This window comes from Ruditapes philippinarum, unplaced genomic scaffold (genome assembly GCF_026571515.1).
Source record: "Ruditapes philippinarum isolate M1 unplaced genomic scaffold, ASM2657151v2 ctg181_1_1_1_1, whole genome shotgun sequence".
In the NCBI taxonomy this organism is placed as follows: Eukaryota; Metazoa; Mollusca; class Bivalvia; order Venerida; family Veneridae; genus Ruditapes; species Ruditapes philippinarum.
The window spans coordinates 56,154-128,242 of record NW_026857252.1 but is presented as its reverse complement, the minus strand read 5'-3'; the positions used below and the strand labels follow the sequence as shown (position 1 = coordinate 128,242).

The 72,089-nt window shown below is 31.3% G+C and overlaps 2 protein-coding genes across 4 annotated transcripts; one reads left to right on the top strand and one right to left on the bottom strand.

Annotated features, from left to right (window-relative positions):
* Positions 1 to 9,525: 9,525 nt before the first annotated feature.
* Positions 9,526 to 17,843, bottom strand: LOC132749196 (venom nerve growth factor 3-like). Its single transcript, XM_060738914.1, has 4 exons — positions 17,822 to 17,843; positions 11,475 to 11,686; positions 10,578 to 10,810; positions 9,526 to 9,782 (listed from the first exon to the last, which is right to left on the bottom strand). The coding sequence occupies exons 1-4, from the start codon at positions 17,841 to 17,843 to the stop codon at positions 9,641 to 9,643; spliced, it is 609 nt and encodes a 202-aa protein (XP_060594897.1). The 3' UTR covers positions 9,526 to 9,640.
* A 10,746-nt stretch (positions 17,844 to 28,589) lies between these two features.
* LOC132749190 (putative ferric-chelate reductase 1) lies at positions 28,590 to 55,137 on the top strand. 3 transcript variants are annotated; one of them, XM_060738903.1, is made up of 21 exons: positions 28,590 to 28,808; positions 34,546 to 34,744; positions 35,269 to 35,402; positions 36,155 to 36,255; positions 37,431 to 37,641; positions 39,331 to 39,585; positions 39,991 to 40,086; positions 40,571 to 40,721; positions 41,185 to 41,291; positions 42,572 to 42,805; positions 43,230 to 43,325; positions 44,501 to 44,651; positions 46,332 to 46,445; positions 47,152 to 47,267; positions 47,872 to 47,958; positions 48,413 to 48,493; positions 48,883 to 48,982; positions 51,288 to 51,428; positions 52,004 to 52,065; positions 53,306 to 53,362; positions 54,058 to 55,137. In XM_060738903.1, the coding sequence occupies exons 1-21, from the start codon at positions 28,782 to 28,784 to the stop codon at positions 54,175 to 54,177; spliced, it is 2,640 nt and encodes an 879-aa protein (XP_060594886.1). In that variant the 5' UTR covers positions 28,590 to 28,781; the 3' UTR covers positions 54,178 to 55,137. The 3 variants fall into 3 exon arrangements, with proteins under 3 accessions (XP_060594886.1, XP_060594888.1, XP_060594887.1); XM_060738904.1 differs by lacking the exon at positions 28,590 to 28,808 and adding an exon at positions 32,475 to 32,633; XM_060738905.1 differs by lacking the exon at positions 53,306 to 53,362 and having other exon boundaries at positions 28,592 to 28,808.
* The last annotated feature ends 16,952 nt before the right edge of the window (positions 55,138 to 72,089 follow it).

Below are 72,089 nucleotides of genomic sequence, written 5' to 3'. Positions count from 1 at the left end.
GGCGATATTTTATACTGTAGAAGAGGGGGAATAATTGTAAAGCAGTTTAATTGATTCAGAAGTCTATCTTGTGAAATATTGACAAATATTTTACCTCTATATCTACTATATAGTCAAATGTGATGCCAGAAAAATAATTGTAAGATAACAGACTACATTTGTCTATAATAATCTGAGATCAATATTTATCAACATTTCTATGTCTAATTCTCTTAGAGATAAATCTATCAAAAGTCGCCTGTCGAATGTTTTATTTCATAGTCGGATTTTATATCAACGGATTCTATAATTGTGAGGGATGTTGCACATATTCATAATCCTTCATGTACAGACTCAATCAAACCGAGTCTGCAATTCTCTTGTAATTTTGTTGTGATTAATGCTTCCTAGGGATCACTTCGTCTCCAGATCTTTGTTCATTTGGGTTGAATTGCTTGTTATTACCATCATGTTGCTAGCCTCGTGACTCATAACTACGTTCCCCACATGAATCCTGAATCAGCGATGAGAAACAAAACACCATAAGCTTCATCGTCCAGGATCACTTCTCAAGGAAACATACTCATCGCCCGTGTATAGAATTGCAACACCTGAATGACAGTTCCTATGTTCTCCCTATTGAGCAAAGCTGGCAAACTTTTGTTAATGGACATCGTATGTAAATGTCTATTATTCTTTTAAGCCATACAAGATTTAAAATTGGAAGTTAAGATGTCTTTGTTGTTTTGTCTTCTAACGACACGACATCGATTTGTATGTGAGCCGTCGTTATATGGTATTTTTTGAAACAATGACCCCAAAGCGTACGCGAAAATAATACTATATAAATAGTTAAAAGAGATGTACTAAAAATAGGTATTACGAAAACTGTCGAAAGAGTGCAAGATAGGCTTTCATGGGTTTGTTAACCCTGTTAACAGGCGTAAGTCGATGTTTACCAATTTTAAGCTTTCATTGTCCTTGATATTAACTTCTGATCTACTTATCCATATATTAAAACAAAACAGTTCATTTATGATTGTTTAACATATATAATAGAATACCAGGAAAATGAGAAAAATGATTTACTTTGGAAAAGCATCAGGGTGGTTATAAATATCATTTTCATCCTTTATCATTATATGTAGTTTTCATTCTCTTTTTGTCAATTCAATCTGAGCTCATGTGTTTACCACTTTATTCTACTTAGGCCTACGATTAATCACTTTAATTTGGCAGGTTCTATTTCATGGCAATTTGTCAAAAAGTGTCTTTTCATTTATAAATGAATCCAAGGTACTTGTATGAAGAATCATTCACCTGTCTTTGACAGTATCGCACTAAAACAGCTTTCTGGCAGATGCTAATGTGTAAAAGTTTGCTTGAGATCAGCCTTTATGAATGTAGACCAAGTATTTTTATAAATATCCTCGAGAGAATTAAACTAAGCAAATTTAAATGAAAATTGCAGACTCGGTTTGATTTGGTCTGTACAAGAGGAAAAATATGCAACATAATATATATATATATATATATATATAAAAGTACATTTAACTTACTAACAAATTAGTTAGCTAGCTAGCTCTCGCTCGCTCGCTTTCTTCTCACTGACTGACTGACTCGCTGGCTGGCTGGCTGATACGTGCAACATTCCTCACGCCCCCCTAGCACCGGCTTGAGCGGTACTCAATTCTCAACACTTAATAGTGCTGGCATCAATGATCCCGAAGGACCAGAAAAAAATCTAACAACACTCAAGTGAAGTACGGGGCAACTTTCTACACACGGCACTTCGCACCTTAACAACTGTTAAGTGGATATGTTTCTGATGGTAAGAACTATCCTTAATATTTCATTTTATTATGGCCAATGAGATTGCCAGAATCATCAGTTTGTAATTTAAAATGACCAATGATAATTCTTCTTATATATATATACTGAGCTTTAACATATTGTTGCCCCGTACTTCACTTCAGTGTTGTTATATTTTTCTGGTTCTTCGGGATCACTGATGCCAGCACTATTAAGTGTTGAGAATTGAGTACCGCTCAAGCCGGTGCTAGGGGGCGTGAGGGATATTGCACTTTTTCATTATCCCTCATGTACAGACTCAATCAAACCGAGTCTGCAATTCTCTTGTAATTTTGTTGTGATTAATGATTCCGAGGGATCACTTTGTTTCCAGATTTTTATAAAAATTGTTCAATCACAAATGTCTGCACTATGTTAGCTTCTTTATTTGGCCGCCGACAGTTTGTATTTCACATGGCTTCCAGTAAATTTGTGGCGTATTTTCCATCAATTTAATGGTATTTGTTGCAACGTTTATTCATTTCTTTTCTCGTTTTATTACTTATAGTTATCTGTAATTTTCCGAATATCTTACGCAATAGTAATGTGTTCCGAATCTGGTCAAACAAAAGCCAACCTGACAGTTCATAAATTAAATGGGCCGTGCCATGACAAAACCAACATAAGGGTTTGCGACCAGCATGGATGATCCAGACCAGCCTGCGCATTGGCGCAGTCTGATCAGGATCCATGCTGTTCGCTTACCAACCCTATTAGAAGTAGAGAAACTGATGGCGAACAGCATGTATCCTGATCAGACTGCGCGGATGCGCAGGCTGGTCTGGATTCATGCTGGTCGCAAACGCACTATGTTGGTTTTGTCGTGACGCGGCTCAAATATGAATAGCCAGCAGCAGATGATCAATAACTGGGCAATAACTTGACTGGCTGGACTTATCCGTTTGATATGTTATTTCAAAGCATTGGTGATTTTTCAGTATTTATATTTGCAACGACCAAAGTATTGCTACAGCGACCGAGAATCTTTTTGTGTGTAAAGAAATTATAGTGAATGGCAAAGGAAACAGACATAAAAGTAGACATATGAAGTCACTACAGCAATCTTCCATAAAAAATAAGCTACAAGGTAAATAGATATCCATTTGATCATTGCAGCCCTCATCTTTACACTTCACCATAATCACAGTATTTCACTGAACATGCATTTGTCGCATTTACTATCCTCTCAGAAAACAACAAACATTGGCTTGTTCGAATGAGACACAGTTGTCTCTTTCCAAGCATTGTACTGCACAAACAGCCCTTCCTCGTATTTTATATGCCGCTGTAATGAATAAATGTAGATTTGTCAGAACGTCTGAACGACACATGTTTTGCATATGTGGCTGGTTTGCCTTCGACGACCCTAGTTAAAACCATTATTTGCATAATGATAAAGAAATGAACAAAGTATTTTCTTTCAGCCATCACCCTTTGGGTTTACCTTTATACATGAATATTTGGTTACTCTTCGAATTTAAAATTTATTTTCTTAAATAAAGAGTGGTTGTATGCCAGTTGAAGCCGAGCTACTTTTAAATCCCAGGACTATGGATAAACTTATATCACAAATATATCTAAAAGGAAAATGTGAAGTATTATACGTGGACACACATCAAAATAACATGTACTATAAATAGTAGAACAGTGTTGTTGTGTCTTGCTTTAGTAAGATAGAAAGGGCTTACATATGAACTTGTTACATATTTTACTTTACAATATGATATCTAATCAGTCTGACCAAGTATCTAAATCCTTAAGGTTCGCATACCATTTTGAGGTTGTAAATATATTCTTCAATCATTGGGCTTCATAAGAAATGAAGTCATTCCGGATTAGTTATATTTTAGAGCTTGAAGTACATGTATAAATTTAAAGATGGTTTGTTTAAAAACACAAAATATGACATAAAATACATATAATTATCAGAACAAAATTTAGAAATTACACTTTTAAGACACAACAGATATATCTGGAGACACAATCTGCTGAAGGTAATTATTATCATGGAGAAATTAGTTTATAAATGTTATAACAGCCTCCAGCTCAAGTATTTGCTGCAGTTTTCACAAGCTCAGCAACCTTCAAAAATCGATGGCTTAGAGCGAAATTGGTCCACCTTTATATATAGAAATAGAAGCAGGTAGACCAGTTTCGCTCTAAACCCTCGAAGTGCAGTACCATTTTACTTAGTTAAACCATGTTATGAATGGAGTAAGATGATTACTCGCCATTTGATTTAGAAGTAAAAATTCCAACAAAACCTTCGGAAGACATCAAAGTCGAGACATAGACAGACTAAAGGAAGGATTTTATCTCCACGGAGCTCCATAAGACTAAACACATAAAAGAAATCTGTGATTCTTAAACAGGTTTGTGTTAAAAATGTTTAAACGCTTCTCATTCTTATGTCATTTTGCACAATAAAATATTCTGAAAAAAAGTAGAGAGCGAATAATCACAAGTTTGGTTCAGAACTCCATCATATGGTAAACTATTTCAAGTCATGTCATGTCAAAATACCACAGTTGAGTTCTTAATGAACATAATATTATTAGAATGATATAGAAACAATGGAACAACATATCAAATGTTTATTTCGGGAGAGAAAAAAATATAATATTTTCATGTTATCTGTAGACATGATAAATTAACTTCGGACAGAATTGTATAAAACAAATAAACACACGAAGAGACCATGTATGTTTGAACAATGATTTCTTTTTAACAATTGCAAATTATTACTGGTTTCTTTCAAAGTTGTTTGCCACGTGAAAAGTCCTCGAAATTCACTTTTGTGCACATCATGTACGTCTTCTATTTCAAGAATATCTTTAAGTTGTTCGGCAACTGTTATTGATTTGTACAAAAAGGCTGGCCGAAGTTTGCATACAAAACTGTTAATTAATATCAACCTATCGGATGACGAACATACTTTATTGAAATACGAACACTTGCTATTGCATTATTGATCAAAAGTGCGTTATAAGTGAATTAAAAATGTTTTATAACCTATAAAAGAATTGTTACTTTCTTTTTTGTTACAATGTTGAATAGCTTACGGCACCCGTATAATACCTAGGTCAGTCAATAACTTAACTTTTGAATTGTATCATGAATAAAACAGGAATATAAACTTTGTATTGTTCAGGAAATGTTTGAATTCTAATGCTATTTTACGACATTATTTTAACTGTACCTTTTGCTAAAGGAATCTTAGATAGACATTTATTTAGATTAAAACACACATATACATAATACAAACACTTATGCATTTTATATATTTAATTTATTTAAACAAAATTCCTGTTATTATGCAAATTGACCAATTTAATCATTTTTAAAGGAAATAAATAAATAAATAAATATAAATAGATAAATGAATGAATAAATAAATTGATAAATAAATAAAACTGTTATTAAAACCAGCACATGCATTAGATTTGTTGTTCCTCCGTGTGCTTTTCATATACCGACGTAACAAAGAACTCTGACACAGTAAAATAATGACTCCTGGTCATTTATATATATATATATATATATATATATATATATATATATATATATATATATATTATATATATATATATATATATATATATATATATATATATACACGCAGACCCCTTTTTCTATATGTTTTCTTAAAAATAATATAAAAAATAATTTATAACCTTTTAAAAATTCTAATGTAACTGAAGCCTAAACTCTGCATACAACACTGCCCCTCTGATTGACATGTTCTTTATAAACATATCAGTCCGTGAACCGCGTCATGACAAAACCAACTTAATGGGTTTGCGACAAGCATGGATCCAGAAAAGCCTGCGCATCCGCGCAGTCTGATCAGGACCCATGCTGTTCGCTTACAAACCCTATAGCAAGTAGTGAAACTGATATCAAACAGCATGGATCCTGATCAGACTGCGCGGATGCGCAGGCTGGTCTGGATCCATGCTGGTCGCAAACCAATTATGTTGGTTTTGTCATGACGCGGCTCATTTAATTGTAAAGCAATAGCAGGTATTTGCAGAGTTTCTACAACAAGATAAAGACCAATATCATCAGTGTATTGAGTGATATACGACTGCAGATCTTCAAAAATTTCATTAATAAATACGATAAAGTAAAGTGACAAAGAATGGACCCTTGAGGAGAACAAGAAAAACAAAATAATCATAAGAATTAAAATTTGCAAAAAAGATCAACACGTTTTGACGTCTGATAAATAAATGAGAAAACAGGTATGAAAACGAATATTTCAGGATGATTCAGTTGAGAAATTAAGCATTATCAAACCTTTTTGAAACTTTTGCTAATGTTATAGAGTAACTCGTATTTCTAGATCATTTTCAAAGTTGCAGTAGCGTATATGGACACTTCTTGATTGACCGTTGAATCGCCTGGTTTGAACTCTGTTTGGAATCCTAACTGCACAAAATCTGTTGACTACTTAATTTGTTATAGAAATTATTGTTATGAAAAGCGAACTAATAACCTTATCTTTACATGTCAATGTTGACCAAAGTTTGAATATTATAATCATGATTGATATGTGCATGTTGAGGATGGCAACCGTTTATTTAACTGGTCATCACTGATCTGCGCGAGTCAATACTGACAACTTTTTGATTTCTCATTCAGAATGATCTGCGCACGTCTTTGCTGACAACCGTTGATTTTCATCATGACTGTATAGACAAAGTTTCAAATGGGCAGCTTAAATAAAAGGTTCTAGCATGTAACTGAAAGTATTATGTAATTTCTTACAAAATTTCCTTCGTTGTTTTAAAACTGTTACTTCAATCACGCCAATTTATGACAGCATTTGCTATTTCATTGTTGACACACTTGCAGCCTAATGGAAGGTTCGTATATTTGGACTGATTTAAAAAAAAAACGTAATGAAAATAGTGTGCATGTGACCTTCGGCCCAACATCAGAACTCGTAGTAAGAATTAATGAATCACATAACTTGAAATGGAACTTGCTGATTTGTCACTCCAAATTTACGTGGTTTTGATAACAAAGAATGACACTAAAACGATATAGACATGTCAAATAGATTGTTGTAAATAACTGCGATACTTATTTTACTTCAGGTGATTTTCTAATGCGAAACCTTGTTTAATCTATCAAATAACTGTGTATTATTACTGAGGAATAAGCATATATTAGGGAGTAGATGATTTGTGTGAGTAAATGGTGTATAGTATCTATTTGATTCGAGTTAGGAGCGCAGTACACACAAATCTTATTGGCCTGAATAGTTTCTCAACAAAAGTGTTTATCGATTTAACAATATTAAAATGTGAATCATGCTGTCGTCTATTAATTCTTCTAACAAAAATGAAAGATGATAATACTTGTGTGAAAATTAAAATTAAAAGCGCCAGATATACATTCATGGGAAAATTTAAGACCTTTTTATTTTTAGACATATATATTTATATGTTTATTAGCCAGAAATGTCATTAATTTTCTTTATGAGTGTATTTAGCGGGAAATAACGTGACATGCATCTTCAGAAAAAGACCCAATTTAATTTATGATAGAGGATGCATAAAATACGGTACATAAAGGTCTTGAGATACTCAGATGAATGTTAAAAATCGGAAAGCCCTAACGGGTCCAAAGGATCCGCGAGGAAAGAAAGTGAGCGACAGTTAAACATTCGACCGATGCGCAGTAGAGTACCGCGAGGGCTACAAGTGTTTTAAGAAACAATGTATTACGATGTATAAGGTTAATTTAGCATAGTCTTTATCCTAAATTGCACCATAGATAGAAATGTTATGTTGGAATTAAAATATATTTAGTATCTTTATCAATAAGTTGTGATAAAATATGAATATAGGTATGATGGCGAAAAGTCAGAAGACCGATGATGAAAAGTCGAAATAACGAAACCACCTTGGTGAAAACTCGATATAATTACGTGTTTCCACCATCGTACTTTCGACGTTGTGTTGTTTTGTTATTTCGGCTTTTCACCATCGTACTTTTGATTCTTCATCATCGTAATTTCGACTTTTAACCATCGTCAACCTGCCTTTTTATCATCGGTTTCGGTTTTTAGAAGTAACAAACTTTTGTATTTTCACCATATGCTCACAACATAATACAAAGCCATTAAAATTATTGTTTCTTTGTAACTCAATCCTTCAGTTGGTACAAATATTTTCTTATATCGTCATCCATTGTTATTATCTCTGTGCGCATGCCAGACATGAAGGCGAAACTACGATGGTGAAAACAATGATGATGAAAATTCGAAAAAACGATGGTGATAGTCGTAACCACCACAATAAAAAGTTCAATGATGAAATTTAAAAATAACGAAACCACAATGGTAAAAAGTTAGCTATACGATGATTGAAATTAAAATGAAAAATCGAAATAACGCAACTTAGATGGTGAAAGGTCAAAAACACGATGGTAAGAACACGCAATTATATGGATTTTCCATAATCTTGGTTGCGTTATTTCGATTTTCACCTTGCTACTTTCGACCTTTCATCATCGAATTATCGATTTTTCACCGTAGTGATTTCACTATAATTTAGACTTTTCACCATCGTTGTTTCGTGTTTTCGTTGTTGCGAGCTATGTGTATATCGCAATGGCACTTACGAGATACCGTATTTGGTACTGCCACATTACCAAAATGCCATAGCGCATTGTCGACTGTTGCTTTACATTTTTGCGATGTCACCACATTGTCACAATAAACATATTATCGTGTGTCAGCCCTTAAAGGGAATGTAGTGCTATTATATGCATGTTATATGCAACATCAACAACAACAACAACAACAACAACAAAAAGAAAATTCTCAAATAGCTTTAACATTTTATTTTGAAATAAATGGAATGTTTAAGAATATGTATAGGAAGGTATCTGCATCCACTTCGTTAAGATTACAGATTTGTCTTTTAAAGATGTCAGAATTCACTCAAATACTCACTATAAAGAAATTGCAAGTGATAATTGCAGTCCGTCTGAGGACAGTACTATTACGTTTCATTTGCTTTTTTTCTAAAGGCACATTGCGCATCAGAAATCATTAGAGCCGCGTCACGACAAAACCAACACAGTGCGTTTGCGACCAGCATGGATCCAGACCAGCCTGCGCATCCGCGCAGTCTGATCAGGATCCATGCTGTTCGCTTACAGACCCTATAACAAGTAGAGAAACTGATAGCGAACAGCATGGATCCTGAAATTGCAGTAATAATCGTAAATATAGCAAAAATGTGAAATCAAAAAGTATTTAGACTTTCATACAAACTAAATACTAAAGTACTTAATCACTTTAATCACACGAGTTAGCAAAAGAAAAATAAAAAAAGAAACAAGACATCATGAATTATACCTAAAAGGAAGAGCACTACTTAATTTTTTTAACAGGGTGCTTTAAAGTTTCTATGAGCATAAGAGTTACGCCAAAAACTAAATCAGTAACAAGGACACCCTTTCTTTCCGATTTGTTTAATTCACAACATTTTTTTATAACCTTTCAGCTTACAAAGAAGAAAGCACTTTTTAAAACTGAGCAAATATTCAAATTTTTATTGTACATGTATAATCCGCAAACTAACAAACTAATTTAAAAGCTAATTTTTTTATATAAAATGTTCATTTTCTTAGACACGATTTGCTTTATTGATATTGAAAGAAAGAAGGATTCGTTAAAGTAAGACGTTACAGTGGATAAGGGCATTATTATTCGATCTTAATTTCTGGATCACAAATATATTTTCGATGCTTAATGCGATGGGCCATGTTATTGGTTTGGAATCTATTGTTATTAAAACGGTCTTCGTGTAACAGCACAGTTACAGCTTGAATCCACCTGTATGTATCCCCAGTCAAACTCGCCATTAGAGTCCAATTGCTTACTTATATATGCCATGACGGAGGTCTTTCGTGGTATACATTGGGAAGAATATCTGAAACGAAAGAAATAATCTAATAAATACCATGAATACGTCTGGCATTTTTATCATGTTAACCAAATGTATTTGCAATACACCATGCAAAACCTTAGAATAGAAATGGTGACGTTGCATACAGAATAAAGTTATAAAAGGAACATAAAGCAAAGACTAGCAAAGACTATAAAAATCTCTGCAGACAGCCAATAACCACAAATACGTAGATATATACTTCTATGACACAAAGAGTCAGAGTCTGAACTATATGAAAAGAATACACTTTCATATGGGAGTCTGGATACTGGCTATCCTTGACGAGGACAAAACAATTACCACGATCATCTTTGCATTGTCTGAACAACGAAGTGCATTAGTCATATACATATATACACTGTAGTGTCTAGTTTAAAAATATTACTTTTACATATATCAGCATCCTAAGATTTATTTAAAACACTTTGTCTATGTTTATTTTTGGTTTGTTTTTAAATCACACAGGCACTTTCAAAGGTAATATGGCGACTTTACAGCTTTAATGGTAAATCAACACCTCAGGTTCCCCTCCGTGGATTAAATCAGGTATGATCCGGCATGTGAGTAAAACCACCGATACTTTGCAAACTAGATCGATAGCTTCCTCTCGAGAAGGAACGCACATGTTCCGTATGACCGTGGTTTGCACTATTCGCTAGTCAATCAGTACTTAACATAAAAATCTCCCAAAAATGACAACTGGTCTTGTACAGGAAAAAGAGATGGACAAGTCAAGCGGGGTAAAGGTTAATGACTAATTAGACAAGAATAACAAACCGTCTATGATTTACAGCTCTGCAACAGAGAGGACAGTCGTCGTTTTCAGATAAAAGACTCTCATAATCACAGGTAACGGTGTAAAACCATTGAAAACTATTTGGGTTGTCATCACTAGGTTGAAACACGACCACTTCAGTATTGTTTAGGTCTCTTGCATTTCGTATTTGTACCCATTCTGTTGTGAATGGACAAATCGGTTGGGCAACGCCGATGTCAAATATCGATCTTTTCTGTAATAAAATGATTATATAATAAAAAAAATTTGAGGAAGAGAGACAAAGGCCTATATAGCATATGTATAAAATGTTTTAGTTAAGTTGATTGAATTTATTTTAATTCGATTCAATTAGAAGCTATTGAAACACTCTCGAAACCGTTCCCGGAACCAACCAGTACTACGCAATGAATGTAAAGTTTCTTGCTAAAAGAAACAACAGCTTGACCCACCAACACGGTCAGCAATCCCTAGATTACTAGTAAAATGTTTTATGTATCAGGTAAAATTTTAAGTCGAAGACGACTTTACAAAAGCAGGTTTTGAAATTGCTATATTCATAATACGGAAAATTGCTCTGACTATCTAAAAGTGTTTAGTTTAACATTTTCATGCCTTTTCAACTTTATGTTTAAAATAAGCTAATGGGGTTGAGTTTCAGGAAAGTTTGTTTCTGCATATAATGTATCTAAAATATATAATCATATACCAGCAATGTATTTTAATTCCAGAACTTTACGAGATCACGCTGTCATCAATTAGCAATGTGTTGGTGTATATATGCATGTGACAAATGTTTTAAGAAGCGACCGCTAGGTTATGAAAGCACGTTACATATTTTATCAGATATAGCTTTTTACACTATTTAATTGAAAGTATTTTGGAAATCTTATACTTACACTTCTCGATTGTACACCTCTGGCTAAATCACTCTCGGGGATCGGCGGTGGTACTCTCCCTCCTATTTTGAGACGCCTGTCCATCAATGCCGGATGCTCCTTTAGGGTAGAATATAACCCTCTTAAATCAATGCTAGGATCTATTGCATTTGCTGTGTTCTTTTGTCTATCTGTGTAAGTATTGAGTGATTGTTCAGTATTTCTTAATATAGCTGAAATAATAATAATAATAATAATAATAATAATAATTATAATAATTATAATAATAATAATTATAATAATTATAATAATAATAACAGTAAACAGTCATAATGATGATGATGATGATGATGATGATGATGATGATGATGATGATGATGATAATAATAATAATAATAATAACAACAACAACAGTAAACAGTTATAATGATAACAACAACAATGAGTTTTATGTCCTTTTATTTGTACAATGTTTCTTGAAAGCAAGATGCGTTTGCTCGAGCGGTCATAATTATATATAAAGTTGTAAATACAGTACTTTTATTATTATTTGAGATATATCATATCAAGGTGTTTCTGTAATATTATTTCAGGAATCACCTTATTACACATTAACTGTCATTTTATTAGATATAAAAACCTCTATTTTTTGCCCACTAGGGAATAACGATATGTCTTATATAGTGTACAGCAAGTGCTCTAGAAAATAATGACCATAGCATCAATCAGGGACAGTTTGTTTGTATAAGAGTAGAAAGTACAGAATTGTCAGTGTCAAGTAACAAAATGTATATTAAAGGTAAAATGTCGTGAATTAAACAAAAGAAAGTAATTTACACATGAACAGAAATGAGTCAAAATATGAAGAAAAAAACCTTAACTGCGTTAGTCACGCAGAGGAAAATATGGAAATAAATACTGCAAAATCAGTCATTCATTGCACATAAGATGCATTTTATTACTTGCATATTTTTACTTTCTTTAAAATCATAGTACATGTTTCCTTGAAATATCTTGGCTCATCTGGAGGCATGCATCTTTAAAAATGCGTAAAAATTGTAGCTGTTTTTAATAGAAATGTATCATAAATTTATAGAGCTATCAGGGGATAAATATGTTAAAGGTTTAAAATGATACCTTCAGACATATAGCAAGTAAGATAAATTCAGCTTTATCTTTTTAGAATTCAAATATTTCGTATCATTCAGTTCTAGACAAAATAGGTAAGGAAATTTCATCTAAATTAACAGCTCAAACGGATAAAAGATAAAGCATAAAAGTACTATTAGTATCTCCACACATATGCACTGTTTAACCCTATCCTTTAAGTAAACAACATGATTATAGTAATTGCATGGACTTTATATAGATGTACATATATATAAATAGGTGTGTGCCGTAAGATTGCAACAAATTATTATCATTCATGCCTATATCGTGACCGTTTCGCTTCAAGACAAAGCAGATTAGCGGAATAGTTTAAAGAAATGACCAAAGAACGAGGGAAGGTTTATATCTAATGTAATTATTAAATCAACTGAACATTTGACATTTTATCATAGCACTTTGCCAGTAAAATTATCCACTCTAAACTTTCTTCACCTCTAGTTAATGAGTATGTTGAATGCCTAAAGGCGTATTATATGTATTATATGACATGAACTTGTCTTTGCCTTGGATTTATTGAGTAGTTAATAAAGTGAGATGATTTGAAGCTTTGCAACCTTACATTAACGTCTGAAATTTCATTGCTTCAAATTGAATATCTTTTTTCCTACCATTCAATATTTTAATCTCCACACACACTGTCAAGGTAATATGGCGACTTTCCGGCTTTACTGAAAGAAAAAGTCATCAGGGGTGTCCGTCCGTGCTCTTTTATAAGACGAGCGGGCACCTAAGTAGAATTAACGACTTTCCATAAGCTAGCTGGATAGCTTCATCTTAAGTCCATGGTATTTTGAACCAGTAGCGTTGAGAAGCAAGTGACCTACCTTTTTAATATAATTTTAAAGTTTCTAATTAAATGATTTAAATTTTACGTTCTCTGAAGTAGTTGAGGAAAATAGTCTTATATCAAAATTCAAATTTCTTTATATAACTATGAAAACGGTTAGAAATCTATTTAATAAACCCGCAATACATTTCACATGATTGTATATTATTTAGAAGCGAAAGAAAAGCGAAGAAACTAAAGTTAACAATGAACTGAACTCAATCAATTCAAATACCGACTTATTTCACAAAACACTAACGCATCTTTAAAGTGTTTTTTTTGCCCATCTAAGGGAATATAGTGAGTGAAAGTGAAAATAAGTTAACATTTTGCCATAATTCCTTTCAAATTTATAGTTTACTTTGCATGACCAATAGATAAATCATGTGACCAAAGGAAATCTCTGTTAGTATCCATCGAAAAGAGTAGGCAGAACTTTTTGTATTTCAAGCAAAATTATTTATTTTTTTTTTTCAAAAAGCAGCTATTGGTCATTCAACATTAAAACAGTCAATATTTTGAAATATATAGTCAGCTCAAGTCAATTTCACAACAAAAAATGAACATTATGTAACTTTAAATTAAAAATAAGTCGGACTTCGAATATCAAAAATGATTGGTTAAAATTAAAATGAATAATGTTTATACGAAAAACAATAAATTAAAAAGATGTTACTGGTAGAATTCATTTGTTCGTTTTTTTAGAGTTTTATATCGTCATAATTGAGCCGCGTCACGACAAAACCAACATAGTGCGTTTGCGACCAGCATGGATCCAGAACAGCCAACGCATCCGCGCAGTCTGATCAGGATCCATGCTGTTCGCTATCAGTTTCTCACCTTGTAGAAGGGTTGGTAAGCGAACAGCATGGATCCTGATCAGACTGCGCGGATGCGCAGGCTGGTCTGGATCCCTGCTGGTCGCAAACCCATAATGTTGGTTTTGTCATGGCGCGGCTCATATCTTTGCATGACGAAGAAGGGGGGAATGAGAGAAAAGTGCATGAGACAATATTTGCCTTGCTGTCTATTTAAGCCTCATTATATCTGAGAAACGATTAATTTGTTTCTACTTTAAAAAGGGCAAACATGAGTTTTAAAACATTTATATATGGCTTGAGAGCATTTTAGAGTAAAGTAGCTCTTATTGTAAAACTGTAAACAGGTAGTAATTATTTTGATTTCCATACACATACTAAATCACTATTATTCTACTAAATGCCAAAAGCTACAGTAGAAACAGATTGTTCACGTAATTGGCAAATGAGCAACAAATTCTAAAATTACACTGAAAATAAAAAGCTTATGAGAAATAAAAATTGATAATAGATATAATAATAATAACACATCTTCTTCTGAAAAACATCACTAAATAAATCAAATTACACCTGGAATTAATTCGTATGTGAGACACTGGTATAATGTAAATTGATACGTTCTGCGTAAAGGCAATGTAATTATCTTCAAAACGTGCAGCTTTTTCACATCTATAGATGAACATTTCGCAGGTATTTGATGTCCTTATTTTAATTATAAGTAAATAAAAGAATTAATACTGTAAGTTATAAGTGTTATGTAGACTAGAAAAAGTTAGAAATGTTGCGTTCATATGATATTTATAGAACATAACAGAATTTATCCATCAATTTGGAAACGTGTAAATATAAAGCGAAAAATATTACCGTTTGGATTTGATATTTTTTACAGTTCAGCATAATTGCATAACAGCTAATATTGAATGTACAAACAATTAATTCCTTTTTTGTATGATTTATGATATTTTTATTTTCAATGCCTAAATAGTTCAGATGCATATCGTACCCAAAGACTCGTTTTCATTTCCAGACTCACAAATAGCACACACCAAATGTATACCGTACCCAAAAGCTCCTTTTTCATTTCCAGACTCACAAATAGCACACAACAAATGCATATCGTACCCAAAAGCTCGTTTTCATTTCCAGACTCACAAATAGCACACAACAAATGCATATCATACCCAAAAGCTCGTTTTTCATTTTCAGAGTCACAAATAGCAAACAACAAATGCATTTCGTACTCCATATAGCCTTGTTTTCATTTTAGGGTCAAGCGAAATACATATCCTACTTAATCGAACCGCATTTTTAATTTTTAAAGTCAAAAATCTTTATTAACTCTGTACTTGAAACAATAAAGTTCTGTTAAAATATTGGTTCTTGTAGATTCCTACATCAGACTTGTGTCTTGTCTAATATAGCTCTGACCGCAGTGTACTCGTCCACTAGAATTCAGTATATTAATAACCTCACATAATATCATTATATGAATGTAAATGCAAAGAATATACTAACATATCCAGTTGTTTTCTTGTTAAATTGATACATTTCAATCGTGCATGAAAAAAGTTCAGACGGCTTATATTTATAATATTTTATATTTATAGATGTCTTTTATGACTTTTTCAGCAGTATTATATTTTTTATACAATATAGAATCATAGACAAGGGAATACTGTACAAAAAATATTCATGGTAAAGAAACCCTCTTTAAAGATCATATATATTCAAATTTCCAGAGAAACATTTTAATAGCCACTTAACGTAATGAACAATACATCAAAGTATCCCTTTATACAATTCAAAATAATAAAATATACTCCGCACATTTTGCCTGCATTTATCATTTTGAATCGACATCAAATGGCAATGCAATATTAATTGAAACATGTTTTTGAACTGACATTTTTGTTACTATTTTATATTACCATTTCACGAAGTAAAGTTAAAAAGCCTGAAGAGTTAATCAGTCTTTACTTTCAATTACGTGGTCGTATTCTATATAAACATTTTTACATGGTATATATGAATACCATTACGTTTGCCGCTATATAATGTTTCTAATATTATGATGTTTTCCTTTTTTTGATAAGCCCTAATAAACGACAGCTGGACAACTAACTGTTCTAGGCTACGATTCGAACATATTTTCACAATTTGAGTAATAACAATAATAACTAAAAATGTGCATTTTAAAGAGAAAAAACAAAATATTTGAATATATATATATTTCTTTTACAAATTGTATGTCACTTGATATATACAGTGAATTACAATAAATAGAGGATATTCAAGTTTATCTATGATTCACTGCAGAAAAAAATAATCTTTTACGGTGAAAATATGGAAAATGATAATACGCATTTCATCAATATTTTTAAAATGTATAATAATATGATTTAGTAAACATTTAAATATTCAACAGAACATAATTTGATAAAAAATATTAACATAAGAAGAATTAAATAGCGTAATACAATTTCTGTTCAATAACTTTTAACCTTTTTTTAAAAAAAAATTTCTTTGTTTTAAATTGAAAAGTGTGTTTCCTTTTCAAATTTGAAATACATATACTTAGTGCACAATATCACGAATATAGTTTTTATTCCTTCGTTAGAAATGCTAATTCGAGCTATTTAAAGCCATCTATTTCAGTTGATATTGTTAAAACTTAATAAAAGTATTAAATATATTGTTTTGTAGGAAACTATTATTTTATTTCCAAACATGTCTGTATTTTAAATTGTATCAGAATCAACAAAAGCTAGATTTGTTTCATTTTTTCTGATGGAATTAATTATTGTAACATTAAATTTGATTATTTTAAATTATGGTAATAATTGAGAACTGTTTTAACAATTTATGTGCACGTGAATGCTTTGTCATTAACAACATAAGATAAATGTTAATGAGTAAAACATATACCTTTAAGATAGAATTATACAAGAATTTATGGTCTGGATTTGGCCTTCAAGTCTTCAAGAAAAATATTCAATCATCTTTTATCATTTAAATCATCTTAAACAAATAATATCACATAGCTCTGAAACTATTTTTTTTCCTTTCATTGTGGGGTATTATGAATAATATAATATTATGAATAATATGTTATATTACATAAGTAGTATTTGAACTATGTAACGATCACTAATGTTTTATTTTTCCTTCAAATTTGAACAGAGAGGTTTTTCTTTTCGTTGTACTGCATTAAAGTTTGTTGGTTTTTTTTACAAAAAATAACAAAAACAAAAACAGAAACTAAAAAACAAACTTGAAACAAACTACCCCCACTCTCCACATACACTTGCATATTTTAATGCTAAAAGAGTAAGTAAACGATAAAAAAAATACATATAATTTTTCTAAAACACAACATTGATACACAATTAACATGTACATGTATAAACAGTCTTAATACCTTACTTTAATTTTACAAATTAATGTAATTTACTTCCAATAAAATTATAATTATAAAATAATAAACACAAACTTATAGACATCATATTCCTGCAAATGCAATGGATTTACATCTTATTTTTACATTTAGTACTTACTTTCTTTTAACAAGTCTTCCATTCTAAATTTTCTGTCTCTTTTCCCTATATTGTCGTTTTTTGAAAATTTAAGTATTGCTTTCACATAAACATTTAAACTACAAAAAATTAAAACAACTATCGACAGTCCAAATACATGCATAGTTGAGCAGTCAGGCAAGGCGATTCAAAATGAAATGAAAGACTTCCATCTACTTCTGTTCCTTTTATGTCCATTATTTTCTTAAAAGGTCACCACTATCATGACGACTATCTCATGTTTTTTTCCAATACAATTGACTCTTCACAATTACGCGTTATAGTACCAAAAACATATATAATAATACACTGTCAATCAAATAAAATTCATTTGATTACGACAATCCAGCTGTGCTTTGATTTGTACGATGAGGCTTCCCCCACGTATGGCCTCGTTTTGAATTATGTTCTATAAATAACTTCAATTAAAGGCGGCGTTTAAATTGCTTTATTTTTCTGTGCGGTTTCCTTGGAAATTATGAAGGGTAAGGATTGGTGTGTCTCTGATGGATGAATGAAAGAAGGAATAAACGAGACATTTGTTGGCAGTAACTTGATTCATTTTTTTATGCTTTTACCTCTATGAAATGATAATTCTTAATAATATCTTATTATTTATATATAAAAAAATCAACCCCTAGTTTTATTATCATATAATAAAAGCAAAATGTCAAATAATAAAATGACAAAAACGTCAAATTGAATTGTTATATATACATCTTCTCCCATTGCAATATTGCAAAGCGATATAAAAAAAATCTTACTTGTTTCAACATTAGAATTCAAAAGCATCATTTAAAAATATGAAAATGAATGCATGTTATATTTTTGAAAATAGTTAATAATCAATGATGGCTTATTTTTACTTAGGGGCCATACACAGCTTTTCCTAGAATGGCACGAAAGTGTCACATTGAATGTTTCATAATGATCGTCGTATGAACACATCTGTGGATGTTTCTTAATATAAAATTTTACCATTTTCATGTTTAAATGTTGAATTCTGCTAAAGCCGGTGATAGGGGGCGTCGGCAGTAGTTTGCACTTAACAGTGCCGTTCAAAAACAGACTCAATCAAACCAAGCCTGCAATATTTTACAATTTTGTTGTGTTTTTTTTTACTTTCTTAAGGGATTCTTATTTTATCCATTTAATCAAAAAGAGAAAATAATGAAACAAAGTTTTTTTTTCAATGAGCCTTAGAGTCTGTCTCAGACTAATACAAGACATTCAATCATTCAATTGTAAGAGTGTCGAGTGTCAATAAAAATAGCTTATAGGATAATAAAGTCTTAAACAGTGTCTGTTAGAAACTTTGAATGCAAAAAAAAACGCAAGTTTATGATTTTAAAAACATTCTAATAATGTTTCTATGTCTTTACCGCACACACTTTATTATTGGTGATAAATACCGTTAGAACGACTTTACCGAAATAGCTTATTGTGCATTGTGCATTGTTAAAAAAGAGAGCTTACTTCGAAAATTTGTCAGCAAATATTAGGGAATGTTAAGATTGAGACATGAGAATTTCAATTTGGAGGAATAATATGTATTCTACAAAATTCACTGTCTAGCCGCCGCAAATGTTTTGGTGAAAGCACACTCGATATAATTGAAAACAATGTAAGTTTTTAGGAGACTGATAAAACGTTGTCTATGCTTCGCATGTTAGCATCAAACCTCTTATGTAAAAGTCTAACCTTATCTTCATGAATGCTTTTCATCCAGACAAGAGTTTCTATTTGATATTTCAAAAAACAAATATGTATAAAGGCGTGGGCAAGGTGCAAGACAACATAAGCAAGAAGACAATCAATTAAGACATATAATAACTCGTCCCTTGTTCATGATTATTTCCTGATTCCTATGAATTTCATTACAGGAAATAATATATTACCAGAAACGATATTTCACAAGGAGATGCAATGTTATATCCATTTTTATGACATTTTTAACATCTGCACTAATAAGTCTTCAATCTATTCCCACTTGGAATTTTCACGATACACGTCTCTATGTAAGCGGTAGTCTTAAAAAATAAGCCTATTAGTAGTCAAGTTTATTAATTACGTCCTTTCTTTTAGAACAAATCTGCCAACAATTTAAATGACACCATGTACTGTGTCTACCTAAAGTATGGTGTGCAGAGTTTTAAAGGTACAAATTTTCTTTGTGTCTGCCCAAAAGCTGGTTATTATACATTTTAAAAGAGATCTTATAATATCAATATTCAGGGCGTTTTTTTCCAAAATATTAAAAATGAGCAAACTATTTTTTCAGGATTAAGGTTTATGACACTTTGGATAAAAAAGATATACAAATAATGACAAAAATTAATCAAAGAATATAAAAATGTATGTCCCCTTTTGGATAATCGATTTAAATACACTTTTATTTTCATTTTGCATTTACTATTTTAGGCGCTGATATCACTTTTTGCGTGACAGTGAAAAATGTAAAACGATGTTATTATATTTCAACGCAAATCTCACATAACATATCTGTCTGTTAAGTAATTCAACTGGAAGTGATCTATTTTATATCATTAAAAACATTGCTTATATTAGTTAAGTGAGAAAAATATATACAGAAAGACTATCCGATGAAATTACAGACACGGCTAAAGAATACTATTCTACAACGGTATTTTGTAATAAATTGACACGATAGAAATGTTTATGGCAATTAAAATTAACTGAACATATTAAACTGATGCATTCCTTAGGTCTATTTGTACTGATTGTAATCAAAGCTCAATACAGTATTATTTCTATAAATGTCGAAGGAATTTTCCTTTGGAAAGAATCTGCTAGACATGTTAATGTTTCAAGAAGTCAAATCCTCGTATAACTCACATATTATGTTAAAATACCTGGAAAGAAAAAAACCCCGGTACTTCTGCACCAAAGATGCAGGTACTCCAGACCTTTGCATAGCCACAATTAATACACATGCATTAGCAAAACAAACAGAAATTTGTGAATTTAAGAATAAATGAATGAAATACAAAAAAGTCAGACAAAGATTAAGAAAAAGGAAAAGACAGAAAGAAAATATTGAAAAAAGTAAAAAGAGGACATAACAGAAGACAACTTAAAAGGTCTAAAGAAACTGTATATTTGGCGAATCACTTTTTTAATTGAAAAGGAATAATCACAGAGTAATGCTCAAAGTGACATTATACCTATTTAAGGGTATATAGTGAGTGAATAGACGCAAGTCAAAATAAGTACATGATTCCTTTTTATTATAATTACTTTCAATAAAACAATTAACTTCGCATAAACAATAAATAACTCCAACGAAATTTCTGTAAATGTTCATCGGAATTGAACTGTAACGTTCACTTTATAAAAAGAATAGGGCAATGTAACACCGCACTTTGGGGTCAAACGCACTTTGGGGTCCAACCCCAAAGTGCGTTAAACTTCGCACCGCACTTTGGGGTCCAACGCACTTTGGGGTTAAAATCGAAAAATTTACCCCAAAGTGCGTGAATATGCTACATATCAACGCACCTTGGGTTCAAGAGGTCTAAAGGTGTCATCTGAGTTTCAAGATGGCGGTCAATACTTTATGATGCTTAAGTGAAAAAAGTTTCATTAATTTTACCACTTAAAATATCTAAAAATTATAACAAAATTACGGTGGCATAAAAGTGACATTTGCATTTTTTTGTTTTTAGTTTTGTATACATATTTTATTTTAGTTTTGCATACATATTTTTTCAGTTTTGCATACATATTTTTTTAGTTTTGCATTCATATTTTATTTTTGTTTTTCGTACATATTTTATTTTTGTTTTTCATACATATTTTAGCCAATCAAAACAGCCTTCAAATCTCATAGGTGAGTATAAAACTAGCGCAGAGGTTTGGTCACATTTCGGCCCATTTTTTGGAATCGGCCCAGTCGTTTTCAACCGTGCAAGTCTGGTTTCGGCCGACCCTTTTCGGCCCATTTTTTTATATTATTTGATTTTATATAATTATTGTTTTTTATTATTATATACTATTATATAAGTGTATTTTTGGAAAGGGCTGTTGATTGGTGATCAGTTATTATTCCATGAATATGCACCACTCAACCCCACCCCCTGAGAACTGAGAATTATGAAACTTAGGTCAATTCTTTAGCACATCCAGATAATGTGCAGAACTTATATGCCAGGTGTGCCGGCTCAAGGTCGGGGTCACACCTTCAGGTCAAAGGATAAAGACTTGGGTTTCATGTCCGCTCCTTATCTCCGAAACCCCATGAAGGATTTTAAGGCACCTTGTGACAAATGTTAACCACATCCTGACCATATGCAGAACCTTTCTTTGGGTTACCGCGGACTATATATTTATATATATATACACTAAAGTGTTGTTATTTTTTGATACCTCCAAAAATGAAAATGTTGGTATTTGCAAATGGCATTTGCAAATGGGGTACTGTAATTTACAGATGGCGAAGTGTTTGAAAATGGTGTTTTACAAATGGTGTAATTATCCAAACCTCTACTTTGCAAATGGCGTCATGTAAAAATATGTACGAAAAAACAAAAATAAAATATGTACAAAAAACTAAAATAAAATATGTATGCAAACTAAAAAAGAATATGTATGCAAAACTAAAATAAAATATGTATGCAAACTAAAAAAGAATATGTATGCAAAACTAAAAAAAGTATGTATTCAAAACTAAAAAAAAATATGTACGACAAACAAACAAAAAATATGTACGAAAAACAAAAAAAAAGTATCAAAAAAAAATACAAATGTCACTTTTATGCCACCGTTCAAAATACTCTAGTACAGAAATTGTGTATTCCTAGAAATAAAAGATGCTGCGAAAAATATCCCTTTCTGTCGGTCATTTACTTGATAACTTTTGGTGCCATATTGAGCCCAATTTAAAATATGTTGGGAAATGCAGTTAATATTTTTTTCCCAAAGAACTATAAATATACTCTATTGCAATGCTCTGGTGAAACATCAAGTTTTTCGATCGGACTATAAATAGTGATTTTTACAAAAACATTATTAAGCTTATCAACAAACTTAAGGGTTTTTGTAAGCTCCGTAATAACCGTTCGCCAGAGGCTTTTTTATGGGAAATCTTATATACTTCTTTAGAAAGAGCAAACATGAATTTTATAATGTTAAAATAATGGTATCTGAGAAATGTAAGATGCTTGTCACCTGAATAAAGTAGCGTTAAATGTGAAATTATTTGTCATACACTGTAGTATTTAACTTCCATATAAAATACTAATTCACTATAACTGTACTCATCATTGCCAAAAAGCAACAGATGAAAAAGATGGTTCAGGTAATTGGCCAATGTGTATTTTTTGGATAATATAGAAGAACATCAAAATAAAAAAGCTTTTAAGAAAATCAAATAAAAGCATAATGGGCCTTTAAAACGTTATTTTTAACACTTGGGGGGATCGATACCCCACAATCCCCTCTTTACCCCCAGTGAGAATTTTACATTATTCTGAAGCTCCGCTCTTAATGTGCCACTACTTAAATAGTTGATATTTTTAGTACTGCCTACTGCCGGCCTACGGACTACTACTAAAAGCCGCATCTACACCTAGTCAAGTTTCTTATATGTCACATTAATTTTAGCTGAATTAATGGCTATTTCAACATTTTTTACTGACATGTCTTACTAAGATTTCCCAGAATTTATACCTTTGTCTATGCTAAGACTATCATATTTCTATAAAATGTGTAAATAAAAACCGGAAAATAATGCATTTAGCTAAAAACAATGGATTTAATGAAAGGTGTACATTCTTTTAAAATAAATGGAAAATTTGAGAAAAATATTTTAAGCTTAATAATTGATACAAATTCTTTATTTGGTGATTTATTTGGTGAAAGTTCTTCACTTACTAATCAAGACCATTTAAATCCCTATTGATTCTACTATTATTCAGGGCACATGTTTGTGTCTATTTAATATCTTGATTTTATGTTTATCATTGGCTTTGACTACAATATATTATTTAAAACATTAATTTTCTATGACCCCAAAGTGCGGTCGTTTGCCTGATGTTAAAAAATACATATGTACCTGTTTAACGCACTTTGAGGTCGAAATTGGACCCCAAAGTGCGTAACGCACTCTGGGGTAGGACCCCAAAGTACGTAACGCACTTTGGGGTCGGACCCCAAAGTGCGTTTGACCCCAAAGTGCGGTGTTACAGGGCAAAATTTTACATTTTAGGCAAATTTCTATTTCATCGTTAACATTGTCCAATATCAACTGTTGATCAATCATTTAAACAGCCAATCATTTGAAGTTTAAAGTCAATTCAGCTAATTTTGACAATGAAAATATGAGCATAATGTCACTTTAAACTTGTAAACTAACCATCGAATTGTATAAATAAATTGGCTCATATCGACTCAACAATTGATGACAATAAGCATATAACATAACTCGTTCTTTTCGCTTAATTCAAATCAGTTTTGATGCTATAACTTTGTCTTTTCTCCCTGTGTTGAAACATTTTTTTCTAGCCCTTTGTAAATCATTAGAAATATACTAGTACAATGAAGAATTATAGATGTTGCCAACTTCGTTATCTCCCATAAATGGATTACAAATGTTATCTCTCTCTCTCTCTCTCTCGCACTCTCTCTCTCTCTCTTTCGCAGAATAATTGTAAACATTCAGTTTAACAACTACTATTATGACTTACCCGTCTATCCAATGGCAGTTAAAATAAGTCGCACTCCTTATCTCTCTGCTAAATACTGATAATAATAGACAAAAACATAAGTGACATTTAAAATAAAAATTGTGACGTCATATCAGATTTATATCTATAATTAACCTATCGTTCACAAATCATTTCAAGTATTAATCGTATAACATCACAAAGCTGAAACCTTATCCTCACTGAAGAGCCTTTGACACCTATGTTTGTGCAGTCTGGCCAGGCTCGATGCTGTTTTTGCCCTACGCAGATTGCGCATGCGCGATAAAATACGACTTCCTGTGGTTGTTTTTTTTCCATAGCAACAGACCACGTCGTATAAAGGTCTGTACATTTGACTGATAATTTTCAGATGTTCATCTTCATATCCCCAAAGTTGATGATAATGATGCATTTCTGAAAATGGAACGTGCGAACATTTTAGGTTATGGCGACTGACGTGTACAAAATGAGTAAAATCGAAAAAGTATTTCACAAGCAGACAATTTAACAGTTTAATGTGTCTGTTTATCTATCTGTATTTTGGTCGTTTATATATATAAATATTTGTTTTTTCTCAGTACTTTGGGAATACGACCCGGACCCCAGAATTGGGATTTTTACGATGTTTAAAAGAAAAAAAAACTGACAACATGTAGTATGAATGAAGTATGATAAAGAAATCCAAAATTTGTTAATTCAATTCTTTTAATATTTCCCTCATTTGCACATATTACAATTTTGATTCTGATTAACATCTCACCTTCATAAAAGTACATTATCTGTAAAAGAAAAAAAAATAATTTGACTTACACACACACACCCACGCGCACCCACGCACGCACGCAAGCACGCATGCACACGAGCAGATATGTTTACATCACTATGCCTAAATATGTAAAAGGTGTTGAAATAGATTTAAATGTTAAAGTATCATTAATTGTGAAATTTACCTTCATCACTTATGTTCTAAAAGACTTTTTTGGATACTAATACAAGTAAAAAAAAAAACTGAAACACGATGTCGACATTAAAATGTATATACTGTAATATGACTGTGAAAGCGTCATGATCACGACTTTGAAATCGGGACAATAGAATACATTTAGAATGCATATTGTCTACTTTTGTCGACAAAGCGACATGTGTTTATTTATAGATATAATCGCACAAACGGAGGAAAAGTGTGAAAGACCTGTGAATATGTAACAATAAAGTGTTTGCCCTTTTTTATAAGCCGAACTCAATGACCTTTTCATTATATCGTTCCATTGTGACATAATAGGGTTTGCAAGTAATATAATTATTATATTATGCATCTTTATTGCAAAACAATACAAGAAAAGTGGGTATGGACATATAAGTTCGAAGAGCTTATGGTTAGAGCGTTCAAGATATGATATGCTGTTTCGAGTTCAAATCTGCAAAGGGGTGGGGCAAATTTTTTGGGTGTTATGTTTACTTCCCCAATATTTTATAGCTTGCCACATGATCGTTCATTTTCTCATTTATTAGCGTATTATCATAACATAGTTTTGTTTTTATACAATGTGACGTTTTACACAGAAGAAAAGTTAAATTAACAAAGGTCAGATTTGAAGTATTTTTGAAACTCTGAATCTGACATGCCGCATGTTCAACAATTTTGACAAATCTGTATACATTTATTTCAATCCATTGCTTATTCCCTGAAGGTCTTAGACCCACGTGATGAAAACATATATGAATACAAATATTGCGGCAAGTCAAGCTACGTGCATCCCAAATACAAGTGTTAAATTTAAACATGATTTGGTTATTTGTGATAAAAACAAGGATTAAAAATTCCATTAGGATTTGGAATATTGTGCATGACAAAAATGTCTTGCTATTTTCAACATTGATAGTAGTTCGAAAACTGAAATTACCAAATGTAAAACGTTACATTAAGATATTATTTTTTTCTTTTAGAAATTAATATATAGTATCATATGCATTACCATTTCACTGTGACATGAATAGCAGCATCTTAGCGTTTTAAAACAGTGCATGAAAAAATCATAGAGTACCATAACTTGTACTTATAAATATATATTTCTCAAATATGACATATCACATTATTTTTTTAATGTACTCGTTCAAACTTTCCTCAATTAGTTCATTAAATCGATAAATATTTGCATCTTTTATGGCGATTTACAAAATAATTTTGTATAAAAAAATTCCTCAAATTATTGTGTACATTACAAAACTGAATGATATTCATCTTCTGACTTATCACAAAGAATACATTTCCTTTCATTTATTGGTGCACCCACTGACCAGTTTCAATAAAAAGCCTATGCGGCGACACATACACAAGCGAATTTTTCTTACACATATAATATCAAGATATGATTGAAATTTGTTGTTTGATATATACCTGTGACCTGTGAAAGATTTCTCTGCTAGAGTCATTTCATCTACCAGACCAATTTTGTAAAAACTGATCTTTAAGCCATTGCATAACATTCGACAATCACCAATGGTTTGGAAAAGCCATTAAACTTCATTAAAACCAAGTGTGCACACAATGTAAAATGAATTGAGGAATTATCTGTGATGTCTTGTTGACATAATAAGTATATTTTATCAAATAATAGTATTTTATGATATTAAATTAACAATTATGTCAGTGAATTTATATAGGTACATAACCATCTTAGTACAACGAACTTGTCTATTCTTGTAGCCGGGTTAGATGATGAAAACCATCAAAGGTTACAAAATTACTGTAACACGCAAGAAATACAAACATAATGGGTTTGGGACCAGCATGGATCCAGACCAGCCAGCGCATCCGCGCAGTCTGATCAGGATCCCTACTGTTCGCTATCAAATTCTCTACTTGTAATAGGGTTGGTAAACGAACAGCCTGGATCCTGATCAAACTGCGCGGATGCGCAGGCTGGTCTGTATCCATGCTGGTCGCAAACCCATTATGTTGGTTTTGTCATGACGCAGCTCAAATGTTTTGTAAGATGCATCATTCGGTTTTAGTGAGGTTTAAAGAAGAACACTAATTTGAATTTTAATCAATAATCGAATTTATCAAGCATCCAAGTTTATTTAAGTTTATTTGGGTAAAGTTTCATAAAACTGTAATATTTATTCAGATTTTATTGTACTGTTGAATATAGGCGTGAACAATATATTCTTATTTATTGCTCTTAAAGTGGATAAATGATTGAAAAAAGGGTTCTTATATAACCAATGTTCTGAAATATAAAAAATGTTTTGCTTATATAATATTTCGCTGAACGTTAAAGACCCGTCACGACTTTACAATTATAAAATAGGTAAACTCATTTTTATAAATACAGAAAATATATTGTATCTACGTTTCATTCTGCCTCGCACCATACGAATAGTTTTCTTTATGTTTAACATATAATTATAATGGAAGTATAATATTAAAAAGTATGCATTCGATACTTAGCGGGTAATATAACGAATTAAGTCCATAACTTAGTGACAAAGTCTAATAAGGCAGATGACTGTAAACAGTTGCCTCGTTCTTGATTTTTATGTTGTTAAATATATATTTTTCTTTGGGTTGAATGATTTTAATATTTTCTACAGTGAAAATTGAACACTGTTAAAGAAAGTGTGGTGTATTAAAGATATTGCGGCTTACATTACACTGATCATCAAAAAAGTAATTTAAAAGGTTGGCACGCTAGCGTCCCGACTGAGAATATATATTTTTAACGCTAAGTCAGATGAAAAACGACAGCAGACGAAGATCAACCGGCACATCTGTATCGTCTGACCATCGTCTGCAATTCTTGCTATTCAGTCGGTAGTTATCTCTTAATGTTCCCGAAAAATGACGAATGGTTTCGTGCACATTGAAAGATGGACACGTCTATATATTAAGATAGTAAGCGTGTTTTGTAAGGGTTAAAAATAATAAGTGGTGGTGTGCCTTTAACGCCTTATACTTCAGAGCCTCATTAAATCGAAATATATAAATGGCTGCATAATCATAAATGAATCATCTATCTGTGAAGTATCTAAAGTTGAGATAAAAGGGCGGAAATCATTTATGCAATTTTAAACTATCCCGGGCTATATGCAATTATTGATCAAAGTCGGCTTAACAGATAAACTTGTTTACTAACCATTGCCTTTCTTGTTTATCGGTGTTGGGTAGGGTGAAATAATGGAAAATTGAAGTTTATCACAAGGTTTATAAGTTATTTGTTGATATTAGTCGGACAATGGATATATTTCCAGCATATAACACTGTAAGTAAATGCTTGATAACGATAATGTTGTATAAACCGGAAGTTTTTTTTTTTGAAGAATTGTCGTTTTAAAAACAAGGAAATATTTTTTTTCTATAAATAGTATCAACTAAAAACACACATTTCACATTTGATCGCATGCACTGACAAAAGTATGTTGTGTATTTTATGCAAAAACATTTTTTGTCCCTTATTCATTGTTATTTTAAAACTTGTTTGAAAGAAGTCTCAACTATTGTAGCGTTGTATTCGATCTATTTAATATTCCACACATATAAGTACATTTTGCGTTGAATAAATAATCATATGTTTATAACGTATGACATATTTTCACATATACTCTTATAGGTCATGTTTCAATAGTTTTAATTCTTTCTGCTGGAACGATTTATTTTTAAATACTAACCTTCAACCTTCTGAAACAGAAAGTGATAAGGGTGTGTCAAAGTTGGAATGAACTTCCAAATTCAAAGGCGGACAAATCTTTTGGCAATTGTTTAATACAATATATTATATAAAATTTAATATAAAACGGAGGTAAACATCTTTCAGGTTTTCCTTTCAATTTAACTTCCTGTATTCTATCTATTATAAATGATAAAGACGGTATTCATTTCGTCTGCTTTATGGCCTTAACTGAAGCAGACGATTCGTTTTACTTCCGACTTGAGCTTATCTACTAGTCCGTTAACTGTGATTAAAATGTCATGTTTTATTAATACAAATTATGTAGATTATTTATGTACAAAATAAGGAAATAAATACAAACATAAAAATACAAAACACATATAAATGAGATATGATGGATAGGCTTAGGTTTCTTGCAGACATATAATTGAGCCGCGTCACGACAAAACCAACGTAATGCGTTTTCGACCAGCATGGATCCAGACCAGTCTGCGCATCCGCGCAGTCTGATCAGGAGCCATGCTGTTCGCTCGCTATCAGTTTCTCTACTTGTTATACGGGTCGTAAGCGAACAGCATGGGTCCTGATCAGACTGCGCGGATGCGCAGGCTGGTCTGGATCCATGCTGGTCGCAAACGCATTACGTTGGTTTTGTCGTGACGCAGCTCATATGATTATAAAGATGTACATTGTTATTTTTTACACTGAAACATTAATCTATCTCTAGTTTCGCCTCTAAATTACATCATGCCATTCAGAGGAATCCGTGTAATTTGTTTACATTCTATTTACCCTACATGTAAGTTTTAAGTTTTTGTACGATATTTGTGTATTAGTCAGTAATTTTTCTAGTCTTAATAATAACATAAAAAACAAACCAAGTAACCACAGACATGCACTCACACACGCACACACGAACAAGGCATGAAACAAATGACATTTGACGATAATTTCTCGCACTCAAACCCTTTTTTGAAAATAATGAAATAAGTAAGGTAAATTAAGATTATGAAATTATCAAAAAGTATGATCAAAACAAAATTGATAAAGGGTCCATTAGGTCAACCAAATATACGTAATACCGCATTGTCAAATGTCAAATATTAGGACTTTTATCAGTCATACATTTCTTTCTATCCCAGACTATATCTTATTTCACATATACATGCAAAAACCTGTTAAAAATTAAATAAACAACAAATATGTATTTTATATAGGAAAAAATAACAACAACAGTCAAACATCTTTGATAAATAATGTTAGAAAATAATGTAAATTAGGGCGAGTTTCACCGAAAATAAAACGGTCAAACATCTTGACACCGTCTATATATTTTCATATTTTAGAATGTTGAGACCCAAATAGGTTTTAGTGCAATAGAGGCTTAATAGAAAATGTATAAACAAATCAATCTATTTTTTTGATTATATACAGACTATTTATTTGTTTGTGTGTAAGGTGAAATTTTATTTCATCGAGTGGGCTTTAAAAACAGTTTTACAGAGAGCAGAGAATACTGTTTTTTAAAGTTAACGAGATGAAATAAAATTACATCTTACACAACAAACATACAAGTTTTCTTTTTATCTTATGCTTAAAAACAAATTAAAACGAAATTTCCTTAATATTAACGTTAATATTAAAATCTGTTTCCCCATTGAGAGCCCCATTTAGTCGATTTTGTTATTAAATACAAGACGTCTTGGGCTGAAAATAAGTTCGACAATCAACGTTAAATGGCTGTGATATTATTCTTTTTTTTTTTTTGAAAAAATGTGAATGATCGCTTGTTTAAATAATGAAAACAAACAATTCAAGTAGAACAAAAAGTCCAACCATTCATCATTATTTCTGTTACTTACTGCGAATTTATATTAGACCTCGCTTTGTTAAATGTAAGCGGCCGACATTTTTAAAAGTTGTGTATTTCACGGGAGGAAAATAATTGTGTTTTATTCAGAGGGATATCATTTATTAGTCATACACCTTTTTAAAAGAAAGAAAACTTATTTGAGGATTGTAATAACAGACAATAAATAAGTGTTGACAAATGTGTAAACATTCAAAAAGTGGCTAGGAAATTGGAAAACTTGGAATTGTTGAAAACTGCCTTACGAACGCTGGGTTGTTTACTTATTCTTCGGGCTGATGGCTGTAATTGCTTTTCAAGTTTTCATAAAGCATACGACAGTTATTGTTCGTAGGATACTTAAATATGCCCAAATATCATCAAGAGCAGTTTTGCATGTGGAAGGAATGTATTTTTCAGACTGTAAAAATGAAACAAAAAAATTAAGAGACAATATTTGGTGATTGGTAATTTGAATGAATAGAAGTAAGTTTTCTTCTTTTTATTACTTTTGACATTTTAGTTATTTATCAATTTCAGCTTTGCTTTTCTTTAAACAGCCTGACATTGACAGAATTGTCAGCAAAAAAAATTGAGGTAACACATGGGGAAATTCTGAAAAAACTAGTTTCGTCATTGAAAGTGTGAAATTATATTTTGATAATTTTCACTGTGAAATTATCAAATATATTATTCACGGATAAATCAGTAATCCACTAAATCGTTATAAAAACACAAAAACAACAACAAAATAAAAATCAATAAGAAATAATAAAAAAATCTAAAAGAAGAAAAAGTGTTTACACACTTTCAATTTTAATTGCCATCCCCTAATGTTTAATGCAGAGTATGAACACATGTATAATTCAAAATCCGATTGGGGAAATATCAAACAATGCGTCAGAGTATATTATATTGATATCAAAAGAAACTAAATTTTATACCAACATAAATTTATTTTAAAATTAAAGCTTCATGCATCAAGATGAGCCAAAATGTTTCAAGAAAATCAAACTTGAGTAAAATATTCTACGTTTTCATGAAAAGTAAAGAAAATTTGATTCAAGGAATGATTTACATGTTATGTGTAAATAAGGACTGAATTTACAGTATTTATCATCATATTTCTACTGCGTTAAATTACTTACGCAGTAAGGGCTCTTTGTTCTGCTTATTTTGACATTATTTTGGTCATTTACATGGATTACAAGTGCTGTCTAGAACGTGTACGTTTTTCTTTGTTCACTTCACATTAATTAACTTATCAATACATTTTTAAAATTTTCATGAAAATTGGCATGAATCTCGAGGCATGCTGCTTTAAATCAGTCAATTTATCAGACGCTATGTCCTATTTGATAACAAATTATCATCAATAGTAATAAACGTCGTAATTATCGGTACAGGATTTAGAACACACGAGTTTGTTCACAGCAGCACGTGATTCACATTACACAATTGTGTTAAAATTCGTGTAGGACTTAATGGAATTATAAAGTGATACATAGGCTGTGTGATAGAAAGATTTTATAGTTAAACGGCTACACAGTCCATAACTTCCAAAGATGGTAACTATGTTTTTTTCTTTCTTTTATTTAATCAGTACTATTTATTCTTTGATATTTTTTCAGGAAATATATCATAATATATTAGCATGATAACCTGTAGTTAAAGAACTTTTAAGCTTTATTAAGAAAATATAACATAACATATTAACATGATGTAATGTTATGATTAAATTATGACTGAAATAATGAGAGAAACATTAATCGAAAATATAGATCGATTAATAATTGATCAAATTACTTTTTATGATTAACCCATGTCTTCATCATTTAAGGTAAAATAAGACAAAACAATGAAAATTACTATATATGCTACATACTGTAAAAATATGACAAATTATGATGATTTTTCAACAAAACAAAATCATTTCGCAGACATTTTCATATACTTAAAGATATACTATGCTCAAATTTGATATTAGAAATATTGATAAATTTTTACACAGTCTCTTTGTCAATATAAAATAAACATATTTGGACTTAACACGAAGTTGATATTTTATGTTTAAAACTCCATACTATAGGTGGTCACAATATAAATATAGTGTCACTAAATACTGGCAGATATTTTTTAAAGAAAGGATCAACTTTACTGACCTGTTTTTGGGAACGCAAATACATTTTAATGTAAGAAATCATGCGCGTTTTTTTTCTGTTGTGCATTTTGATAGTAAAAAATATAACATTAAGAAATATCTTCAAGCAAAAAAAATTCATATGCAGAGTTAAAGCAGCACGCCTCCAGATTCATGCTAATTTTCATAAAAAAATTGAAATATATTTGAATGTGTAATATTGTGAAGCAACCAGAAAAAAGCAATTTACACATTATCAATCAATGGCACTTACAAATCACGTAAATTACCAAAATGTGGTCAAGGTATGCATAAATAGCCTTTACTACGTTAGTAACGCAGTAGAAATATAGAAATTTAATTGTAAATACTAAAGAATCAGTCATTAATCGCACATAATATGTAGAATATTACTTGAATCTTGAAACTTTTTACTTTTCAATAAGTCAAAATTTTTAACTGTAATGAAAAACGTAAACTTTAAACAAAAACACAACGTATTACCTCGTTGAATTTCTATTAGACTTGTCATTTCTTATATATAGAACATTACGCAGATAATGAATATTGTTTTAGACACCAGAGTTCTTTCAAAGCCATTCAAATATCGAACTTTGACTACAGTCATAACCTGCGTCATTTGATGTGGTCTACCCGTTTGTCCATCCTTTGTTAATATTTTTACAGATATCTAGAAGACGCAAATAATTAATAATGATAAAATTTTCTCGATGTGATATGGTATATAAAACTATATATTCAATTCAGTTCAAATAGTTTATTTTCGTCTCATCACATGTACAACCTACCAAAATGAATAAAACTGATTAAAGTACATATGCCATTCAATACAGAATTATATGGGACGTGTAAGCAAAGCTTACGTAGGTAAATATAATAAAAATCAGATTTTCTTGCTTATATGATAATATAGACTAAACACATTACATTAAATGTATGCGGAATCTTGTGAATCTATCATTTTATCTAAGCTTTCATATTCTACTTATGTGTCTAAATGTCTATATATAATGCAATTCACTAGTCTGATGTTATAACAAAAAAAAACCTTATAAAAACCTAATAAAAACATTAGTTCCCAACAATAAAATAAGGTCCAGTTATAACATTTACTACACTCTCTGACTTAAAATACCTACATTAAAAAATTACCTACAATAACGTAAAAGACATTGTCATCTTTCAAAATTTTGTGACTGACACCCTCCACGTCAATAAACACAAAAAACTCACCAAAAAAACAACAACAAAATCAGTAAATTGTCACCTAAATACACAGGGAAAATGATGTTTCATACATATATTTCTATCTTTCACAGAAATCAGTGCATCTCTCCACAATAATTATATACGCTTTGTTATGTATCCTCCACCATTGTTCATCCTACCCCACGGGCGCCCCACTTGTAGCATGTCAGGAAATGAGGCCATATCACCCTCCAACGACTACGTCAGGAACACCACCCTTTGCCATTAATCTCACAGAAACTGTTTACAAACCTGGATCTGAAATCAAAGGTATACACTTTTAGCTTATGTTCTTATCTATTGATCCTCATTTTGCTTTTTAATTTCATTTAATCGATATTTTCAGTTGTGGTTTAAGAATAGTTTAATAGAAATTGTAGGTATATCAACATCGACATCAAAAGGCCAACGGTACAGGGCCGTGTCAAATTGTACGAATATGTAGAGTATCCAGTACTGATTGTATAGCTTTGTCTGCCATCGATGCTAGCGCTGAAAAAAGTTAAAACGTAAAATAGTTTTTAGAGCAACTGTCATATTTCGTTCCATACTACTTATAATACATATAATTTATTTCAAGGCATGTTCCATGAGCTCATTTATTAGATATAATGCATACATTCAGATATATGAAATGTTAAGGTAATAAAATAGCAAACAAATGGTTGTTTCGTTGCCTTTTTTGAGTGGAAACAGTATTTTGAATTGTTTAAGAGCTTGTTTTGAAAATCATTTCCGACCATATCACGTTTTAAAATCCGTTTAACTGGTTAATTCTAAATAAAATATTTTAGGAACAATATACTCACCAAAGGGCTTTCTATTTCGCGGATTCTTGATACAAGCTAGAAAGGCGGATAACTCTGAAATGACACCATTTGGGGAGTTCATAGTGTCAGGATCAGACACGCACACGAACTGTGGTAATGTAAGTATAATAAGACGATGTCATTTGAAACAAGTTAACAAACAACCAAAGAAATGATTGCAAAAGTATCTGCAAAAACATGTTGATCACGTGTTATATCAATTTCAATGTGAGTTCGGATCGTTTGTGTGTTCGAGTCCAACGGACAGCATTTGGTTCCAATATACAATCATGTCTACTTTCTCTAGATTCAAATAAGTTATCATTGAACAGCTTGTCAATCACTTGAAGATCACTATATTTTGACCTTTAATATGTTAAAACCTAAAGTGAAACACTTTACTTTGCCATATAGTCACTACTAGTCCAACAAACTCTATACTCTCCAGGAACGATGGTTAGGAAACTACCCGCCTATATGACTGAAATACTGTTGGGAAAAGGCGTAAAATGAAACAAACAAGCAAACAAAACTGTAGGCAGATCAATTCTTGTTTTAAAGCTTATATTGAAATCCCTTAAACTTAAGGATCAAAGTAGGGCATATACGTGACACAAATTCAACGGGGTAAGGGTTTATAAAAAATCAAGAGTTATAATGTTAACAACAAGCTCTAACACAATGGGCAATACATGAGACGAAAAAAATTCCACTAACTTAAGTGCGTTTATAGTGTTGTAATAGCAATTTCAAAATAACGAATATCTTCTTAATATGATCTGACAAGTTCGATGCAATATATTAAATATCATTTGTATGTCTCTTTCTTCTTAATTTAATGACAATTTTAATATCTGTTTATATTTTTCAGGCCAATAAACAAGGATTGACACATACATCAAACAGCAATAAAACAGAAATAGACTTCACATGGAAAGCACCAATGACCTTTCAGGGCGATCTGCATTTCAAGTATGAAACTTTTTTTTTTATATTTCCTGATCAGATTCATTTAAGAAAAGTTCAGGATCACAGACACTTGGAGTTTAGATCCCGACGGTCGCCGCCCAATAATATAAAACATAAAATCATTACATTGGATGAGGACTAGTCTGATCCTGATTTTATTTTCGTTATTTTATATAACAAGAATTGATCGTATTTTGCTAGAATTAGATGGTGCATATTCAAAATGTAAAATAATCTACAAAGAAGCAACTATTTTGTGATAAAATCGACCAATAACAAAACTAATACGAAAAACATCATATCAAAATTAATGATCATTTTTTTAAGATCAATATTTGGATCAACTGTAAAATGCCCATATCATGCAAAATAACATTAATTTTATTCTAAAAATTTCACGAACATGCTATTTTAAGTCCATCATTAAGTTAATATTAAATATTTAATCTACTTGGATAAAAACGGTGATATCTGAGTGTTTAAATTTGATCCTGATCTTGATCCTGATTCTTAAATATTTGTGAACATGGAGCCTAGAGTTTAAAGACAAATGTTACTTGTGAGTGCGTATCGTCATTTAAAATGTAGAACATCTCAATGGACTTTAGATTCTTTTACGTGAAGCCTTACATTTGGTTAATGAAAAAGGTCGATAATTCGACGCAGGTATCTTAATTTGTAAATGCTCTTATTTACTATTAGTTATCTGAGGCCCCCTTTAAGTTGTAATGCTAAATAGCCATGTATTATTCAAGTTGTTGATGCTACTTAAAACTTTAAACAACTTCTAAAGAATAACAAGTTTTGCACGTGTATACGCAAAGGCGGATTTTATTAAACGTTTTTGCTTTATTATAAAACTTGTTTATGTAACAATTGCGGTTTGCGTGCTTATGTAACGTCCTAGTATTATACAACCAGTAACTGTTAATACAAAATGCACACGTAACAATATAATTGTGCATGGTATGAATGAGTACATAGACGGTTTATATAATTTTACATCAATGCATTTTAAAGGAAAACAAAGTGCATAAAACATGCTTGTACAAAAATAACAAGAAGGCACATTGTTGATTATTTTTTGCCTACACTTTGCTTTTACCCTCCATTTGTTTATAGTATTGTATTGGTAGTGCATTCTTAATCCCTTCCAATGCATATGCTTTGTTTTATAGGTTGACGATTGTAGAGTCATATAATGTAAGTCGTTTCTGGTTAGGTATATATTCATCCGTTGTTAAAGACTGTAGTTTACACCCGTCAAATGAATGTGCCGATATACCCACAGAACAGCCAGCCACCATCAGCCCGGGACCAGAGACAACCTCTGATGAAACAATTTCGACACCAGCATCAACTTCACCAGCCATACCATTACCGTCAACGGTAAATATGTCTAATTTACTAAGTACAAGTAGATATTGACTTCTGTCCTGTTTATTACACGACGATTGTTTTCCAACTTCCAGCATTTATTTTTATTTTTAACGTCAGATGATGACGAATGAAAAGTCACAAATATAATTAAATATTCACCCTTCAGGAACGTTATTCAACTACTACAGCCAGCCTCAGTACTCGAGCACTGCGTAATAACCGACCAAGATCAGTCACGTGTGCCATTGTAATTGAAAGTATATTTGTCTATATATGCAAAGTTTTGAATCGTTACATAAAAAGGCACTTGCACCTAGCTGTTGCATAAACGTCGGCAGGTTTTTTATGTTCTTTCAAATGTTAAATTTATAAATGTTTTACAGACACATAAAATACTATATTTATATTTCATTTTAAATTTGCTTGTTATTAAAATATAGTACAACAAAAGGGAGTGATCTTGAAAACCTTGTCTCTAGCCAATTTCATTGCACATTTTACTTTTTTTTTAACTTTACACTCATTCAAAATTTGACATTGACTTAATTTATATACCACCTAGCCTTTAGACTTTCAAAATCTTTATGACCAAACACTAACATCATCAACAAAATGTTAAAAATATCTGTTCTTTTATATTGGAACACAAAATATAAATCAGATTTCTTTTTCTTATCGCAGTAACGGGTTAACTACAATTAAATTATATGGAGTAAACCTGTTACTGCACTTAAAGGGATATTCAGGCAAAACAATGACAAAAATATTAAAATGATCTTATGTACTCAAATCACTCTAAAATAACTTTTCATGAAGTTTCAGCATGAATTTCTGTTTAAATTCTATATATTTTGGGTTTGAAGCGTAAATATATTTATATATGCTGAACAAAATTTAGACGCCAATAAAATCACCAAATAGTTTTAAAACAAGTCAGATGACTTAAACAAGCCCTTGAAGTTACAATTACAAATATTGTGGATATTGTACGATTGAAACAAGCCTAAGTTATTCATTTGACATGTCCTTTAACGTTTCCAGAGTTCACTTTGACAACTATTGTGAAATGCTAGCGCTCTAACCTGACCCACGCGGGTCAAGTTAGGAAACCACCATTTTATTCTTTATATGGAGAAAAGTGTTGTTCCTTTGACTGCCTAATATATTTATTTTGAGCGCATTTACAGAATAATGAATGAAAAATTCAAAACTAAGAAAATGAAAATTTTGCCTGTGTCTCCCTTTAAGTGACGATTAATTGAGTCTTTTTGTAAGTGTATCGCTTAGGTAAGACGTAATATCAATATCTTCAAGCTTCAGAAAGGCTTAAGCGTTACATGAAAATCTGCTCACTAGACACTTTCATGCACGTTGATTTCAAATAGAAGTATTTTCTTACATTTGCTGTCTCTGAAATTTTCACAATATCGTCAATATTAAGACACCTACTAATTACCTTGACAACTGCTATATAAATCTACGAGGTCTATTAAAAGAGGTTCGTAAACTATTATCATGAAATAATAAAGAAAAAACCAAAATTAATAAAATATTTTTTTCTGCAAAAATTTTGGTTGCATTTCACTTGGATTTTTGAAGTACATCATTTAAGAATGTCATCGTTAGAATTTTATCCTTTGAACTTGAACTGTTTTCTTGAGGTTTATTCACCTTCTCGTGTTTCTTTCCCTTTACAAGGTTCCACGGAATAATATACCAAATGATCCTGAGTGTGGAGTAAGCAAAGGCTGCTTCCCAGATTGCTCCAACGGCTGTGAATATCTCGTCACGTGGCATACTGTTTTTAAAAGTAATGACACACATGCTGCTGCTGCTGGGGATGATGATGAAGATGATTATTATGCTGAGTGGGTACACTTTGAGCTTAGAATGGTATTGGAGGAAACAGACAATGTGTGGATTGCAGTAGGGCTTTCACCAACTGGCCTAATGGTTAATTGCTTGTATTATTTTTTAAAGTAGATAAACGTTTTTTTTGAAAATTAAGCTTATGAAAACGGTTGGATGTTATATTAGTTAATATCACATATTCAGAAGGTGATTCTTTTGTGAACCATTTCCTGGATATATTTCTATTTAGATTTATATTTCTATTTTATTTATTGCACCGACTGGCATAATGGTTAATTTCTTGTATTATTTTTTAAAGTAGAATAACGTTCTTTTTGAAAATTTAGCTTTGAAATCGGTTAGATGTTATATTAGTTAATATCACATATTCAGAAGGCGAATCTTTTGTGAACCATTTCCTTGATATATTTCTATTTAATAGATATTTTGTTAAAAAATGAAAATATAAACGTTTAATAACCTCACATGCTGAAACATCTATTGCAGGATGGTACCAATGTTATTGCGTGTCTAACAGGAAGAAACACTGTAAGCGTCGAGTCGTCACACAATAAGGGTTATAAAAACGTTATGTACAGCACGGTATGAAATTTGAAATAGATATATTCATGTTCATTTCTTCTGAAATATCATCATACTTGAAATGACAATTAAATGTAGATGTCTCAGAATTCAAAGTAACAGATCAATATGAATAACATGAATTCCTGAATGAAAACTGTTAACGCATACAAATGGATAAAGTCACATGAAAAGGAGCCGCTGATTTCCATTTTTAATATGCGTGACTTAGGGCCCCTTGTAGAGTAAGCTTACAGTAATGACGGCCCTGGAGTTTCGTTATCAAAACATGACCGTCAAAAGCCATTGCATTAGCTATAGAACGTTGGGAATGTGACAAAATCATTATATTTATTTTTCGATTATGTAACAGAATATTATATTTTCTTACTAACATAAGAGAGTGTTGTAGGTATTAAAGTATTCAGGCTTTGTCGGCAATCAGCATCATTTTCAATTTATCTACTTTGATTGCTTTTTTACTAAAATGCATTTCTTCTTTCAGAAAACGTTAGGCCTATTAGCTATGTCAGGTTCAGTTCATGGAAATTTAATAGAATGTTCGTTTACGCGACACATTGCAATGAATGTATCTGATTTCTTGAATCTAAAGAACGAGGTGTATCTTCTTGTTGGACATGGACCAGTTGTAAAAGGTAATTTTTATTGTTAATTGTCATCAATTATGTTATTTTTTAGAAATCATACGGTTTCCTTAATGCATGACCTTGCAAGACAAAATATTAGACAAATCACGTGTAGATTTAACATGGGAGGTATAACAATATCAATTAGCTACTGAATAGCATACAGGTAAGCATAACACAGCTGCGTTCGTAATTAGATGCATATGCGTAATGTTGTCAGTTAAATACATTGGTATATTCAATTGCAATCAATGTTTGTAATTTATGTAGCAGGTATCTGTGTTGAAGTTAACAGTGGATTTTATTCAATGTACTTATCACACGAAGTTATCATGAGGATGAAATGCGTCCGACTGACATAAACACAGTCATGCATGACCAACGTTTTCTTTGTGCACTGTGTCCTTAAACTTTCGTCCGTTGAAATGTTTCTACATTATCAATATTGAACAGAATTTGCATCTCATTTCAGGTATTAAATACCAGCACACAAAAATACCAATCAGAAGCCCTGGAAAAGTTAATATCCTGTCGAGAAATGCTAACATAACTACAGTACAACCACTTACCACCAGCCCGGTAAATATGTCTTTAAGTTCAAGACAATATGTTGTTTTACCGCCACGTTTCTAGCCAAAAATTTTTCTCTTTACAATCTTGCCCAATGTGAGAAATTTGATGTACAATGAAGACGAATTAGAGCTCACAATGACATTTGTTAGTTACCCAGATGGTTTATTTTCATATCGACAGTACAGTATTTCCAGTATCGTCCATGAACAGACAAACCGAGACTGCAACATTTTCAATATTGCCTTGTTTGGCTTTCTTAAGGGATTCTGTTTTTCTCTATTTTGCAGTACGTAATTGACTTACCGACCCGGCATACGTCTAATCTATTATGGCATTTTGTTTGAAGCTCATACTTGTATAAAACAGTGTTGTTATACTTATAACAGAAGAATCTAAAATTGACGGTTGTTACTAAAGCGATTGTCATGATAAAATTAACATTTCGTTTAACGTTAGATAAGTGATTGCTTTTTCAGACACTTAAAATGTAATCTTATCTTCAAATTATTTTATAATAAATGATTATTGATATAAAGCGCAACAAAAGAAGGTTCAAGGCACACAATCTTATCTGAAGTCAATTTTGGTGTAAACTTTACCATTTTATACCTTTTTACTCATTCAAAATGTATTTTTAAAAAAAAACATATCCACATATCCCAACATCATCACAAAATGTTTTATATTTATAACTGTATTTTAGAACATAACATAAACATTTAATTTAAGAAATGTCATACTTGAATAGGATTATTTATTATTTATTAAGTCTTTTTGGAGACATTTGTTATATCTCCCATCTTCAGAAAGCATTCCGCAGAAGTTTTCTTATTGAACACTTTCATTGATTCTAAACGGAAGTACATCTGTATTCTGAACAAGACCTGGAAAGCTTGCTACATGAAGTAATTTCACTAGGTCACATGACAATAACACGCCTTGTCAAGCTAAACAGTTTCTTTCTACAAAGCTGTTTAATGTTTTTATCTGGGAATGTTTCTAAATTCAAATTTGTTTACCATTACCATGATTAAATGTTGAATTATGCTAAAGCCTGTGTTAGGGCGTGTGGTCGATAATTTGCACCTTCCAGTATCGTCCATGAACAGATTCAATCAAACCGAGCCTGCAACATTTTAAATTTGTATATTTTATCATTTTTTGGCGTTCTTTGGGGATTCCAATTTTATATTTCTTATTGAAAATGTTTACAATGTTATCGTTTTTATTTACTGGTACCTTGAGGACTATCCATTCACCTTTTTATATCTTTGATCCTTTGCAAGGCTCCACAGAATAATATACCAAATGATCCTGAATGTGGAGTAAGCAAAGGCTGTTTCCCAGACTGCTCCAACGGCTGTGAATATCTCGTCACGTGGCAGGTAGATTCTAACAGTATGGACAATATCAACAATGCTGCTGCTGATACTGATGGGGTACATTTTGAGTTTAAAATGGTGTTGGAGGAAACAGACAATGTTTGGATTGCAATAGGGTTTTCACCGACTGGCAAAATGGTTAACTGCCTTTTGTATTAGTTTTAAAATGAGATTGTAGTTCTATTGAACATTTTTGTTTTTTTAATGATATTAACTTATTATTAGTTCTTCAAACTACATTTTTGTAAATCTTATAGATTTGAATATAAATAATTTGATTGAATAAGTTTTAAGGACTGTTATAAAAGATGTGTTATATTACAGATTATATAGGGCATTTGTGGTATTGCCTTGGAGATAAAAATAAAGTAATCATTCAAAATCCACCTTTTCGAAAGAAAAATAAACGTATCTAATTATTACCACAACATAAGTAGAAACACTTTATCAAAACCATTTCCTTCTTACATTATTTTCTTTTTAATTTTCATTAAAAATGACAATATATGAGTCTAACAATGTCACCTTGAAATTTAATTAGTTTAAACATCTTTTTTTTCAGGATGACACCAATGTTATTGCGTGTCTTACAGGAAGAAACAATGTTAGCGTCGAGTCCTCACACAATGAGGGTTATACAAACGTTATGTACAGCAAGGTTTTATTGTCTATTTTCTTGTTCTCGTTGAATAATTATATCTATTATTTCGGTACTAACATTCATACATGTACTGACAATGGAATGTAAAAATATCAGAGTAGTCAAAGTAACATATTATTAATAAGAAGAACTGATATTACAATTATGCACAATAATGCTACGTAGGAAACATAAAAGAGAGAAGTGTTTTTTCTTTATGTCCATCTTTCAATTGGTACCTGGTGTAGCTTGCTCCTTCATGTAAAAGATCACGCTGTATTATAATAGTTGCCTTTTTCGTTTTACATGCGAGCAATCGAATCATAATATATTTCTAATTGATTATATACTACAATGCATCTCAATCATCTCAAGTCAGCATACTGGTGTTATATACCTATAAAGTTTGTTAAGGCCAACAATATCCGTTAATATAGAGGTACCTGATGATCTTAGATATGTTGGTATGTTGATAAATAATTTTAGAACACGCAGCTTTTAATAAGTTTTATTAATGAAAATCAACTTTATTTCTGAATCATAGGGTAGTGTGTAGATAATAAGTATCTTTGTCAAATTCATATTTGAGTATCTCAGTAACTTTTAATATATCATATATTTCTTTATCACTTAAATATCCCTATATATTCCTTTTCTTGCTATGATTTCTCCATCCTTAAGTTTTGTATAATTATTTTCAATTTAATTATTTCTCTTTATGTTGTTTCTATAATTCATTTTCTTATCAATTAATTTTCTTTCTATTAAGTTTCTATGTAAAGTTCCCTTTTTACGTTGAACATGTTTTGTTACTGATTAAACTTCAGATAAATGATGATGATTAACACAAACTAACTAAAGTTAGCATGTATAAAGTACCTCTGCAACTTGTTGCGAATATCTTTAACCAATAGTATGTTGGAAAGGAACATGATTGGCTTTTGTCATTAGTATAGTGCCAATCCAGCCTTTGCATCTGTGTTATCTTACCAGGAACTATACTGGTGGATTACAGACTCCAAAAATAGAAGCATTTCAAATCCATTTAAGAAATGGAGCAGATTAAAGATAAAAAAGATATTTTCATCGTAAGGTACTTGCGTATTTTTTCTGCACTCTAAGGTGTTCCAAAGTGTTCTGTCTCCTGTATTGTGTTGGTCTTTGTTCTCATATGTACATCTACTTACTTTCAGAAAACGTTAGGCCTATCAAATATGCAAGGATCAGTCAAAGGCAAGAAAATAGAATGTTCGTTCACGCGAAAAATGTCGATGAATGTTACTGATTTCATGAATCTGAAGGACGAAGCATATCTTCTTGTTGGACATGGACCAGTTGTAAACGGTACTTTTGATTGGTTGATATATCGATGACGTCATTTTATAAAATCATACTATTTCCCTGAATGCATACCGACAAATTGTAAACCTTGCAAGACATCTATGCCATTTTTCATACCTCGAATTCAATCTTATTCCATCATTTCTTACTTTTTCTATCATTTACCGCAATTTTTTTACGAAACAATAGCGGGGGGGGGGGGGGGGGGGGGGGAATATAAGTGTACTTTATGACCGTACCAAAGTCACATAAGAAGGCTTGGCCAATGAGAATGGTGACATTAGAATTTGTCAGCTGCAGTGAAATCAATATATTAAGACAATCATTTTTGACGCATTTGGTCATACGTTTTAGGAAGATTTGTAAAATATTGCTCTGTTTTTGCTTTTATATCAACTGATGTGGCATTATCAATCATCTATTGGATTGCATGCAAATGGCATGGGCCAGCTGATCCCTTACTTTCAATTTTCAGTTTTTTTTTAAAGATATTAATGTATATCTTCTCAGAAAGTACATTACATATCATGACGCATTCGCATAATTTCAATTCCCCCCGCAAGTTAAGAGAAAAATTATAAAAAGAGGATAGCGCAAATTGCACGCACTGACTGACAGATAAAACAAAAATCAAAGAACAATAAAACAAAAAGTTCACAAAGCTGGTATTTAAGACCTATTCACCAATGAAGTTTCATGCTGATATCTTTTTAAATTTTTTAAGTTATAATCTGTGCAAATTAAAAAAACAAAACACAAAAACAATGCAATAAAATAAATGGCAATAACTCGACTGCATTTCATCTTACTGTGATCAATCTTCCAAATGGATGACGTTTACATGTTACATCTTTAAAGCTTTATGTATTATGGACCGGAAAATAATATGAAAGAAAAGACATTAAGAGCATTAACTTAAAAATAAAGAAGTGAAGAGCTATTATACTTGTCGATCGCTCCTACTCATTAAGATCTGTCTAGTTAAAAAAAATTGAAGTTAATAATCCACACACCTGTTAAATTATGTCCAACACAAACATTAAGCATGCAACTAACAAAGAGCAATAACTCAGGAGAGAGTATCATCCTGGATGTAATTTATGAATTGTAATTATGTTTGTAAATATTGAAGAAGAAATAATTATTGTTTAAACCAAAGAGCAATAACTAAATATATGTAATTGTAGTTATCGAGACATGCTTCGAACAAAAATTAAGCATGACGAATAAGAAAGGGCAATATTTACTCCTTAAAGCAGTGAAAGGTAGAATTATCATCATTGTACAGTGCAATTCTCCTTAAGAATATGTTACTACGTATTAAGTTTCAAAATGATACCTTTTGTACTTTTTGAGTTATCGTCCTCTGTCCAAACATTAGAATGAAAACAAATATTGATAGAAATATGAATCATACATACGTCGTATTGCACTCCTCATTAAGAACTATCCACCTATGAAGTTTTAAATTGATACTTAAGGTATGACCACATAATTGACAACAAAGATTAGATATATGCATTAAAAGACACGTGCATGCAAAGTTTAAGCAAAATCAAAATTATGTTTGCCTTCAATAAAAAACAAGTTAAAAAGCACCAAATAAAATATTGTGATAAAGGTTAATAAGACAGAAATAGATTAACCGAAAATATATGATGAAATGTTTACATCTCATTTCAGGTATTAAACAACAACACACAAAAATTCCAGTAAGAAGCTCTGGAAAAGTCGACTTCCTGTCCCACAAAGTTTCAAAAGAATCTGATTCGGCATCACCTCTTATCAAACTGCACGGTTTGTGAATTATGTTTCAATCTTTTCTAAAAGTAATTCTCTAAAATTATTTTATTTCTATTTCAGGGATATTTAAACATCTAGGATTTTTACCTGATGATAGAAAAACCGAAAAGAGAACCTTTTCGAATTATCTGCTGTTGAATCCAAAAACCAAAGACAACTTTACTTAAAAAATTGAACAATCATTCAAAAGGGTGTCAGCTACAAAAAAGGAGAACAAATCATGGGCAAATAACTTGAAAACAAGCTCAGTGAAGTCCATTAATGATAATTAAAAGATATACTATGCTCAAAATTGATATAAGAAAATATTGATAATTGCTACACAGTCTCTTTGAAAATATAGAATAAATATGTTTTGACTGCTCAAAAAGTAGATATGTTATGTTTAGAATTCTACACACTATAGGTGGTCACAATATGAGTATATATTTTGTCTTTAAAAATGGCATTTTTTAAAGAAAGATACAAACTGCACTTGATGTAATAGGGAACGAAGCTTCCCACACATTTTATTCATTAAAATAAAATTAAATTAGACAAAGTCAGTAAGAATTTCATAGATAAAATAAATTTCATTGATTAAGATATGTACTCAAGGATTTGCATAAGATGTTAAGCATAATGAGGATTAAGAAGTTTTTATGTCCTTTTTACATTTGTTTATTTCATTTCATTTGAAAATATGTGTATTTACATACAGGATCTCTTATGGTCGTTGCATGGGTGCTGTGCTCGAGCATTGGGGTTGTGATAGCCAGACATTTCAAATCTATGGCCCATGGTAAAATGATGTGTAACGTACGATACTGGTTTGCTGTAAGTATAGAATATATTTTCACAATATGTGTTGGGTACAAATTATTTAACATACTTTCCAGTTGGTGTACGTATCTAAAGGGCTTTTCGTAAGCTAGTTCAGTCATTTCTTTGTGTCTCAAATTGATTTTTGTTAGCAAAGAATATTTTCATTCAGCCCAAAATCTGACATCTCTTATGTTCAAAATCTTCTTGAAATTCTGTAAAAAGAGGAGATCCCCTGTAAGCGAAAGCAATGAAAATAACAATATGATATGAAGATTCGGTTTCATTGAATTTGTTCATGAGGGATATTGTACGCTACAGTGCAATACGAAACAGTTACAGAAGCTTAATTATTTATTCCAATATTCATCATACTTGCAACTTACCTGAAACACTATTATATGCATATAAATTGATACAGTGTTTATTTTGTATTCTTTAGAGACAACATAGATGCTTGTTTTAAGATGTATCTAAAATATATAAGGCGTTCAGTTACGTGTATGTGTTCTTTTACAACTCTAGTTTATTTGAATTTTCAGAGCCTGTTTTAATGTGTATCTAAGATATAAAAGGCGTTCAGTTACGTGTATGATTGGAACATTTTTTTCTTTTTCAGATTCATAGAACTTTAATGTTTGTTGTACTTCTGTGTGTGATTATTGCATTCGTTGCTATATTTTACGAGATTGGTGGATTCAGCCAAGTAAGATTTAGCGTTTATTTTATGTTAAGCACAATCATATGTCACATTGTCACACTTATTCTCGTTGAAACTTCGGCACAATTATTATTGTATAATGGAGATCACTCAAGTGTTATTATATCTAGGATCAACACAAACTTTCTAAATAAATTTAACACTGCTCTGAGAATGCAATATCGAATTTGTAATCCGGAGGATGCTGGTGCGAGGCAAAATTTTCTCTGTGATAATATTTCTCGGACATTGAGACAAATGCTTATTTGTCTCCGACGGCTGATTCAGAAATAATGTAGGTTTAATTGTTGCTCATTTGTAGAGAAACTGGTAATTACAGTTTAGTTATTAGGAAAAGAATTATTAGCCTGGTAAAGAGTATAGATGCTCATCATAAGTGTTTTTATCTGTTAGGCTTTGAACTTCAATGAATAATACAACATTTATGATGTATTTACAGATATCAGCTGATCCTGGTAAAGAATATACAAAAGCCCATCCATACCTAGGGATAATTGTCACATGCCTTACTCTTTTAAATGTAAGTAACAGTATGAAAGAAATATTACAAGGTACGATACAAGGTTGTCCTTTCGCTAATTCAATCGCTGATTCACTTTGTAAAACATATGATTCATTGGGACTTAAAACCGTTGACCTGGTGTGTATATGTCAAGAGTAACACTGCCCAATCCACCATGGTGGAGTGTGGGTACAGATAGACGAAAAATAGCCAAATAGGGGAGGTCGTGATGGATATGTATGTTTGCTTGCAGGGCATCATTTTACATGTATTATGATACAATTTTTGAATATTTAATCAAATTCAATATTTTCATTTTAATTCGATGAGGTGTTCCGGAAATTGACTTGTTTAGATAACTTTGTAGTGTTATGCGTCCCAAATATCTTATTATTATTTAATTTCAGCCGATTATGGCACTATTTCGTCCGCCGGTCGACCATCAACATAGACCTATTTTTAACTGGGCACATTTTAGCGTCGGAACAGCAGCGCATATAATTGCAGGTAAATATATGGAAACCTTTTGAAAACAGAGGCGAATTAGTTAAGAAATCTAACATTTCTGATATCTAAAGAAGAAAGTTTGAATAATTTTATATCAAAGTTATCTTTGAGAAAGCCCGGTACAAAGACTATATATATATGTCGTATTTGTACAATTAGTCAATTGAGGATGAAATTCATTAATAGGTGACACCCGGTACAAAGACTATGTCGTATTTGTACAATTAGTCAATTGAGGATGAAATTCATTAATAGGTGACAATATATTGTCAACGCATTCATGTACATACATACGAGCAAATAATCTTAAATTATATAACAAGGGATGAATATCGTTTCACCATTGTAGGGACCTCCATATTTATTTGTATCCCTTATATATTCAAAGTTTTTAGTCATAGTTTGATCCGTTGAGGTGGTGTGTTTCGTCTACCTGCGTACGTACGTACGTACCTTCCTACCTACCTACCTCCCTACATACATACGCGTATGTTATGTTAATAATTATAACACACATGCTCATACAAACGTGTCATCAAAATGATAAGTTTATAATATGGTTAAGAAGAATACATCATTTCTTGTCATGCAACGTGTCATCAAAATGATAAGTTTAAATGTTAGTATATGGTTAAGAAGAATACATCATTTCTTGTCATGCAACGTGTCATCAAAATGATAAGTTTAAATGTTAGTATATGGTTAAGAAGAATACATCATTTCTTGTCATGCAACGTGTCATCAAAATGATAAGTTTAAATGTTAGTATATAGTTAAGAAGAATACATCATTTCTTGTCATGCAACGTGTCATCAAAATGATAAGTTTTAATGTTAGTATAAGGTTAAGAAGAATACATCATTTCTTGTCATGCAACGTGTCATCAAAATGATAAGTTTTAATGTTAGTATATGGTTAAGAAGAAGACATCATTTCTTGTCATGCAGGACTTTAACTGAGTCTGCAACATTTTCAACTCATATATGTCTCGCGTTCTTTCATAGTGGACCTATTTTCTTAACCTTTCTATGTTTGGCGTTCATTAATAGTGCTTCTATTTTATCTAAGAACTTGAATCATAATCTACAGGCACGCAAAGACATTAAAAAAACTGGAACGACGACTATCAAAACGATATCATTTGCGTGTAGATATTACTTTTGTTCAACAGAACAAATAAATTGATTTATAACAATGAACTATAATTTGTCATTAACAAAACCGTTACAAAACTTTTCATGTGCTTAAAGATACTAGTTACAAAGCCGTTTCTAAAGCGTTGTTTCAATTTGAAAATAATTAATTAGTTTCATTTCTAAGGCTTTAAGATCGGAAAAATAATGAAAATTATTTTCAATGTCTGAATACTCTTTGTTGATTTATATTGTTTCATTTTTGAATAATGGTTTCTTTCAGATAGTCTATTTAATAACATACAAATGGCAGTATTGTAAAAACTGAAGAAAACAGAAAATAATCCTTTACATTAAACTACGAAAGTAAAATCTTGACACGTGTAATAGAGAAGATTTTTTTCTAGAGATTTAAAGACTTTATTAAGGACAAAACATAATAACATGTCTCTCTTCTTAAACAAAAATAACGTTTACAATCTTCAGACCTAAATAAACAAATGCAACAACGTCATAATACAATAGAAGTATTATGACATGTAAAAATATCAAAGTTACTAAATTGTAATTAGGAACAAAATATAGCAATTTATGATACATTAGTGACCAGTTGACTCTTAAGCAAATATTACACAATAAATTAGTCAAACAATGTTTTTGTATATCATTTTGTTAAGAGTTATTCATTACCATTTAAAATGATTGTATATTTAATCAGAAACCATAATTTTTAGAGTAGAATATTGATAAACGTCTTACGGACAAATGATATTCTTTTTCATTAAATCCGAAATGAAATTGTCTGCCAGTATGTGTCAAATTGGATTATGTGTCCATGTTAATAATACAAACAAACAAACAAACAAACAAACAAACAAACACACAAACAAAAAATCTCTCGAGTGCAACGAGAACAAGAATAAAATAGATTTATGAACATATGGTTTTTTATCAAGCATATTTATGAAAAGTGAAAGTTACGAAAAAGAGCACCACCTCTCACGCTTATAGAACTGTCTTTTGCATTTATTGTAAATAATTGATCCTGTTTGACCAAAACCATAAAACAATACTGATAAGAAATGCTAAGTGATATAATTTTACACGTCATTACAAAACAACAACAACAACAACAAAGCTTTTATTAGATACGTTTTCTAAATATTTTTCAGTTGTCACAATATTCTTTGGTATTAATCTTAGTAAAGCGAAAGTGGATGAGTATGCCAAGGACGTGATGATAGCATACTCCGTAATATTCGTGGTAGCACAATCAGTTCTAGAAATACAAAAGAAAAGAGATGTGCCGAAAGGTAAAAGCTTTAATTATTCAAGTTAAAAATTGTCCGAAAAAGTCAAACAATATCTTTAAAAAGCGAGCTTTGGTCTTATTTTTGGTTCCGAACAAGTACATAAAACGAATGTCTTAGGACGACTTTTCAGCTTTTGTGGTGGAGAAAGACCTTAGTGCCCTTGTAAAAGTACTTCATACTTTGCAAAGATACTAATTTATAACATAAAAGCTCAAAAATGAAATATAATTAAAACATTCATTTCTGCTCCATAATTTGATGATATTTTTTATGAATCCCCTAACGTGCTTTCCATATCTTTAATAAAATTTAAATGCAAGATATGCTTGGTGAATATGTCAGTAACAAAGTTGTTTTCAACTGTAATATTATCAATGCTTACTACAAATGTCTTCTTTCCCAACTAGTTTGTATTGCCAATTCACAAGTTTGTAAAAATGCAATAAACATCATCATAAAAATTATACGTATTCCATATAACTTATTTTTTATCTTATTTCAATCAAATGTCAGTAATGTATATAATGGTTAAATCATAAATGTTGTTGTGTTATCATCTGTGATCTTTGTTTTAGATTCTATAACATATGGAAAATTAAACTCGAACAGTGTAAAGCAGCGTCTATTGACGACAACAGTAAGTAGTACAAACAGAATTGCTTTTGCCATGTTGATTTATATTCTTTTTTTATACGTTAAAGAGACTCCGCTGAGGTCCGAAACTCTAAAAACACGAAAATTGTGCAAAAGCAAATAAGAAATACATCCAAAATGAAAATCAAAATCAATTCTGTGCGGTTAAACGCTTTTGAATTTTGTGTCATTTGGCGCAATGAAAATATTATTCGGGAAATACGGGGTGAGCAAGTTATCTGAATTCACACAAGATATTGGCCCAGACAAGAATTAAATGAAATATAAATCTGGGGAAAAACTTCATTCCTGTTATAAAAAACCTGGTGGAGTCCTTTTTAAATTGAAATTCCATAATGATTGCCATTTCAAGATATTTATAAAAGTTGAACTTTGTTTGTATGAATTAAACAGTATTGTAGAGATCCCTGACCAAGGTTCCCTGAACTTTATAGAAAGTCATAAGAAATTTGTGATGTCTAAGAATATTTTCTTTGAACAAGTAAAATAAACGAAATGAAATTTAAAAAAATGCATCATGCCAAAGATTTCAACTTTCCGTCTGTTTATCTTTCAAACATGAGCCTTTCAATAATAAATAATTCGATACTGTTTGGCTTTTTAAAATTCTTGACGCAAAGTGTTAACTGCTAAAATTTTAATCGTTTAAAGGCCCATTATGCTCCAGAAAAGCTTTTATTTACATCTCTCAAAGCATTTGATTTTGTGTCTAAACAGTTATTCAGTGTCCAAATACCTGAACCATCTTTTGCATCTGTTGCATTTTGGCAATAAGTAAAAATAAAGTAATTAAGTATTTGAAAGGAAGTAAAGATAGTGCTTTTGTTTACATTTTGTTACTGTTATAACAAATAGTTTCACACTCAACGCAGCTTCTTCAAGAGATAAGCATCTTAAATGCTTTTGAGCCATTACTCAAATATTATAAAACTCATATTTGCCTTTCCTAAAGAATGAACAATTCGTTTATTTCTGATGCATAATGTGCCTTTAATTTGACAAGTTACAAAACAACAGAATCAGTTATTGGATAATAATATATTACTATGAATTAAGTTTAATAGTATTTAAAAAAAAACATATCAATGGAATATGATGTATTATACGGAGCCACATCATTGTTAAGTTCATACAAAAATTTCAATGCGGCCAATGCTGTTTAACCGTCATTTTGGTATTAAATTTTTCCAAAACAATTTTTCTAACGCGTGAGTGTTTTACAGAGTAATTCATTGACCACTTACAAAACAACATCTCTCGGTGTTTCGGGGAATAAGAAGGTTTGTAACAAAGTTTAGGTGCACATGTATATCTCGTATCCCTGAGAACATATCAATGTTATCAATTTTTCTTATTATTGCTGCTTGAAGAAACACCAGTATAAGTTCACATTAACTTTTTTCAAAGAAAAAAATCTGCAAGACATCTTCTTAATTTAAGATATAAAATTGAGTAGTTGTTTCACCATACTAAAACTTTTGTACTCGTATTAGCTTAACTAACTATCACTATTTTAATCATAACACTAACTTGACATCCACTAAATCTAGCTTTTGTTTCTTTTTGGGTCAATGATAAAAATTAAAATAGCCAAGCACGTAGTTGTTTTTTCTTTCTTTTATCAACGCTATTTGTTTTCTGAATTGAAAAATTGTAAGTATTTCTTGTGTTGTTTTTTACACTTTTCACAACATGTATAAAATGTGCATTTGTTGATACTCCGTTATTGTTTTGCGTAATTAGCATTAGTAAAAAATATATGTATAGAACAGAACAGAAAAGAACAAATACTTTATTAATTTTAGAAATGAGCCAACATGACTCCTATTCTATACAAACATATATATATATATATATATATATATATATATATATATATATATATATATATATATATATATATATATATATATATATATATATATATATATATATCTATATATGTGAAATAACTTTTTGTTTGCTCTATTTACAGGAGGGTGTCAGTATGTTCTCCACTATAGTTCTATTTCTACATGGTGTTTGCATGGTTGTAGCTGCGACTCTTTTAATTCTAATGATTTGCGATCCCACTCATTTTCATCTTAAGAAGTGATGTTATAAGATAACTTGATGTTATAAAATGACATGTTATCACGTGTCATGTTATCACGTGTCATGTTATCGCGTGTCATGAAAACGTATTCTTTATATCTAAAAATAATCAATTTACTTTCATGTTTACCATGGAAATTGTTATAGTTGATAACTTGGTGCGCACAATGCTGTGATATTTTCTTGTTATGTTGCTTTTCTTTTGTTTAATACAGGAAAGTATCTTTTATATTTTGTATAAGTTTTTACGTCACTATAAGTGTTAGCAAGAACAATTATACCTATGAAACAATTTATACAATTCACATTTTAACAATGTTAGATATGTCTGTTGTTTACTTGTTTGGTTTTTACGACGATTTCAATATTTGAGCCGCGTCACGACAAAACCAACATAATGGGTTTGCGACCAGCATGGATCCAGACCAGACTGCGCATCCGCGCAGTCTGATCAGGATCCATGCTGTTCGCTTACAAACCCTATTTCAAGTAGAGAAACTGATAGCGAACAGCATGGATCCTGATCAGATTGCACGGATGAGCAGGCTGGTCTGGATCCATGCTGGTCGCAAACGCACTATGTTGGTTTTGTCATTACACGGCTCAATATTTTCATCATATCTTGGCGGTCAATCCACCTTACCGGCTTTTCCAGATAACAAAGAAATAATAACAAATCTCTTTGCAAGTGACCAAATGCTTATACCACACGATTTCTTAACTAGTGGTCAGAGACAAATTACCATTAGACTCATTGTCCGAAGTCAATTATCACGTTGAAATTTCACCTCTCCAGCAACCCTTGGATTTCATATCCGAGATATGTTTGTAGCGATACATACTATTTGCACAATTTACAAGTCCAGCATCGTGGACATAATCTTTGATAATCTTGCCATAAATTATCTGTTTTGTCATACATGTTATAATTTGCATTGTATATTAAAATGCTTCTGATTAACTTAATTGTATGTTGTTTATTAAATTTATTTCTAAGAAATGAAATACTTTGTGATATTACCATCCTTAAGACCAAAATGGCTGATTTATATGAGCCGTGTCACGACAAAACCAACATAATGCGTTTGCGACCAGCATGGATCCAGACCAGCCTGCGCATCCACGCAGACTGATCAGGATCCATGCTGTTCGCTATCAGTTTCTCTACTTGTAATAGGGTTTGTAAGCGAACAGCATGGATCCTGATCAGACTGCGCGGATGCGCAGGCTGGTCTGGATCCATGCTGGTCGCAAATGCATTATGTTGGTTTTGTCGTGACACGGCTCATAATTATGTTATTTGACGTTAAATTGTACAATATTGGAGTATTTTGCACGTGTACACAGCTAATACAAATCTAAATATAGTCCGAATTGTTCAAAAAATGTTAAATATCTGTTTGTTATGAATCCAATATATATTGAGGAAATGCAAAGTAAGGCCAAAAAATGAATAGAGGTTACTTGTTTATTTGTTTTTGTGTAAGATGAAATTTTATTTCACCGAGTGACGTGACACGGAAAATGTGCACTCCACTCAACTTTACAAAATTGCAAAATCAAATTGGATACTTCATTGTCCAATATGGGAAGATATTGGCCGCTCATATGATACAATAAACGAGCGTTTGGTTGTAAATGATTATTGAGTGACACGTATTTTAATGTGCTGTTACACATGATTAAATCACAAAATAATATACAATAAGGAAAATATTGCACAAGTGTGTTCATGTTTTAACCATAATATTCAAAGGAATTCTTTTGAAGCAGCATGCCGTCATATACATGTTAATGTTCATGAAAAGTTATTAATCGTACATGTACATTGTTACCTGAATCTTAAATCTTTTTATTGTTTCAAATCTAAGAAATATTTTCACTAGTCTGGAGGCATGCAGTTTTAAAGGTTTTCATTAAATTAAGAGATCTAAGTCAAAGTACAATGGGTAGAGGAAACGTAAATATGTTATGTTTGGTTTTTAAATATTTCATCAAATAATCGCTCAATACTTTGCAAATATTACACCTATCCAAAGTATACAAATAACAACCGGCGGAGTAATAAAATGTCTTACTTAATGTTCTAGTATATTGCGGGTAGCAGTGGTTGTATTGCACTTAGTTTATAACTAGAGCAGGACCTTGTAAGAACGAAAAATTGTCGCACATGCAATAATATTATGCAGCACTTCCACGTCGTTTGTCTTTTCGCCATCATGGCTTCAATAAAAACATTACATGGGATAAATTCCGTCTCTATTCCTGTACAAGAAATCGTGTTTTCAAAGATATGCTGGGAGGATGTGATGGCACAACAACCGATTTGGATGTACACGAGAATTCGTGCAAAAAGTATGTGTGGAATAGTATGCATGGAAACAAGTAATTGCCAGGCTTTTGCGTTTGATGAAGATATATCCATATGCGAAATTTTCCCGACGATTCTTAACGCCACCGCTCAGTGTAGTATTCATGATGAATGGGACTACGGGGAGATAACTGTGTAATTGGTGAAAGAATAAACACAGTTATATTTGGAAAAAAGGGAAAGTGGGAATGAAAAATAAACCTTTGTTACTTAAATTAAATGTGCATAGAAATACACTACAACTGACTAAAATGACAGTGCCAGTATTCGGAATGCAGATATCTATCTTAACTGACAACTAACAGATTGCATAACCATTTCTTAATTGTATTGCCTTATTTATTGATGGCTTGAATTGTAATTATGAATCATAATTATTTTTATTTTCATCACTATTTTTGCTTGAATATCAAAACAAGAAATTTGATATATAATCGATTGTTTCCTTGTGATAAAAATAAACGTAAATAATTCAATTATCTATTTTAAAAAAATAGACAACCTAATGAAATATAAAGCGAGTGATAGTGAATTTGTAAATATTATGTGTACGTGACAAAATAACAATACTTTCTCTCAATGAAATATCTTGGGTTTATCTTTTGTTTAGATAATCTAAACAGTTTTATAATTTAATTTTATAATTGATTTTACGATTACGATGCTAGGTGTTGCAAAATCGATTGTGCAACACAATAGCGGAAGATTCGAACGTATCCCATAATGGTAAGGTTAAACATCGCTATGTAAATAATAAGAGGATATTTTTTCGTTTGAGTGAATTATGGAATATATTTTCACGAAACATGATAAAAAGCCACATATTTTCACGAGCCGGGATGTTGAGTGAAAATATATATTTCATGAAAAACGAAAAAGTAACCTTTGTATTTAATTTCATTATCAAAGAAAAATGGTTACGAACCCTATTGCTTGCTACGCAACAATCTCCTACGCAGTGATCTCCCCTTATCAGTACAGAGATCTCTGCCATCACAAACATTGAAATATCAATATTTGGATATTTATATTTTTTAGCTTTTTAATTTATTTTTCATTATTTTGTATATTTTTGATGATTTTTTGATAAAATATAACAGACGTTGGTACAAAAAGTTAAAAATAAAACAGAAAGAGAAAAATGACGTTAGATTTCTATGCAACAATCGATATTTACATTTGAATTTCGACGTTACGTCATGTGACTTCCATCATCATGTGACGTCTGTGAAGGCAGTGATTACAATTCTGCCAAGGGAGGTAATCACTGTGAGGAGTTTGGCTACGCAACTGAAATTTAACAGCGCGCAGTAATATATTATTGCGTCTTGTTTTGCGCTACCTTGTGACGTCACGTAAACAACTGTTTAAACGTCTGTACAGAGTTAATAACTGAATTAAAGATATTGGTGTTCGGATTTATTTTCTTATTTAGACCATTTTCTATCATTCTAGATAGTTTTCAAAGCAAAATTCAACAAAAGTTGTTTTGTATTTATCAGATTTTTCAAACAAAATGGCGGAAGAAGTCCCTTAAAATAAATATTAGTTTTGACTTCGCCCACTTTCTTTTTTAGAAAATTAAAAAAAATATGAAATATAATTGACTGATATAGCACCATATTTCATGGGTAAAATTAAATAATTACATGTCTTGCATTTTTCTCGGTTATGTAACATGTAAAACGTTTTTTTTTTTATAAATATGTCAAATCTAAAATACGCAGAAGGTGCACCCAAATCTGATTTTAAAAACTGCAATGATTCGAAACTATCTATTCCACAAAGTTTTCAACCTCCGGTTAAAACCCCTCAAAACCCTACATTATCAAGGAGTTTGCTGGTTTTTTATCAATCACATGTTAATCTTCTTAAATCACACTATGTTATTACGCTGAAGGTTGAAAACTTTGTGGAATAGATTGTTATAAATTAATTGTTTCCAAAGTGATTTGCAAATATTCCTGTGACTTTTTAAAAAAAAACATGTATATTGTATTTGATAATGTTTTAATTAAAGGTAGATGATTTGATATTAAAAAGCGGTATTTAACATTATTCGCTGATTTAAGTTGAAACGATTTTCAAAAGTCACATTTTGAATAATGTCAGTAATTTACATTAAAAATCAAAGCATAGTTTGCAAAGTAATAATTAAAATAAAAGTAAATAATGTAAAAGAAGAAGGAGGAGCAGAAGACGAAAAAAAAGACGAAGAAATCAAATTTTTGACATAAATCAAAGCGTAGGTCTTTAAATTTCTTATCTATTTATCAGGGACGTTTGATCAGTTCACTTGAATCACTTTTGAGCGCTTGTAGGCGGTGAGCCCTGAAGTACATTATGTACAGGTGTCTGTGGTATTTCGTCACCAATTAAGCCGCCGTTTGACCTTTACTGTGTCGTTTGACTTAATATACAACCACTTTTAAAATCAGCGCGGAAAAAAAATCATTTTAATTTGCTGCTTTCATAATTCACACTGAAACAAAATTATAAATAGTTTTGTAGAATAAAAAAACGATCGTGCGATCGTGTTAGAAATAGACATAATCATTTATGTCAAGATTACCAGATAGAAAACAGATCATAAAAATCCTAATGAAAACGTTACCTAATGAAACTACAAAAAAGTATTTTCAAACGTTAACCGTTTTAATTAGAACAATTATTTAGGTAACATTTATTTTCAATCCAGTTGCGTCTCCATCTGACTAAAGTTCAGATCTACTTATGTTTTCATGTAGATCTGATGATGACCGTATATGTTTCGTCGGATTTCACGCGAAAGCTATTTTGAGCCGTGCAATCAAACCGGTTTTTACATAATCGTCACAAGACGTATCGAAATACCGTTACCAGTGGAAGTTAAAGAAATGGTTAATTTTTTGTTAACAAAAAAATCTTTGAAGTAATTTACGTGATTAATAAAATAATAGAGTCAATTTTAATGGGCAAGATTGCTTGCCAGTTCACCTGTCGGTTATATTGACAACGTCATGTTTGTTCTCGAAATCGTGAAAATAACCTACACCAAGGTTGAAATTAGAGACCAGCATAACACCGCACTTTGGGGTCAAACGCACATTGGGGTCCGACCCCAAAGTGCGTTAAACAGGTACTTGTGCCTTTTTTAACATCAGACAAACGACCGCACTTTGGGGTCATAAAAATTAATTTTCATTATGTTTTAAATTATATATTGTAGTCAAATCCAATGGTTAACAACATTTAAGGTATTAAATAGACGCAAAACATGTGCTCTGAATTATAGTAGAATCAATATCGATTTAAATGGTCTTGATCAGTATGTGAAGAACTTTCAGCAAATGAAGAATTTGTATCAATAATTAAGCTCAAAATATATTTTTCTCAAATTTTCCATTTATTTTAAAAGAATGTACACCTTTCATTAACTCCGTTGTTTTTAGCTAATTGCATTTTTTTAAACATTTTATAGAAATATGATAGATTTAGCATAGACAAAGGTATAAATTCTAGGAAATCTTAGTAAGACATTTCAGTAAAAGATGTGCGTGATAATATGTTTAAAGAACCATTTATTTATGTAAGAAACTTGACTAGGTGTAGATGCGGCTTTAAGTAGAAGTCCGTACAGACAGTACTAAAAACATCATAAACTATTTAAGTAGTCGCACATTAAGAGCGGATCATCTTACATTTCTCTGATAACATTATTTTAACAACAACAACAACAACAACAACAACATTTATTTAGCAATTAAGCATTACAATGCTTTTAGCCATAATATACATTTGACATAAGGTGACAAATGACACGAGAAATCATTAGCAATCAAATATTTTCTGCATAGAGAAGCTTACACAATAAATAAACTAGTTTGACATAGGTAAATTTAAATCGATACCAATATAATAATTATCAAATTTCTAAACTATTCCTTAATTTATTTGAAAAAAATATATATTTTGATAAGTTTAACAATTGTCTTTCTTTGTAAAGATTTAGATGCATGTTCTGCAATACATTTTTGGGTTCTATTCCAATTTGCATTTTTGAAAAAATATACGCCTAAATATTTAAAAGAAGTAACAATTTCTAGTAGAGTATTATAAAGGTAAAAATCATAATTTGTATGTCTACTGCCTTTTTCAAAAATCATAACCTTAGTCTTTGAAGTATTTATTTTTAGACCCCATGTATTACAATATATTTCAATATCATTTATCATTGATTGTAAGGATTCTGGTGATGTTGCAAATAACACCTGATCATCTGCGTATAAAATTAAAAATAAAATTAAATCTTCATATGTGAATAACCCATCTAGATTAGTATTTATATTGTCAACAATATCATTTACGAACATCATAAACATCAAAGAAGAACTCGGGTCTCCCTGTTTCACGCCCAAGTGTGAGAGAATTGGCTCAGAGAGTCTATTATTAAACCTAATACGTAATCGAACAGTTCTATACATAGATTTTATTGCGTTTACCATTCTAGAGCTAACGTTTTCACTTAATAACTTTTGCCAGAGAAATGATCTATTTATCTTATCAAAACATTTTTCATAATCAATGAATACACTATATACTTTTTTACCAGAATTTAATAATTTTGAAATAACAGAATGCAAAATGAAAACACAATCGACTGTACTTTTCCCTTTTTGAAATCCGAATTGATTATTAGCAATTTTCTCATATTGTATAGTCCATTTAGTTAACCTATTTAAAAGTACCTGAGAATATATTTTGGCTATTATATTATTTAAAGTTACACCACGATAGTTTTTTGCGTCAGTTTCGTCTCCGCCTTTAAATATTGGTATAATATATCCATCTCCCCAAGCTTCAGGGTAATCAGAATTTAAGAATAATCTATTAAATATATTAAGTAAGCATGGAGAAATGATATCATACGACGACTTAATAATTTCTGCGGATATACAATCGGGACCACATGCCTTAAAACTTTTTTGTCCATATACTGCGTTCCGAATTTCATTCTCGGTAATATCTTTATCTAAATTTTCATAAATATTGGTTTCTTGTCTAAATTCTGATTCTTGATCATTAGTTTCAGGTATTTCCCCAAACAGATTATTAAAGTGATCGTAAAGTTCATCTATTTCTATTTTTTCTTCACATCTGTTTTTACTTTTATAGCATTTTTTTTATTGACTTCCAGAATGTACGCGGTTGTGTTTTTGCAATTTCTTCTAAACGTTTCGCTTCATTAATTTTAAAATTTGTTTTTGCTTTTTTCTTTATTAGATTGTATTTAGTTCTACTTTTGGTGAATTTTATTCTATTTTCATCAGTTTTATTTCTCAGAAATAAATTCCTAGCTATTTTAAATTCTTTTTTAGCCAAGAAGCATGATTTATCAAACCATTTCGACTTTTTATGTGTCCGAATTTGTATATCCGAAACAGGGACATCCTTTCCGAATATTTTCATAGCATTTGAATACAAATAGTTTGAAAGTGTCTCGGTCTGTATTTCAACAGTATAGTTATCCCCAACGCAGGAATCTATATCAGTTTTATTTGCAAGTAGAAGTTCTAAAAAATCTTTTACTTTGTCATTATCCCAAATTATTTTGTTTTCAGTAACATTTTCTTTAACCCTGCTATATGTCTGATCATTAAATAGACGACATTTTCTATTAAAGGTAAAATATAAAGGTGCATGATCCGAAAATTCATTCCATTCTAGAATATCAAAATCAGAAATAAAACTATAATTCAAAAAATGTGATAAAAGATAATCAGTTACACTAAGTCCACGTGCTGAGCAGAAGGTAAAGTCACCTTTACCTTGATCTCCATGTATTCGACCATTAAGTATGATATATCCTGTACTTTTACACATAGAAATTATTTTTTTTTCCATTATTATCAATACAATTATCTTGATTTATACGTATTGGTATATTATTAATTTCAACCATTAAATCATCATCATTATCAATATCAAGGTATCTATCATACTCTAAAATATCATTTAAATCAGACGTTCTTGAATCGAAGTCTCCTATTACATAGACTTTTCCTTTTTTACTATATTTTTCTATTATTAATACCTTTTCCAATTTCTTCAAAAAAAATCTACTTCTTTATGATGTAATACATTTGAACCTTTCGGCGGTATGTACAAATTACATGAAAATATATCTTCATTGAAATCAAAAACATCATGAGAAATTTTAAGCCATATAAGTCCATCATTGTTCTTTTCAATAACAGATATTTTACTTTTTAACTTATTACGAAAATATATTGAGAGTCCTCCACTATATCGACCTTTCTTAGTTCCTATGCTTTTATTACCAAAAATATGAACACTGCTATATCCTTCGATATCTATATTGTATGTATGTGTTTTACTAATCCATGTTTCGCTTAACAAAATTAGGTCAAACGAATTTATGTATTTAATAAATTCGTCATCAGTTATCTTTCTCAATAAGCCATTAACATTCCATGAGATACACTTTAGCTCCTCTCGACATCCCTAGTTTGTAATTTGTTTAAATTCCTCACTGTCTTTATGTTGAACAAAAAGTCTATCACCAATCCACTTAATCTTATTTCCGGCTGCTTTTTCTCTCCGCATAATATGATTTAACGCTTGCCTTTTTTCTAGAGTTGATTTAGTGAGTTGTACTCCTACACCAGTTTTCAAAGATTTTAAATGCTCTTTTCGTTCAAAAGATGTTTTTCGGATCAATTCCCTATCCTTTAGCCGATTAAATTTTACCAAAATAGGCCTGGGACTCCCTTTCCTTCTTTTGAACCAATTCTATTTACGAAATCAATTTGTATATCATCCGTTATATTCAGATTGTCTTTAATGAACCTTTTAATCGTTAGCTCACAGTCCTCGTCAACTTCTTCTTTTAATCCATAAAACATAAGATTTTCTCTTAATCCATGAAATTCCACATCATTAACTTTTGATTCGAGTTGTTGGTTTTTGGCTTCAAGATTGTTCACCATTTCCTGGAAATTTTTACATTTTTCACCTAGCCTTTTAATTTCTTGCTTTGCCGACTCTAACTTCTTCTTACTTTCCTCAGTTTCCTGATTTATGAATGTACATGATGCTTCAGTTTGTTCAACTCGTATGTCAATGTCTTTGACTTTAGTTTCTAATGTATCAACTTTCAAACATACCCTATTTACAGCTTTTTCAATACTATCAATTTTAGACATTGACTTTTTAATTTGTTTCATATCGTTTATCAAATCAGCAGCCCAAGGTGGCGGGCTGATACTCTGTATACCGGCAGCATTGAAAGGCATGTATGACTGTGGTGGCATGAATGTCATGTTTAAAGGGTTCGGAATGGGAGGGGTGTATGCCATACTGGATGGTATATTGTTATCCATTTCATAAGTCTTTGCGCCAAATTTGAAATAGTCCGGCGAAGAAGTATTAAGTCGTTTGTTTTGTTTACTCACACTTTGTGTACTGTCCGTTTCCTGACCACTGGTCAAACCGGTTTCCCCCGTTATGTGTGTAAAGTCTGTGTTATCTAAGTTTATCGGTGAAATAACTTTCCTTTTTCCTCGCTTTTTCTTCGACTCTGAGTTCGCTTTATCACTATTTATCTTCGGAGGCATCAAGTATTAATCCTATATGTCACTCAAATAATATTCCTGTCACTTATTTTTAAATTTAACTATGCTTTAAATCAAGTTTTATTCCAAAATTTTACTGCTCGAAATTTCGTGTCTACACCCCATGTCACGTGATCTTAAGATCTTATTTTAACATTATAAAAATCATGTTTGCTCTTTCTAAAGAAGTATGTATGAAAAAGCCTCTGGCGAACGGTTGTTAAGGCCTCAACAGACGGTTGGATTTAGTTGTACAACACTAATTAGAGATAAGATGTACAATTTTCAAAGCAGTACAACACTTGCATTCAGAACGTAATTCTGCATTAATTTGTAGGAATCATCTGAGATTTCCCTAAAAAAAGTTCCGTCCCAATTGAACCCTTACATACATTACTCACAAAATTATTTTTTCTCTCCATGAGTAATGGTTGAAACACCTCCATTTTTATAATGTGCAGCCACAGATATACATACACTATATATGTCTATTCAACTCCGTGGTGCAGCCTGACCGAGACTCAAACCTTAGGCCCTCGGAATATCGTACTGCGGCTCTACTGACAGTAGAGTATCCGCCGCCTACAAACTACCTCCCCTGATAAGAGAACAGTTCAATACCGTGACATAATCATTTTCGGAAAAGTTTGGGATTCGAACATACCACAACTTTGGGTCTCCTGAAGAGTTTTCAACATCATTTTTACCCCATCTTACTACTATGTTTACCTTTTAGTCCTAATTGTTCTGGAATTTCAATTATTACACCCATTATCAGGAGATAATTTGGCAATCTGTTACTTAATTGTCATTGCGGGATGTCTGTACGACAAGATTATCAAAAGAAAACATGTCCTATCCCTTACATCTATACGAATACGAATACGAATACGAAAATTTTATTCAGCATTAAACATGTTTTAACAATGTTTATAGCCTATACAAATTCTATTGTACAGTGTGAACAAAAACATAGAAGAAAGAAAAGCAAACAACAAAATGCATTTTTTTACATAATAAATTATACAGTTATCAGAAGAGATTGTTTAATGAAACATTATTCTGAAAAAAGTATCATGATTATGTAATGTCGAATAAACATGTAAATGTATCATTACATATATATAACCCTATTGAAATATTAACAATATTTACGTGATTCTAATGAAAAAAAAATTTACACAATTCTTCTTTTATTTGCAAAGTAAACAAATTTAGCTAAATTCAATAAATCTTTTGTAGAGTTTGTTGACATGAGAGCCCTAAATTTATTCAAAGTCGGCCACTGGCAGTAATAGCGTTTAAAATATTTATTTCTCAAATCTCTAAAATGTGGACAGACCATCAAAAAAATGGTATTCATTTTCGACCATTGACATATTACATGATTTACAAAGTCTTTGTTCCCTTGGGATATTATAGTATCTACCGGTTTCGATATATAGATTATGAGAGGACATGCGAAATCTGGATAATGTATTTCTTAACTTGTAATCAGAAATCACCGAAAGATATTTTTCACGGTCAAAATTATGTTTAAAAATGCAATATGACTGGAGTCGACTGGAATTATTAATATCTGCATACCATTTTTGTAAATAGTTATCTAAGATTCTTTGTTTGATAGCAGAAAGGGGAATATCATTTTCATTTTGATTTTGATTTTGCCAAACATATAGAAATCCAAGTTCTGATAGGAACTTTTTGATTTGAAACGCCCAGTTATTTCCTCTATACGTTATATTGGAATCAGCGTCTGCTTTTAATAGTAAATAAGTTTTCTTCACTAGAGACGCATCTTCTTGTTTAACTATTTTAACCCAATATTTAATCATTGTTATTTTGCGATATATAGATAAAGGGTAACGTCCTAATTCCCCATAAAGTGCTAATAAATTTGTTGATTTTTTCACCCCTAAGACCCTACGCAGAAATTTTGTATGAATTGCTTCAACAGCTGTAGCGTCATGGTTTCCCCAAATTTCTGCACCAAAATTTAAAATAGATCCGACAAGCGAGTCAAACAGCTTACACTTTTGAGAAATAGGTAACTCTATATCATTAAAAATTGAGAAAAGGTTATGTAGTGCGTACGATGCATGTTGAGCTATTTTCTTTTGACTTCTGAACCAATTTCCGTTTTTAAAAAGGGTTAAACCCAAATATTTGAACGTTTCAACAATCTCAATTTTTGTATTAAAGATGAAAAAATCATACTGTGTATGATGACGTCCTTTCTCAAAAACCATTGCCTTGGTCTTTGATGTATTGATTTTCATATTCCACCTTGTGCAATAATTTTCAACATCTTTAAGCATAGATTGTAATGATGTCGGCGACTTTGCAAACAGAACCTGGTCGTCGGCAAAAAGGATTAAAAATAGTTTGAGCTCGTTTACAGTAAATAAACCATCTAAATTTGTATTAATGTTATCAATAATGTCATTTGCGAATAGCATGAACAGCAGAGGAGAACTGGGGTCTCCTTGCTTCAAACCGAGGTTCGAGTCGAAAAATTCCGAAAATTTGCCATTATATCTAACACACGACGTAACAGTCTTATACATTAACTTAATAGCCTTAACAAATTTACAACTCACATTTTCCATTAAAAGTCTTTTCCATAGAAAAGACCTATCAATTTTGTCAAAGCATTTTTCGTAGTCAATAAATACACTGTATAGTTTCTCTCCATTTTCTAGAACTTTTAAAACTGAATGAAAAATAAACAGACAGTCAACAACCGACTTCCCTTATTGGAATCCGAACTGATTTTTTGATATCTTTTCGTTTTTTTCTGTCCATTTCGTTAATATGTTTAATAAAATTGGGGAGTAGATTTTGGCTATTACGTTTATTAGCGTAATACCGCGGTAACTCTTTGGGTCGTTTATATTGCCTTTTTTAAATATTGGTGTTATAATGCCTTTACCCCACGATTCCGGATATTCGCTGTATTTAAACAATCTATTATAAAGATTTAATAAAAGAGGCGACAGAATATCGTATGCTGCTTTAAATATTTCAGCCGTAAGACCATCGATACCAGCGGATTTATTATTATTTTGCTTAAATACAGCGGAATGAAGCTCCGTTTCCATAATTTCGCAGTTAAGATCGTCGTCTGAAATAGTATACAATAGTAGCCTTCACACATTAAGATCTGCTTGTACATCTTAGTTTTACTTCAAAATCCTACCGTATGTTGAGGCCTAAATAACGGAGCTTACAAAAACCCTAAAGTAGTCCGATCGAAAAGCTTGATATTTCACCAGAACTTTGCAAAAGAGTATACTTGTAGTTCTTTGGAAAAAAATAACTGCATTTTATTTCACCCCCAACATATTTAAAATGGGGCTCAATATGGCACCAAAAATTATCAAGTACAGTGTAACTTCCGAATTCCGGAACTTCTCAAATCCGGAAACTTCTAAAAACCGAACAATTTTTTCGGTCCCGATTTTTTCCCTTCTATTTTCTATTAATATAATACTTCTGAATTCCGGAACTTCTAAATTCTGAATTCCGGACGATATTTTCGTAAAATTAGAGTCAAATCAATGCAATTTTACCTCCGAAAACCGGACATATCCAAAGGTGTGAAATACATTGTAAATCGAGAATGTTTACCCTGCAGGAAGATTTAATCTCCCTGTCGATTGTTTACTAATTAGCGGTGATCGTGTAATTTGACACGCGTTAAAATCACAAACTGTGAAATGGTATGTTTGAAGTGATGCGGTTAATTGAAGTAATTTACGGCGGTCAGTTAATTTGAAGTGTTTATTAGCGGATTAAATGACAATTAATTGGGACAATGTATGCATCAAACGTCTTTAGGGATTTTATTGCATTTGATGTAATAATTAATTAACTAGCATCGGACAATATGTAAGTTTATGCAATTAACAACATTTCTACAAACTGATAGAAATTCAAAGGCATTTGCAGGTAAGATAAAAATGAGCAAACTTTAATTGATTAAAATGAAGACAGAACAATCTTTAAATAATGGTCTTTTCAGAAATTTGCATTAGTTTCATAGTCATAATGAACGAAACACCTTCTAAACGTCGTAGAACTGAGCTGTCCCTTGAGGACAAAATTAAGATAATTCGTGAGTCTGAAATGGTCCCCAAACCAACATTGAAGGTTTGTGAAGATAGTTTTTCTTTTTAAATGAATTATCTACATGAAATGTTTTATTTTCTGTTGAAATGAAATACCAATGTTTGAGTTTTACTGAATTTCTGTTATAAACAAAAATTGCACTATTTTAATATTTTCTTCTTTTTTTCAGGTACTTTCTGAAAAGTATGGCATAGGAAAGTCAACAGTAGCAGACATGTCTTCTGATAATCTTGTTGATGATGATGAGTTTGATGATGATGATGTACCCCTTAATGTGCTTGTTCAACAGTTCAGATACACTTGTGAGGACTTAGAAAACTTTGATCATGATATTCCAACGGAGGACAATTCAGACGAATGGGAGTGCAATCTTGTGCAGTCATTTAAGGAATCCTCTGAAACTACATGTGATGTCTGTGATACTGAAACAGATGATGTACAGCAACATTTACCTGGGAGTGAACTTACTCATAGTGAAGTGCTTGAAATGTTGATTAAGATTAAAAATTTTGCAACGGAAAAAGACAGTGATTATCTCAATACTGTGCAGGAACTCCAGATGCTAACTGAACGCAAAATTGTCAAAGCAAAGTGTGTGCAGAAACAGTCTACCATTGATTCCTTCTTTAAAAAGTCAGATGCATAAATATGAATGTTGTTGTAAGAGACTTTAACATGTTAAGAGACTGAACATTATAGTGTAACAGATAGAGACAAGTAATTTGTTTATCATGAGATATAAACAGGCATAGATATGTGACTGAAATGAAACATTCATTATATGTGCTACCTATTATTTACAGTAAAACATTGATTATAAATGTATGTGCTACCTATTTAGATTAAGCATAGAAATAGATGCAAATATGTAACTTACATGCATAAAAATTGTTTATTTACAATAAAAAATCGTTGTATATGTATGTTTTTATATAAGTATCATTATTATAAAGTATTAAATAAAGTATTAAATATAAATGTATTCTTTTCATTCACATCTTTATCTTGATTAAAAGACTATTATATATGATATTACAGTAATGGCCACATCTTCCTGGACATTTAGTGGCTTAGTCTTGTCCACATTATCCTAAACCTCTGAATTCCGGAAACCTCTGAAATCCGAACTTTTTGACAAGTCCCACAGGTGTTCGGTTTTCAGAAGTTACACTGTAAATGACTGACAGAACGGGATATTTTTTGCGGCATCTTTTAATTTTAGAAATACATCCACAATTTATGTACTAGGGTACTTTGTTATATGAACACAATTTTTAGATATATCAAGTGGTAAATTTAATGACACTTTTATCACTTAAGCATCAAACAAATAATCTAAAGCCATCTTGAACTCCACCTCATATATTTCAATGTCGCATATCGGAAATAAGTCAGTACTCAGTATTGAAGTAGAACTCAGATGATGACACCTTTAGACCTCTGGTACCCAAAGTGCGTTGATATGTAGCATATTAACGCACTTTTGGGTCAATTTCTGGATTTTAAAATTATGAAAGCCCGCCGATGATTGGCTGTGTGAAAGGTCACCTGAAATAACTTTGTATTTGGTCACAGTCAGATCTAAAAGCAGGGGTTATTTAGAGCTGATTTTAATCAGATTGGTTGTGCCTATGACATAAAGCAGTCAGACGTTTCTAAACACCAACAAAGTATCAAATTGTCAACAATTGTTTTGTCGGAAAGGGTGAAAATAGCAAGTCTTATGTGTTTATAATTTTAATCACGAAACTACTTTTGATTAAGATGAAAGGTAAACTTATTTAAGCTTAGTAAACGCGTTGTTGATTTTAATACTTCCGATGGATTACTTTTATCCAGATTGTAATTTTTTGAAGTTTTTTTTATTGTGTGCACGTACATATAATGGTTAAAACTGCGTGCGTGTGCGTGTGATAACATAACAAGGTTTCACAGTCAATAGGTACAAACTTCTTCAGAACTTGCTAGAATCTATTGTGTAATCCGTATAAATTGATCCTATAAAATTCTAATTTTAAACGGCTCTTGTCCTTTAAATGAGTCAAACTTTGTTTAATGTGTGCTAACAAAATAAAATTTACTAAATCTGTCGTTTAACCAGTCTCACTAATTTCAATAATGCATTATATAAGGGAGGAGTTAGAGGTGTGGTTTGCACTCTGAATTGTAAAATATCTAGATTAGGTGGGATTTCAACTATACACTTTGGCTTCAAAACAGAGGCCAACGTGAAAAAAGATTAGGCGAGGTCAGGTGTTTCTCTCTGTGAGGATACAATCAAATTTATTACATAGATAATACATATGGGGCACACAGAGAAAATGTATTACATAGTAATTTTTTATATCATTTTAACTCTTAAGAAAAATGTCTGTTATAAATTGCTGACTGTTTTAAACTTTATATTTTCTAGAAAAAGTAACCAATATATTTTTTTTCTTTCAGTTGATAGGAATGAACTGCATTTAACAATCCTTGATATTTAGAATACAATGATTACATGTTTTGGCTGGAAAACTCATTGTAAATGGACCCCCTCCACCTGTAAACCTAAATTGACACACAGAAAATAAAAAAGTGAACTGTTTTTCAAATGAGCAAATCAATAGGGATTTTAAATGTTAGTGAACAACTTTTTTTTGTTTTTACCTAATTGCATCGCTTATCTCGCTGTTTTTTCACATATTTTATAGAAACACGATAGTCTTACTCTAGATAAAGGTATAAATTCTGTGACATTCCAGTAAAATATGTGCCTGATTTTATGTTGAAAGGGCCATTCATTTAGCTTATCTAAATGTAACATGTTAGAAACTTGACAAGGTGTTCTTGTATAGAGCGAAATGGCGGAGCTATCGGTGATTTAGAGAAATGCCTTGTTTTTGGTTGAAATCATTAAATACGTTAATGTCGCCTGCCTGAAATTAATTTGAAAAAAAAATGCACAGAGAAAAAACTTTGCTGTTGAAAAGAAATTTTAGTAATTTGATTGATAAATAGCTTGAGGAAAAAAGTAATTATAATTACATTATTGACATTTTTAACTTGTCAAATTCAGTTAATTAATTATTCGTTGTGTTTAATTTCATATTGTTTCCATTGTAAAGCAGTAAAAGCAGTCAATTATATTTTTCAATTATACAAACAACTAAATTGAACTTATTTCTGCCTTTTTTTAATTTCAATACAATACTTTGATAAAGGTTATTCAAATAGTGAGTGTAATTGCTCGTTTGCCAATATCAACAGTTATTGTTAACTACGGTTCAATGAAATAATTTATTAACACTTGAGCACATACACGGACATTTGACCGAGAAAGAAAATTACTTAAAATTTAATGTTTAAAACAAGGAAACTATGATAGTAAAACAAAATCATCTGGTTTACTTGGTAACCATATTGGCAATATTCATTATCCAACGTGGAACAAAGGCTCAAATGAGAACAATACCTTTTCAGACGGTGATGTTTGAAAAGATTTGCTGGCAAACTGTGTATTATAGCCGCGAACATGTTATGAAACATTTTGATAAAACTAAAACAAGGAGCGCTTGTGGAGTAGCATGTGTTAGTACTGAAAACTGCACGTTTTTCGCGTATTTTGACGAGAAAAGTAGATGCAGGTTGTATTCTAAAACGTTTACGAATAGAAGTGAGGCTTGCTATAAGAAACAATGGGACTATGGATATTTTATCGTTTGAGTTTTGAACACTATTTCGAAGCCTTTACAGGATGTGAGTGTGTTTAAATAGTAGTTAGCGATGCTCTGTTGCAAGTCCGTAAAACTATAAAAA

Coding starts and splice junctions, on each gene's coding strand:
- LOC132749196 (XM_060738914.1), bottom strand. CDS start 17,843: ATGGAAGACTTGTTAAAAGAAA. Junction 11,687..17,821: donor GGAAGACTTGTTAAAAGAAA/GTAAGTACTAAA, acceptor TTATTATTTCAG/CTATATTAAGAAATACTGAA. Junction 10,811..11,474: donor GAGGTGTACAATCGAGAAGT/GTAAGTATAAGA, acceptor ATTTTATTACAG/AAAAGATCGATATTTGACAT.
- LOC132749190 (XM_060738903.1), top strand. CDS start 28,782: ATGGATATATTTCCAGCATATAACACT. Junction 37,642..39,330: donor CCATACCATTACCGTCAACG/GTAAATATGTCT, acceptor TCCCTTTACAAG/GTTCCACGGAATAATATACC. Junction 48,983..51,287: donor AGCAGCGCATATAATTGCAG/GTAAATATATGG, acceptor AATATTTTTCAG/TTGTCACAATATTCTTTGGT.